Here is a 72,089-nt window from a genome sequence, read left to right as displayed (position 1 = left end):
TGGGACTGGGAATGAAGGATTGGGAATGAGGGGATTCACATTGGGACTGGGAATGAGGGATTAGGAATGAGGGAATTACATTGAGACTGAGAGTGAGGGATTGGGAATGAAGAGATACATATTGGGACTGGGAATGACGGATTGGGACTGAGGGGATTCACATTGGGACTGGGAATGAGAGATAGGGAATGAGGGGATTCACAATCGGTCTGGGAATGAGGGATTTTGAATGAGGGATTGGGAATGAGGGGATTCACATTGGCACTGGGAATGAGGGATTGGGAATGAGGGGATTGACTTTGGGACTGGGAATGAGGGATTGGGAATGAGGGGATTCAGATTGGGACTGGGAATGAGAGATAGGGAATGAGGGGATTCACAATCGGCCTGGGAATGAGGGATTGGGAATGAGGTGATTCACTTTGGAACTGGGAATGAGGGATTGGGAATGAGGGGATTCACATTGGAAACTGGGATTGAGGGATTGGGAATGAGGGGATTCACATTGGGACAGGGAATGAGGGATTGGGAATAAGAGAATTCACATTGGAACCGGGAATGAGGAATTGGGAATGAGGGGATTCCAAATGGGAATGAGGAATTGGGAATGAGGGGATTCACATTGGGACTGGGAATGAAGGATTGGGAATGAGGGGATTCACATTGGGACTGGGAATGAGAGATAGGGAATGAGGGGATTCACAATCGGCCTGGGAATGAGGGATTGGGAATGAGGTGATTCACTTTGGCACTGGGAATGAGGGATTGGGAATGAGGGGATTCACATTGGAAACTGGGAATGAGGGATTGGGAATGAGGGGATTCACATTGGGACAGGGAATGAGGGATTGGGAATAAGAGAATTCACATTGGAACCGGGAATGAGGAATTGGAAATGAGGGGATTCACATTGGGACTGGGAATGAGGGATTGCGAAAGAGGGGATTTACATTGGGACTGGGAATGAGGGATTGGGAATGAGGGGATTCACATTGTGACTGGGAATGAGGGATTGGGAATGAGGGATTGGGAATGAGGGGATTCACATTGGCACTGGGAATGAGGGATTAGGAATGAGGGGATTGACTTTGGGACTGGGAATGAGGGATTGGGAATGAGGGGATTCACATTGGGACTGGGAATGAGAGATAGGGAATGAGGGGATTCACAATCGGCATGGGAATGAGGGATTGGGAATGAGGTGATTCACTTTGGCACTGGGAATGAGGGATTGGGAATGAGGGGATTCACATTGGAAACTGGGAATGAGGGATCGGGAATGAGGGGATTCACATTGGGACAGGGAATGAGGGATTGGGAATATGAGAAATCACATTGGAACCAGGAATGAGGAATTGGGAATGAGGGGATTCACACTGGGAATGAGGAATTGGGAATGAGGGGATTCACATTGGGACTGGGAATGAAGGATTGGGAATGAGGGGATTCACTTTGGGACTGGGAATGAGGGATTAGGAATGAGGGAATTACATTGAGACTGAGAATGAGGGATTGGGAATGAAGAGATACATATTGGGACTGGGAATGAGGGATTGGGACTGAGGGGATTCACATTGGGACTGGGAATGAGAGATAGGGAATGAGGGGATTCACAATCGGTCTGGGAATGAGGGATTGGGAATAAGGGAATACACATTGCTACTGGGAATGAAGAATTGGGAATGAGGGGATTCACATTGGGACTGGGAATGAGAGATTGGGAATGAGGGAATTACATTGAGACTGAGAATGAGGGATTGGGAATGAGGGATTGGGAATGAGGGGATTCACATTGGCACTGGGAATGAGGGATTGGGAATGAGGGGATTGACTTTGGGACTGGGAATGAGGGATTGGGAATGAGGGATTCACATTGGGACTGGGAATGAGAGATAGGGAATGAGGGGATTCACAATCGGCCTGGGAATGAGGGATTGGGAATGAGGTGATTCACTTTTGCACTGGGAATGAGGGATTGGGAATGAGGGGATTCACATTTGAAACTGGGATTGAGGGATTGGGAATGAGGGGATTCACATTGGGACAGGGAATGAGGGATTGGGAATAAGAGAATTCACATTGGAACCGGGAATGAGGAGGTGGAAATGAGGGGATTCACATTGGGACTGGGAATGAGGGATTGCGAAAGAGGGGATTTACATTGGGACTGGGAATGAGGGATTGGGAATGAGGGGATTCACATTGGGACTGGGAATGAGGGATTGGGAATGAGGGATTGGGAATGAGGGGATTCACATTGGCACTGGGAATGAGGGATTGGGAATGAGGGGATTGACTTTGGGACTGGGAATGAGGGATTGGGAATGAGGGGATTCACATTGGGACTGGGAATGAGAGATAGGGAATGAGGGGATTCACAATTGGCCTGGGAATGAGGAATTGGGAATGAGGTGATTCACTTTGACACTGGGAATGAGGGATTGGGAATGAGGGGATTCACATTGGAAACTGGGAATGAGGGATTGGGAATGAGGGGATTCACATTGGGACAGGGAATGAGGGATTGGGAATAAGAGAATTCACATTGGAACCGGGAATGAGGAATTGGGAATGAGGGGATTCACACTGGGAATGAGGAATTGGGAATGACGGGATTCACATTGGGACTGGGAATGAAGGATTGGGAATGAGGGGATTCACATTGGGACAGGGAATGAGGGATTAGGAATGAGGGAATTACATTGAGACTGAGAATGAGGGATTGGGAATGAAGAGATACATATTGGGACTGGGAATGAGGGATTGGGACTGAGGGGATTCACTTTGGGACTGTGAATGAGAGATAGGGAATGAGGGGATTCACAATCGGTCTGGGAATGAGGGATTGGGAATGAGGGATTGGGAATGAGGGGATTCACATTGGCACTGGGAATGAGGGATTGGGAATGAGGGGATTGACTTTGGGACTGGGAATGAGGGATTGGGAATGAGGGGATTCACATTGGGACTGGGAATGAGAGATAGGGAATGAGTGTATTCACAATCGTCCTGGGAATGAGGGATTGGGAATGAGGTGATTCACTTTGGCACTGGGAATGAGGGATTGGGAATGAGGGGATTCACATTGGAAACTGGGAATGAGGGATTGGGAATGAGGGGATTCACATTGGGAGAGGGAATGAGGGATTGGGAATAAGAGAATTCACATTGGAACCGGGAATGAGGAATTGGGAATGAGGGGATTCACACTGGGAATGAGGAATTGGGAATGAGGGGATTCACATTGGGACTGGGAATTAAGGATTGGGAATGAGGGGATTCACATTGGGACTGGGAATGAGGGATTAGGAATGAGGGAATTACATTGAGACTGAGAATGAGGGATTGGGAATGAAGAGATACATATTGGGACTGGGAATGAGGGATTGGGACTGAGGGGATTCACATTGGGACTGGGAATGAGAGAGAGGGAATGAGGGGATTCACAATCGGTCTGGGAATGAGGGATTGGGAATGAGGGATTGGGAATGAGGGGATTCACATTGGCACTGGGAATGAGGGATTGGGAATGAAGGGATTGACTTTGGGACTGGGAATGAGGGATTGGGAATGAGGGGATTCACATTGGGACTGGGAATGAGAGATAGGGAATGAGTGGATTCACAATCGGCCTGGGAATGAGGGATTGGGAATGAGGTGATTCACTTTGGCACTGGGAATGAGGGATTGGGAATGAGGGGATTCACATTGGAAACTGGGAATGAGGGATTGGGAATGAGGGGATTCACATTGGGACAGGGAATGAGGGATTGGGAATAAGAGAATTCACATTGGAACCGGGAATGAGGAATTGGGAATGAGGGGATTCACACTGGGAATGAGGAATTGGGAATGACGGGATTCACATTGGGACTGGGAATGAAGGATTGGGAATGAGGGGATTCACATTGGGACTGGGAATGAGGGATTAGGAATGAGGGAATTACATTGAGACTGAGAATGAGGGATTGGGAATGAAGAGATACATATTGGGACTGGGAATGAGGGATTGGGACTGAGGGGATTCACATTGGGACTGGGAATGAGAGATAGGGAATGAGGGGATTCACAATCGGTCTGGGAATGAGGGTTTGGGAATGAGGTGATTCACTTTGGCACTGGGAATGAGGGATTAGGAATGAAGGGATTCACATTGGGACTGGGAATGAGGGATTGGGAATGAGGTGATTCATACTGGGACTGGGAATGAGGGATTGGGAATGAGGGGATTCACGTAGGCACAGGGAATGAGGGATTGTAAATGAGAGGATTCACAATGGGATTGGGGAATGAGGGGATTTACATTGGCACTGGGAATGAGGGCTTGGGAATGAGGGGATTCACATTGGAACCGGGAATGAGGAATTGGGAATGAGGGGATTCACACTGGGAATGAGGAATTGGGAATGAGGGGATTCACATTGGGACTGGGAATGAAGGATTGGGAATGAGGGGATTCACATTGGGACTGGGAATGAGGGATTAGGAATGAGGGAATTACATTGAGACTGAGAATGAGGGATTGGGAATGAAGAGATACATATTGGGACTGGGAATGAGGGATTGGGACTGAGGGGATTCACATTGGGACTGGGAATGAGAGATAGGGAATGAGGGGATTCACAATCGGTCTGGGAATGAGGGATTGGGATTGAGGTGATTCACTTTGGCACTGGGAATGAGGGATTAGGAATGAAGGGATTCACATTGGGACTGGGAATGAGGGATTGGGAATGAGGTGGTTCATACTGGGACTGGGAATGAGGGATTGGGAATGAAGGGATTCATGTAGGCACAGGGAATGAGGGATTGCAAATGAGAGGATTCACACTGGGATTGGGGAACGAGGGGATTTACATTGGCACTGGGAATGAGGGATTGGGAATGAGGGGATTCACACTGGGACAGGTAATGAAGGATTGGGAATGAGGGGATTCACATTGTGACTGGGAATGAGGGATTAGGAATGAGGGAATTACATTGAGACTGAGAATGAGGGATTGGGAATGAAGAGATACAAACTGGGACTGGGAATGAGGGATTGGGAATGATGGGATACACATTGGGACTGGGAATGAGGCATTGGGAATGAGGGGATTCACATTGGGACTGGGAATGAGGGATTGCGAAAGAGGGGATTTAATTGGGATTGGGAATGAGGGATTGGGAATGAGGGGATTCACATTGGGACTGGGAATGAGGGATTGGGAATGAGGTGGTTCATACTGGGACTGGGAATGAGGGATTGGGGATGAGGGGATTCACATTGGGACTGGGAATGAGGGATTATGAATGAGGTGATTCATATTGGGACTGGGAATGAGGGATTGGGAATAAGGGAATACACATTGCTACTGGGAATGAAGAATTGGGAATGAGGGGATTCACATTGGGACTGGGAATGAGGGATTGGGAATGAGGGAATTACATTGAGACTGAGAATGAGGGATTGGGAATGAGGGATTGGGAATGAGGGGATTCACATTGGCACTGGGAATGAGGGATTGGGAATGAGGGGATTGACTTTGGGGCTGGGAATGAGGGATTGGGAATGAAGAGATACAAACTGGGACTGGGAATGAGGGATTGGGAATGATGGGATACACATTGGGACTGGGAATGACGAATTGGGAATGAGGGGATTCACATTGGGACTGGGAATGAGGGATTGCGAAAGAGGGGATTTTCTTTGGGATTGGGAATGAGGCATTGGGAATGAGGGGATTCACATTGGGACTGGGAATGAGGGATTGGGAATGAGTTGGTTCATACTGGGACTGGGAATGAAGGATTGGGAATGAGGTGATTCACATTGGGACTGGGAATGAGGGATTGGGAATGAGGTGATTCATATTGGGACTGGGAATGAGGGATTGGGAATAAGGGAATACACATTGCTACTGGGAATGAAGAATTGGGAATGAGGGGATTCACATTGGGACTGGGAATGAGAGATTGGGAATGAGGGAATTACATTGAGACTGAGAATGAGGGATTGGGAATGAGGGATTGGGAATGAGGGGATTCACATTGGCACTGGGAATGAGGGATTGGGAATGAGGGGATTGACTTTGGGACTGGGAATGAGGGATTGGGAATGATGGGATTCACATTGGCACTGGGAATGATAGATAGGGAATGAGGGGATTCACAATCGGCCTGGGAATGAGGGATTGGGAATGAGGTGATTCACTTTGGCACTGGGAATGAGGGATTGGGAATGAGGGGATTCACATTGGAAACTGGGAATGAGGGATTGGGAATGAGGGGATTCACATTGGGACAGGGAATGAGGGATTGGGAATAAGAGAATTCACATTGGAACCGGGAATGAGGAATTGGGAATGAGGGGATTCACACTGGGAATGAGGAATTGGGAATGAGGGGATTCACATTGGGACTGGGAATGAAGGATTGGGAATGAGGGGATTCACATTGGGACTGGGAATGAGGGATTAGGAATGAGGGAATTACATTGAGACTGAGAATGAGGGATTGGGAATGAAGAGATACATATTGGGACTGGGAATGAGGGATTGGGACTGAGGGGATTCACATTGGGACTGGGAATGAGAGATATGGAATGAGGGGATTCACAATCGGTCTGGGAATGAGGGATTGGGAATGAGGTGATTCACTTTGGCACTGGGAATGAGGGATTAGGAATGAAGGGATTCACATTGGGACTGGGAATGAGGGATTGGGAATAAGAGAATTCACATTGGAACCGGGAATGAGGAGTTGGAAATGAGGGGATTCACATTGGGACTGGGAATGAGGGATTGCGAAAGAGGGGATTTACATTGGGACTGGGAATGAGGGATTGGGAATGAGGGGATTCACATTGGGACTGGGAATGAGGGATTGGGAATGAGGGATTGGGAATGAGGGGATTCACATTGGCACTGGGAATGAGGGATTGGGAATGAGGGGATTGACTTTGGGACTGGGAATGAGGGATTGGGAATGAGGGGATTCACATTGGGACTGGGAATGAGAGATAGGGAATGAGGGGATTCACAATTGGCCTGGGAATGAGGAATTGGGAATGAGGTGATTCACTTTGACACTGGGAATGAGGGATTGGGAATGAGGGGATTCACATTGGAAACTGGGAATGAGGGATTGGGAATGAGGGGATTCACATTGGGACAGGGAATGAGGGATTGGGAATAAGAGAATTCACATTGGAACCGGGAATGAGGAATTGTGAATGAGGGGATTCACACTGTGAATGAGGAATTGGGAATGACGGGATTCACATTGGGACTGGGAATGAAGGATTGGGAATGAGGGGATTCACATTGGGACAGGGAATGAGGGATTAGGAATGAGGGAATTACATTGAGACTGAGAATGAGGGATTGGGAATGAAGAGATACATATTGGGACTGGGAATGAGGGATTGGGACTGAGGGGATTCACTTTGGGACTGGGAATGAGAGATAGGGAATGAGGGGATTCACAATCGGTCTGGGAATGAGGGATTGGGAATGAGGGATTGGGAATGAGGGGATTCACATTGGCACTGGGAATGAGGGATTGGGAATGAGGGGATTGACTTTGGGACTGGGAATGAGGGATTGGGAATGAGGGGATTCACATTGGGACTGGGAATGAGAGATAGGGAATGAGTGTATTCACAATCGGCCTGGGAATGAGGGATTGGGAATGAGGTGATTCACTTTGGCACTGGGAATGAGGGATTGGGAATGAGGGGTTTCACATTGGAAACTGGGAATGAGGGATTGGGAATGAGGGGATTCACATTGGGACAGGGAATGAGGGATTGGGAATAAGAGAATTCACATTGGAACCGGGAATGAGGAATTGGGAATGAGGGGATTCACACTGGGAATGAGGAATTGGGAATGAGGGGATTCACATTGGGACTGGGAATGAAGGATTGGGAATGAGGGGATTCACATTGGGACTGGGAATGAGGGATTAGGAATGAGGGAATTACATTGAGACTGAGAATGAGGGATTGGGAATGAAGAGATACATATTGGGACTGGGAATGAGGGATTGGGACTGAGGGGATTCACATTGGGACTGGGAATGAGAGATAGGGAATGAGGGGATTCACAATCGGTCTGGGAATGAGGGATTGGGAATGAGGGATTGGGAATGAGGGGATTCACATTGGCACTGGGAATGAGGGATTGGGAATGAGGGGATTGACTTTGGGACTGGGAATGAGGGATTGGGAATGAGGGGATTCAGATTGGGACTGGGAATGAGAGATAGGGAATGAGTGGATTCACAATCGGCCTGGGAATGAGGGATTGGGAATGAGGTGATTCACTTTGGCACTGGGAATGAGGGATTGGGAATGAGGGGATTCACATTGGAAACTGGGAATGAGGGATTGGGAATGAGGGGATTCACATTGGGACAGGGAATGAGGGATTGGGAATAAGAGAATTCACATTGGAAACGGGAATGAGGAATTGGGAATGAGAGGATTCACACTGGGAATGAGGAATTGGGAATGACGGGATTCACATTGGGACTGGGAATGAAGGATTGGGAATGAGGGGATTCACATTGGGACTGGGAATGAGGGATTAGGAATGAGGGAATTACATTGAGACTGAGAATGAGGGATTGGGAATGAAGAGATACATATTGGGACTGGGAATGAGGGATTGGGACTGAGGGGATTCACATTGGGACTGGGAATGAGAGATAGGGAATGAGGGGATTCACAATCGGTCTGGGAATGAGGGTTTGGGAATGAGGTGATTCACTTTGGCACTGGGAATGAGGGATTAGGAATGAAGGGATTCACATTGGGACTGGGAATGAGGGATTGGGAATGAGGTGATTCATACTGGGACTGGGAATGAGGGATTGGGAATGAGGGGATTCACGTAGGCACAGGGAATGAGGGATTGTAAATGAGAGGATTCACACTGGGATTGGGGAATGAGGGGATTTACATTGGCACTGGGAATGAGGGATTGGGAATGAGGGGATTCACATTGGAACCGGGAATGAGGAATTGGGAATGAGGGGATTCACACTGGGAATGAGGAATTGGGAATGAGGGGATTCACATTGGGACTGGGAATGAAGGATTGGGAATGAGGGGATTCACATTGGGACTGGGAATGAGGGATTAGGAATGAGGGAATTACATTGAGACTGAGAATGAGGGATTGGGAATGAAGAGATACATATTGCGACTGGGAATGAGGGATTGGGACTGAGGGGATTCACATTGGGACTGGGAATGAGAGATAGGGAATGAGGGGATTCACAATCGGTCTGGGAATGAGGGATTGGGAATGAGGTGATTCACTTTGGCACTGGGAATGAGGGATTAGGAATGAAGGGATTCACATTGGGACTGGGAATGAGGGATTGGGAATGAGGTGGTTCATACTGGGACTGGGAATGAGGGATTGGGAATGAAGGGATTCATGTAGGCACAGGGAATGAGGGATTGCAAATGAGAGGATTCAGACTGGGATTGGGGAACGAGGGGATTTACATTGGCACTGGGAATGAGGGATTGGGAATGAGGGGATTCACACTGGGACAGGTAATGAAGGATTGGGAATGAGGGGATTCACATTGGCACTGGGAATGAGGGATTGGGAATGAGGGGATTGACTTTGGGGCTGGGAATGAGGGATTGGGAATGAAGAGATACAAACTGGGACTGGGAATGAGGGATTGGGAATGATGGGATACACATTGGGACTGGGAATGACGAATTGGGAATGAGGGGATTCACATTGGGACTGGGAATGAGGGATTGCGAAAGAGGGGATTTTCTTTGGGATTGGGAATGAGGGATTTGGAATGAGGGGATTCACATTGGGACTGGGAATGAGGGATTGGGAATGAGGTGGTTCATACTTGGACTGGGAATGAAGGATTGGGAATGAGGTGATTCACATTGGGACTGGGAATGAGGGATTGGGAATGAGGTGATTCATATTGGGACTGGGAATGAGGGATTGGGAATAAGGGAATACACATTGCTACTGGGAATGAAGAATTGGGAATGAGGGGATTCACATTGGGACTGGGAATGAGAGATTGGGAATGAGGGAATTACATTGAGACTGAGAATGAGGGATTGGGAATGAGGGATTGGGAATGAGGGGATTCACATTGGCACTGGGAATGAGGGATTGGGAATGAGGGGATTGACTTTGGGACTGGGAATGAGGGATTGGGAATGATGGGATTCACATTGGCACTGGGAATGATAGATAGGGAATGAGGGGATTCACAATCGGCCTGGGAATGAGGGATTGGGAATGAGGTGATTCACTTTGGCACTGGGAATGAGGGATTGGGAATGAGGGGATTCACATTGGAAACTGGGAATGAGGGATTGGGAATGAGGGGATTCACATTGGGACAGGGAATGAGGGATTGGGAATAAGAGAATTCACATTGGAACCGGGAATGAGGAGTTGGAAATGAGGGGATTCACATTGGGACTGGGAATGAGGGATTGCGAAAGAGGGGATTTACATTGGGACTGGGAATGAGGGATTGGGAATGAGGGGATTCACATTGGGACTGGGAATGAGGGATTGGGAATGAGGGATTGGGAATGAGGGGATTCACATTGGCACTGGGAATGAGGGATTGGGAATGAGGGGATTGACTTTGGGACTGGGAATGAGGGATTGGGAATGAGCGGATTCACATTGGGACTGGGAATGAGAGATAGGGAATGAGGGGATTCACAATTGGCCTGGGAATGAGGAATTGGGAATGAGGTGATTCACTTTGACACTGGGAATGAGGGATTGGGAATGAGGGGATTCACATTGGAAACTGGGAATGAGGGATTGGGAATGAGGGGATTCACATTGGGACAGGGAATGAGGGATTGGGAATAAGAGAATTCACATTGGAACCGGGAATGAGGAATTGGGAATGAGGGGATTCACACTGGGAATGAGGAATTGGGAATGACGGGATTCACATTGGGACTGGGAATGAAGGATTGGGAATGAGGGGATTCACATTGGGACAGGGAATGAGGGATTAGGAATGAGGGAATTACATTGAGACTGAGAATGAGGGATTGGGAATGAAGAGATACATATTGGGACTGGGAATGAGGGATTGGGACTGAGGGGATTCACTTTGGGACTGGGAATGAGAGATAGGGAATGAGGGGATTCACAATCGGTCTGGGAATGAGGGATTGGGAATGAGGGATTGGGAATGAGGCGATTCACATTGGCACTGGGAATGAGGGATTGGGAATGAGGGGATTGACTTTGGGACTGGGAATGAGGGATTGGGAATGAGGGGATTCACATTGGGACTGGGAATGAGAGATAGGGTATGAGGGGATTCACAATCGGCCTGGGAATGAGGGATTGGGAATGAGGTGATTCACTTTGTCACTGGGAATGAGGGATTGGGAATGAGGGGATTCACATTGGAAACTGGAAATGAGGGATTGGGAATGAGGGGATTCACATTGGGACAGGGAATGAGGGATTGGGAATAAGAGAATTCACATTGGAACCGGGAATGAGGAATTGGGAATGAGGGGATTCACACTGGGAATGAGGAATTGGGAATGAGGGGATTCACATTGGGACTGGGAATGAAGGATTGGGAATGAGGGGATTCACATTGGGACTGGGAATGAGGGATTAGGAATGAGGGAATTACTTTGAGACTGAGAATGAGGGATTGGGAATGAAGAGATACATATTGGGACTGGGAATGAGGGATTGGAACTGAGGGGATTCACATTGGGACTGGGAATGAGAGATAGGGAATGAGGGGATTCACAATCGGTCTGGGAATGAGGGATTGGGAATGAGGGATTGGGAATGAGGGGATTCACATTGGCACTGGGAATGAGGGATTGGGAATGAGGGGATTGACTTTGGGACTGGGAATGAGGGATTGGGAATGAGGGGATTCAGATTGGGACTGGGAATGAGAGATAGGGAATGAGGGGATTCACAATCGGCCTGGGAATGAGGGATTGGGAATGAGGTGATTCACTTTGGCACTGGGAATGAGGGATTGGGAATGAGAGGATTCACATTGGAAACTGGGAATGAGGGATTGGGAATGAGGGGATTCACATTGGGACAGGGAATGAGGGATTGGGAATAAGAGAATTCACATTGGAACCGGGAATGAGGAATTGGGAATGAGGGGATTCACACTGGTTATGAGGAATTGGGAATGAGGGGATTCACATTGGGACTGGGAATGAAGGATTGGGAATGAGGGGATTCACATTGGGACTGGGAATGAGGGATTAGGAATGAGGGAATTACATTGAGACTGAGAATGAGGGATTGGGAATGAAGAGATACATATTGGGACTGGGAATGAGGGATTGGGACTGAGGGGATTCACATTGGGTCTGGGAATGAGAGATAGGGAATGAGGGGATTCACAATCGGTCTGGGAATGAGGGGTTGGGAATGAGGTGATTCACTTTGGCACTGGGAATGAGGGATTACGAATGAAGGGATTCACATTGGGACTGGGAATGAGGGATTGGGAATGAGGTGATTCATACTGGGACTGGGAATGAGGGATTGGGAATGAGGGGATTCACGTAGGCACAGGGAATGAGGGATTGTAAATGAGAGGATTCACACTGGGATTGGGGAATGAGGGGATTTACATTGGCACTGGGAATGAGGGATTGGGAATGAGGGGATTCACATTGGAACCGGGAATGAGGAATTGGGAATGAGGGGATTCACACTGGGAATGAGGAATTGGGAATGAGGGGATTCACATTGGGACTGGGAATGAAGGATTGGGAATGAGGGGATTCACATTGGGACTGGGAATGAGGGATTAGGAATGAGGGAATTACATTGAGACTTAGAATGAGGGATTGGGAATGAAGAGATACATATTGGGACTGGGAATGAGGGATTGGGACTGAGGGGATTCACATTGGGACTGGGAATGAGAGATAGGGAATGAGGGGATTCACAATCGGTCTGGGAATGAGGGATTGGGAATGAGGTGATTCACTTTGGCACTGGGAATGAGGGATTAGGAATGAAGGGATTCACATTGGGACTGGGAATGAGGGATTGGGAATGAGCTGGTTCATACTGGGACTGGGAATGAGGGATTGGGAATGAAGGGATTCATGTAGGCACAGGGAATGAGGGATTGCAAATGAGAGGATTCAGACTGGGATTGGGGAATGAGGGGATTTACATTGGCACTGGGAATGAGGGATTGGGAATGAGGGGATTCACACTGGGACAGGTAATGAAGGATTGGGAATGAGGGAATTACATTGAGACTGAGAATGAGGGATTGGGAATGAAGAGATACAAACTGGGGCTGGGAATGAGGGATTGGGAATGATGGGATACACATTGGGACTGGGAATGAGTCATTGGGAATGAGGGGATTCACATTGGGACTGGGAATGAGGGATTGCGAAAGAGGGGATTTAATTGGGATTGGGAATGAGGGATTGGGAATGAGGGGATTCACATTGGGACTGGGAATGAGGGATTGGGAATGAGGTGGTTCATACTGGGACTGGGAATGAGGGATTGGGAATGAGGGGATTCACATTGGGACTGGTAATGAGGGATTGGGAATGAGGTGATTCATATTGGGACTGGGAATGAGGGATTGGGAATAAGGGAATACACATTGCTACTGGGAATGAAGAATTGGGAATGAGGGGATTCACATTGGGACTGGGAATGAGGGATTGGGAATGAGGGAATTACATTGAGACTGAGAATGAGGGATTGGGAATGAGGGATTGGGAATGAGGGGATTCACATTGGCACTGGGAATGAGGGATTGGGAATGAGGGGATTGACTTTGGGACTGGGAATGAGGGATTGGGAATGAGGGGATTCACATTGGCACTGGGAATGAGGGATTGGGAATGAGGGGATTGACTTTGGGACTGGGAATGAGGGATTGGGAATGAGGGGATTCACATTGGGACTGGGAATGAGAGATAGGGAATGAGGGGATTCACAATCGGCCTGGGAATGAGGGATTGGGAATGAGGTGATTCACTTTGGCACTGGGAATGAGGGATTGGGAATGAGGGGATTCACATTGGAAACTGGGAATGAGGGATTGGGAATGAGGGGATTCACATTGGGACAGGGAATGAGGGATTGGGAATAAGAGAATTCACATTGGAACCGGGAATGAGGAATTGGGAATGCGGGGATTCACACTGGGAATGAGGAATTGGGAATGAGGGGATTCACATTGGGACTGGGAATGAAGGATTAGGAATGAGGGAATTACATTGAGACTGAGAATGAGGGATTGGGAATGAAGAGATACATATTGGGACTGGGAATGAGGGATTGGGACTGACGGGATTCACATTGGGACTGGGAATGAGAGATCGGAAATGAGGCGATTCACAATCGGTCTGGGAATGAGGGATTGGGAATGAGGGATTGGGAATGAGGGGATTCACATTGGCACTGGGAATGAGGGATTGGGAATGAGAGGATTGACTTTGGGACTGGGAATGAGGGATTGGGAATGAGGGGATTCACATTGGGACTGGGAATGAGAGATAGGGAATGAGGGGATTCACAATCGGCCTGGGAATGAGGGATTGGGAATGAGGTGATTCACTTTGGCACTGGGAATGCGGGATTGGGAATGAGGGGATTCACATTGGAAACTGGGAATGAGGGATTGGGAATGAGGGGATTCACATTGGGACAGGGAATGAGGGATTGGGAATAAGAGAATTCACATTGGAACCGGGAATGAGGAATTGGGAATGCGGGGATTCACACTGGGAATGAGGAATTGGGAATGAGGGGATTCACATTGGGACTGGGAATGAAGGATTAGGAATGAGGGAATTACATTGAGACTGAGAATGAGGGATTGGGAATGAAGAGATACATATTGGGACTGGGAATGAGGGATTGGGACTGAGGGGATTCACATTGGGACTGGGAATGAGAGATATGGAATGAGGGGATTCACAATCGGTCTGGGAATGAGGGATTGGGAATGAGGTGATTCACTTTGGCACTGGGAATGAGGGATTAGGAATGAAGGGATTCACATTGGGACTGGGAATGAGGGATTGGGAATGAGGTGGTTCATACTGGGACTGGGAATGAGGGATTGGGAATGAGGGATTGGGAATGAGGGGATTCACATTGGCACTGGAAATGAGGGATTGGGAATGAGGGGATTGACTTTGGGACTGGGAATGAGGGATTGGGAATGAGGGGATTCACATTGGGACTGGGAATGAGAGATAGGGAATGAGGGGATTCACAATCGGCCTGGGAATGAGGGATTGGAAATGAGGTGATTCACTTTGGCACTGGGAATGAGGGATTGGGAATGAGGGGATTCACATTGGGACAGGGAATGAGGGATTGGGAATAAGAGAATTCACATTGGAACCGGGAATGAGGAATTGGGAATGCGGGGATTCACACTGGGAATGAGGAATTGGGAATGAGGGGATTCACATTGGGACTGGGAATGAAGGATTAGGAATGAGGGAATTACATTGAGACTGAGAATGAGGGATTGGGAATGAAGAGATACATATTGGGACTTGGAATGAGGGTTTGGGACTGAGGGGATTCACATTGGGACTGGGAATGAGAGATAGGGAATGAGGGGATTCACAATCGGTCTGGGAATGAGGGATTGGGAATGAGGTGATTCACTTTGGCACTGGGAATGAGGGATTAGGAATGAAGGTATTCACATTGGGACTGGGAATGAGGGATTGGGAATGAGGTGGTTCATACTGGGACTGGGAATGAGGGATTGGGAATGAGGGGATTCACGTAGGCACAGGGAATGAGGGATTGCAAATGAGAGGATTCACACTGGGATTGGGGAATGAGGGGATTTACATTGGCACTGGGAATGAGGGATTGGGAATGAGGGGATTCACATTGGAACCGGGAATGAGGAATTGGGAATGAGAGGATTCACACTGGGAATGAGGAATTGGGAATGAGGGGATTCACATTGGGACTGGGAATGAAGGATTGGGAATGAGGGGATTCACATTGGGACTGGGAATGAGGGATTAGGAATGAGGGAATTACATTGAGTCTGAGAATGAGGGATTGGGAATGAAGAGATACATATTGGCACTGGGAATGAGGGATTGGGACTGAGGGGATTCACATTGGGACTGGGAATGAGAGATAGGGAATGAGGGTATTCTCAATCGGTCTGGGAATGAGGGATTGGGAATGAGGTGATTCACTTTTGCACTGGGAATGAGGGATGAGGATTGAAGGGATTCACATTGGGACTGGGAATGAGGGATTGGGAATGAGGTGGTTCATACTGGGACTGGGAATGAGGGATTGGGAATGAGGGGATTCATGTAGGCACAGGGAATGAGGGATTGCAAATGAGAGGATTCACACTGGGATTGGGGAATGAGGGGATTTACATTGGCACTGGGAATGAGGGATTGGGAATGAGGGGATTCACACTGGGACAGGTAATGAAGGATTGGGAATGAGGGGATTCACATTGGGACTATGAATGAGGGATTAGGAATGAGGGAATTACATTGAGACTGAGAATGAGGGATTGGGAATGAAGAGATACAAACTGGGACTGGGAATGAGGGATTGGGAATGATGGGATACACATTGGGACTGGGAATGAGGAATTGGGAATGAGGGGATTCACATTGGGACTGGGAATGAGGGATTGCGAAAGAGCGGATTTACTTTGGGATTGGGAATGAGGGATTGGGAATGAGGGGATTCACATTGGGACTGGGAATGAGGGATTGGGAATGAGGTGGTTCATACTGGGACTGGGAATGAAGGATTGGGAATGAGGGGATTCACATTGGGACTGGGAATGAGGGATTGGGAATGAGGTGATTCATATTGGGACTGGGAATGAGGGATTGGGAATAAGGGAATACACATTGCTACTGGGAATGAAGAATTGGGAATGAGGGGATTCACATTGGGACTGGGAATGAGGGATTGGGAATGAGGGAATTACATTGAGACTTAGAATGAGGGATTGGGAATGAGGGATTGGGAATGAGGGGATTGACTTTGGGACTGGGTATGAGGGATTGGGAATGAGGGGATTCACATTGGCACTGGGAATGAGGGATTGGGAATGAGGGGATTGACTTTGGGACTGGGAATGAGGGATTGGGAATGAGGGGATTCACATTGGGACTGGGAATGAGAGATAGGGAATGAGGGGATTCACAATCGGCCTGGGAATGAGGGATTGGGAATGAGGTGATTCACTTTGGCACTGGGAATGAGGGATTGGGAATGAGGGGATTCACATTGGAAACTGGGAATGAGGGATTGGGAATGAGGGGATTCACATTGGGACAGGGAATGAGGGATTGGGAATAAGAGAATTCACATTGGAACCGGGAATGAGGAATTGGGAATGCGGGGATTCACACTGGGAATGAGGAATTGGGAATGAGGGGATTCACATTGGGACTGGGAATGAAGGATTAGGAATGAGGGAATTACATTGAGACTGAGAATGAGGGATTGGGAATGAAGAGATACATATTGGGACTGGGAATGAGGGATTGGGACTGAGGGGATTCACATTGGGACTGGGAATGAGAGATATGGAATGAGGGGATTCACAATCGGTCTGGGAATGAGGGATTGGGAATGAGGTGATTCACTTTGGCACTGGGAATGAGGGATTAGGTATGAAGGGATTCACATTGGGACTGGGAATGAGGGATTGGGAATGAGGTGGTTCATACTGGGACTGGGAATGAGGGATTGGGAATGAGGGATTGGGAATGAGGGGATTCACATTGGCACTGGAAATGAGGGATTGGGAATGAGGGGATTGACTTTGGGACTGGGAATGAGGGATTGGGAATGAGGGGATTCACATTGGGACTGGGAATGAGAGATAGGGAATGAGGGGATTCACAATCGGCCTGGGAATGAGGGATTGGGAATGAGGTGATTCACTTTGGCACTGGGAATGAGGGATTGGGAATGAGGGGATTCACATTGGGACAGGGAATGAGGGATTGGGAATAAGAGAATTCACATTGGAACCGGGAATGAGGAATTGGGAATGCGGGGATTCACACTGGGAATGAGGAATTGGGAATGAGGGGATTCACATTGGGACTGGGAATGAAGGATTAGCTATGAGGGAATTACATTGAGACTGAGAATGAGGGATTGGGAATGAAGAGATACATATTGGGACTTGGAATGAGGGATTGGGACTGAGGGGATTCACATTGGGACTGGGAATGAGAGATAGGGAATGAGGGGATTCACAATCGGTCTGGGAATGAGGGATTGGGAATGAGGTGATTCACTTTGGCACTGGGAATGAGGGATTAGGAATGAAGGGATTCACATTGGGACTGGGAATGAGGGATTGGGAATGAGGTTGTTCATACTGGGACTGGGAATGAGGGATTGGGAATGAGGGGATTCACGTAGGCACCGGGAATGAGGGATTGCAAATGAGAGGATTCACACTGGGATTGGGGAATGAGGGGATTTACATTGGCACTGGGAATGAGGGATTGGGAATGAGGGGATTCACATTGGAACCGGGAATGAGGAATTGGGAATGAGGGGATTCACACTGGGAATGAGGAATTGGGAATGAGGGTATTCACATTGGGACTGGGAATGAAGGATTGGGAATGAGGGGATTCACATTGGGACTGGGAATGAGGGATTAGGAATGAGGGAATTACATTGAGACTGAGAATGAGGGATTGGGAATGAAGAGATACATATTGGCACTGGGAATGAGGGATTGGGACTGAGGGGATTCACATTGGGACTGGGAATGAGAGATAGGGAATGAGGGTATTCACAATCGGTCTGGGAATGAGGGATTGGGAATGAGGTGATTCACTTTTGCACTGGGAATGAGGGATGAGGATTGAAGGGATTCACATTGGGACTGGGAATGAGGGATTGGGAATGAGGTGGTTCATACTGGGACTGGGAATGAGGGATTGGGAATGAGGGGATTCATGTAGGCACAGGGAATGAGGGATTGCAAATGAGAGGATTCACACTGGGATTGGGGAATGAGGGGATTTACATTGGCACTGGGAATGAGGGATTGGGAATGAGGGGATTCACACTGGGACAGGTAATGAAGGATGGGAATGAGGGGATTCACATTGGGACTGGGAATGAGGGATTAGGAATGAGGGAATTACATTGAGACTGAGAATGAGGGATTGGGAATGAAGAGATACAAACTGGGACTGGGAATGAGGGATTGGGAATGATGGGATACACATTGGGACTGGGAATGAGGAATTGGGAATGAGGGGATTCACATTGGGACTGGGAATGAGGGATTGCGAAAGAGCGGATTTACTTTGGGATTGGGAATGAGGGATTGGGAATGAGGGGATTCACATTGGGACTGGGAATGAGGGATTGGGAATGAGGTGGTTCATACTGGGACTGGGAATGAAGGATTGGGAATGAGGGGATTCACATTGGGACTGGGAATGAGGGATTGGGAATGAGGTGATTCATATTGGGACTGGGAATGAGGGATTGGGAATAAGGGAATACACATTGCTACTGGGAATGAAGAATTGGGAATGAGGGGATTCACATTGGGACTGGGAATGAGGGATTGGGAATGAGGGAATTACATTGAGACTGAGAATGAGGGAATGGGAATGAGGGATTGGGAATGAGGGGATTGACTTTGGGACTGGGAATGAGGGATTGGGAATGAGGGGATTCACATTGGCACTGGGAATGAGGGATTGGGAATGAGGGGATTGACTTTGGGACTGGGAATGAGGGATTGGGAATGAGGGGATTCACATTGGGACTGGGAATGAGAGATAGGGAATGAGGGGATTCACAATTGGCCTGGGAATGAGGGATTGGGAATGAGGTGATTCACTTTGGCACTGGGAATGAGGGATTGGGAATGAGGGGATTCACATTGGAAACTGGGAATGAGGGATTGGGAATGAGGGAATTCACATTGGGACAGGGAATGAGGGATTGGGAATAAGAGAATTCACATTGGAACCGGGAATGAGGAATTGGGAATGCGGGGATTCACACTGGGAATGAGGAATTGGGAATGAGGGGATTCACATTGGGACTGGGAATGAAGGATTAGGAATGAGGGAATTACATTCAGACTGAGAATGAGGGATTGGGAATGAAGAGATACATATTGGGACTGGGAATGAGGGATTGGGACTGAGGGGATTCACATTGGGACTGGGAATGAGAGTTAGGGAATGAGGGGATTCACAATCGGTCTGGGAATGAGGGATTGGGAATGAGGTGATTCACTTTGGCACTGGGAATGAGGGATTAGGAATGAAGGGATTCACATTGGGACTGGGAATGAGGGATTGGGAATGAGGTGGTTCATACTGGGACTGGGAATGAGGGATTGGGAATGAGGGGATTCACGTAGGCACAGGGAATGAGGGATTGCAAATGAGAGGATTCACACTGGGATTGGGGAATGAGGGGATTTACATTGGCACTGGGAATGAGGGATTGGGAATGAGGGGATTCACATTGGAACCGGGAATGAGGAATTGGGAATGAGGGGATTCACACTGGGAATGAGGAATTGGGAATGAGGGGATTCACATTGGGACTGGGAATGAAGGATTGGGAATGAGGGGATTCACATTGGGACTGGGAATGAGGGATTAGGAATGAGGGAATTACATTGAGACTGAGAATGAGGGATTGGGAATGAGGAGATACATATTGGGACTGGGAATGAGGGATTGGGACTGAGGGGATTCACATTGGGACTGGGAATGAGAGCTAGGGAATGAGGGGATTCACAATCGGTCTGGGAATGAGGGATTGGGAATGAGGTGATTCACTTTTGCACTGGGAATGAGGGATGAGGAATGAAGGGATTCACATTGGGACTGGGAATGAGGGATTGGGAATGAGGTGTTTCATACTGGGACTGGGAATGAGGGATTGGGAATGAGGGGATTCATGTAGGCACAGGGAATGAGGGATTGCAAATGAGAGGATTCACACTGGGATTGGGGAATGAGGGGATTTACATTGGCAATGGGAATGAGGGATTGGGAATGAGGGGATTCACACTGGGACAGGTAATGAAGGATTGGGAATGAGGGGATTCACATTGGGACTGGGAATGAGGGATTAGGAATGAGGGAATTACATTGAGACTGAGAATGAGGGATTGGGAATGAAGAGATACAAACTGGGACAGGGAATGAGGGATTGGGAATGATGGGATACACATTGGGACTGGGAATGAGGAATTGGGAATGAGGGGATTCACATTGGGACTGGGAATGAGGGATTGCGAAAGAGCGGATTTACTTTGGGATTGGGAATGAGGGATTGGGAATGAGGGGATTCACATTGGGACTGAGAATGAGGGATTGGGAATGAGGTGGTTCATAATGGGACTGGGAATGAAGGATTGGGAATGAGGGGATTCACATTGGGACTGGGAATGAGGGATTGGGAATGAGGTGATTCATATTGGGACTGGGAATGAGGGATTGGGAATAAGGGAATACACATTGCTACTGGGAATGAAGAATTGGGAATGAGGGGATTCACATTGGGACTGGGAATGAGGGATTGGGAATGAGGGATTGGGAATGAGGGGATTCACATTGGCACTGGGAATGAGGGATTGGGAATGAGGGGATTGACTTTGGGACTGGGAATGAGGGATTGGGAATGAGGGGATTCACATTGGGACTGGGAATGAGAGATAGGGAATGAGGGGATTCACAATCGGCCTGGGAATGAGGGATTGGGAATGAGGTGATTCACTTTGGCACTGGGAATGAGGGATTGGGAATGAGGGGATTCACATTGGAAACTGGGAATGAGGGATTGGGAATGAGGGGATTCACATTGGGACAGGGAATGAGGGATTGGGAAAAGAGAATTCACATTGGAGCCGGGAATGAGGAGTTGGAAATGAGGGGATTCACATTGGGACTGGGAATGAGGGATTGCGAAAGAGGGGATTTACATTGGGACTGGGAATGAGGGATTGGGAATGAGGGGATTCACATTGGGACTGGGAATGAGGGATTGGGAATGAGGGATTGGGAATGAGGGGATTCACATTGGCACTGGGAATGAGGGATTGGGAATGAGGGGATTGACTTTGGGACTGGGAATGAGGGATTGGGAATGAGGGGATTCACATTGGGACTGGGAATGAGAGATAGGGAATGAGGGGATTCACAATCGGCCTGTGAATGAGGGATTGGGTATGAGGTGATTCACTTTGATACTGGGAATGAGGGAATGGGAATGAGGGGATTCACATTGGAAACTGGGAATGAGGGATTGGGAATGAGGGGATTCACATTGGGACAGGGAATGAGGGATTGGGAATAAGAGAATTCACATTGGAACCGGGAATGAGGAATTGGGAATGAGGGGATTCACACTGGGAATGAGGAATTGGGAATGACAGGATTCACATTGGGACTGGGAATGAAGGATTGGGAATGAGGGGATTCACATTGGGACAGGGAATGAGGGATTAGGAATGAGGGAATTACATTGAGACTGAGAATGAGGGATTGGGAATGAAGAGATACATATTGGGACTGTGAATGAGGGACTGGGACCGAGGGGATTCACATTGGGACTGGGAATGAGAGATAGGGAATGAGGGGATTCACAATCCGTCTGGGAATGAGGGATTGGGAATGAGGGATTGGGAATGAGGGGATTCACATTGGCACTGGGAATGAGGGATTGGGAATGAGGGGATTGACTTTGGGACTGGGAATGAGGGATTGGGAATGAGGGGATTCACATTGGGACAGGGAATGAGGGATTAGGAATGAGGGAATTACATTGAGACTGAGAATGAGGGATTGGGAATGAAGAGATACATATTGGGACTGGGAATGAGGGATTGGGACTGAGGGGATTCACATTGGGACTGGGAATGAGAGTTAGGGAATGAGGGGATTCACAATCGGTCTGGGAATGAGGGATTGGGAATGAGGTGATTCACTTTGGCACTGGGAATGAGGGATTAGGAATGAAGGGATTCACATTGGGACTGGGAATGAGGGATTGGGAATGAGGTGGTTCATACTGGGACTGGGAATGAGGGATTGGGAATGAGGGGATTCACGTAGGCACAGGGAATGAGGGATTGCAAATGAGAGGATTCACACTGGGATTGGGGAATGAGGGGATTTACATTGGCACTGGGAATGAGGGATTGGGAATGAGGGGATTCACATTGGAACCGGGAATGAGGAATTGGGAATGAGGGGATTCACACTGGGAATGAGGAATTGGGAATGAGGGGATTCACATTGGGACTGGGAATGAAGGATTGGGAATGAGGGGATTCACATTGGGACTGGGAATGAGGGATTAGGAATGAGGGAATTACATTGAGACTGAGAATGAGGGATTGGGAATGAAGAGATACATATTGGGACTGGGAATGAGGGATTGGGACTGAGGGGATTCACATTGGGACTGGGAATGAGAGATAGGGAATGAGGGGATTCACAATCGGTCTGGGAATGAGGGATTGGGAATGAGGTGATTCACTTTTGCACTGGGAATGAGGGATGAGGAATGAAGGGATTCACATTGGGATTGGGAATGAGGGATTGGGAATGAGGTGGTTCATACTGGGACTGGGAATGAGGGATTGGGAATGAGGGGATTCATGTAGGCACAGGGAATGAGGGATTGCAAATGAGAGGATTCACACTGGGATTGGGGAATGAGGGGATTTACATTGGCAATGGGAATGAGGGATTGGGAATGAGGGGATTCACACTGGGACAGGTAATGAAGGATTGGGAATGAGGGGATTCACATTGGGACTGGGAATGAGGGATTAGGAATGAGGGAATTACATTGAGACTGAGAATGAGGGATTGGGAATGAAGAGATACAAACTGGGACTGGGAATGAGGGATTGGGAATGATGGGATACACATTGGGACTGGGAATGAGGAATTGGGAATGAGGGGATTCACATTGGGACTGGGAATGAGGGATTGCGAAAGAGGGGATTTACTTTGGGATTGGGAATGAGGGATTGGGAATGAGGGGATTCACATTGGGACTGGGAATGAGGGATTGGGAATGAGGTGGTTCATACTGGGACTGGGAATGAAGGATTGGGAATGAGGGGATTCACATTGGGACTGGGAATGAGGGATTGGGAATGAGGTGATTCATATTGGGACTGGGAATGAGGGATTGGGAATAAGGGAATACACATTGCTACTGGGAATGAAGAATTGGGAATGAGGGGATTCACATTGGGACTGGGAATGAGGGATTGGGAATGAGGGATTGGGAATGAGGGGATTCACATTGGCACTGGGAATGAGGGATTGGGAATGAGGGGATTGACTTTGGGACTGGGAATGAGGGATTGGGAATGAGGGGATTCACATTGGGACTGGGAATGAGAGATAGGGAATGAGGGGATTCACAATCGGCCTGGGAATGAGGGATTGGGAATGAGGTGATTCACTTTGGCACTGGGAATGAGGGATTGGGAATGAGGGGATTCACATTGGAAACTGGGAATGAGGGATTGGGAATGAGGGGATTCACATTGGGACAGGGAATGAGGGATTGGGAATAAGAGAATTCACATTGGAGCCGGGAATGAGGAGTTGGAAATGAGGGGATTCACATTGGGACTGGGAATGAGGGATTGCGAAAGAGGGGATTTACATTGGGACTGGGAATGAGGGATTGGGAATGAGGGGATTCACATTGGGACTGGGAATGAGGGATTGGGAATGAGGGATTGGGAATGAGGGGATTCACATTGGCACTGGGAATGAGGGATTGGGAATGAGGGGATTGACTTTGGGACTGGGAATGAGGGATTGGGAATGAGGGTATTCACATTGGGACTGGGAATGAGAGATAGGGAATGAGGGGATTCACAATCGGCCTGGGAATGAGGGATTGGGAATGAGGTGATTCACTTTGATACTGGGAATGAGGGATTGGGAATGAGGGGATTCACATTGGAAACTGGGAATGAGGGATTGGGAATGAGGGGATTCACATTGGGACAGGGAATGAGGGATTGGGAATAAGAGAATTCACATTGGAACCGGGAATGAGGAATTGGGAATGAGGGGATTCAAACTGGGAATGAGGAATTGGGAATGACAGGATTCACATTGGGACTGGGAATGAAGGATTGGGAATGAGGGGATTCACATTGGGACAGGGAATGAGGAATTAGGAATGAGGGAATTACATTGAGACTGAGAATGAGGGATTGGGAATGAAGAGATACATATTGGGACTGGGAATGAGGGATTGGGACCGAGGGGATTCACATTGGGACTGGGAATGAGAGATAGGGAATGAGGGGATTCACAATCCGTCTGGGAATGAGGGATTGGGAATGAGGGATTGGGAATGAGGGGATTCACATTGGCACTGGGAATGAGGGATTGGGAATGAGGGGATTGACTTTGGGACTGGGAATGAGGGATTGGGAATGAGGGGATTCACATTGGGACAGGGAATGAGGGATTAGGAATGAGGGAATTACATTGAGACTGAGAATGAGGGATTGGGAATGAAGAGATACATATTGGGACTGGGAATGAGGGATTGGGACTGAGGGGATTCACATTGGAACTGGGAATGAGAGATAGGGAATGAGGGGATTCACAATCGGTCTGGGAATGAGGGATTGGGAATGAGGTGATTCACTTTTGCACTGGGAATGAGGGATGAGGAATGAAGGGATTCACATTGGGACTGGGAATGAGGGATTGGGAATGAGGTGGTTCATACTGGGACTGGGAATGAGGGATTGGGAATGAGGGGATTCATGTAGGCACAGGGAATGAGGGATTGCAAATGAGAGGATTCACACTGGGATTGGGGAATGAGGGGATTTACATTGGCACTGGGAATGAGGGATTGGGAATGAGGGGATTCACACTGGGACAGGTAATGAAGGATTGGGAATGAGGGGATTCACATTGGGACTGGGAATGAGGGATTAGGAATGAGGGAATTACATTGAGACTGAGAATGAGGGATTGGGAATGAAGAGATACAAACTGGGACTGGGAATGAGGGATTGGGAAAGATGGGATACACATTGGGACTGGGAATGAGGAATTGGGAATGAGGGGATTCATATTGGGACTGGGAATGAGGGATTGCGAAAGAGCGGATTTACTTTGGGATTGGGAATGAGGGATTGGGAATGAGGGGATTCACATTGGGACTGGGAATGAGGGATTGGGAATGAGGTGGTTCATACTGGGACTGGGAATGAAGGATTGGGAATGAGGGGATTCACATTGGGACTGGGAATGAGGGATTGGGAATGAGGTGATTCATATTGGGACTGGGAATGAGGGATTGGGAATAAGGGAATACACATTGCTACTGGGAATGAAGAATTGGGAATGAGGGGATTCACATTGGGACTGGGAATGAGGGATTGGGAATGAGGGATTGGGAATGAGGGGATTCACATTGGCACCTGGAATGAGGGATTGGGAATGAGGGGATTGACTTTGGGACTGGGAATGAGGGATTGGGAATGAGGGGATTCACATTGGGACTGGGAATGAGAGATAGGGAATGAGGGGATTCACACTGGGAATGAGGAATTGGGAATGAGGGGATTCACATTGGGACTGGGAATGAAGGATTAGGAATGAGGGAATTACATTCAGACTGAGAATGAGGGATTGGGAATGAAGAGATACATATTGGGACTGGGAATGAGGGATTGGGACTGAGGGGATTCACATTGGGACTGGGAATGAGAGTTAGGGAATGAGGGGATTCACAATCGGTCTGGGAATGAGGGATTGGGAATGAGGTGATTCACTTTGGCACTGGGAATGAGGGATTAGGAATGAAGGGATTCACATTGGGACTGGGAATGAGGGATTGGGAATGAGGTGGTTCATACTGGGACTGGGAATGAGGGATTGGGAATGAGGGGATTCACGTAGGCACAGGGAATGAGGGATTGCAAATGAGAGGATTCACACTGGGATTGGGGAATGAGGGGATTTACATTGGCACTGGGAATGAGGGATTGGGAATGAGGGGATTCACATTGGAACCGGGAATGAGGAATTGGGAATGAGGGGATTCACACTGGGAATGAGGAATTGGGAATGAGGGGATTCACATTGGGACTGGGAATGAAGGATTGGGAATGAGGGGATTCACATTGGGACTGGGAATGAGGGATTAGGAATGAGGGAATTACATTGAGACTGAGAATGAGGGATTGGGAATGAAGAGATACAAACTGGGACTGGGAATGAGGGATTGGGAATGATGGGATACACATTGGGACTGGGAATGAGGAATTGGGAATGAGGGGATTCACATTGGGACTGGGAATGAGGGATTGCGAAAGAGCGGATTTACTTTGGGATTGGGAATGAGGGATTGGGAATGAGGGGATTCACATTGGGACTGGGAATGAGGGATTGGGAATGAGGTGGTTCATACTGGGACTGGGAATGAAGGATTGGGAATGAGGGGATTCACATTGGGACTGGGAATGAGGGATTGGGAATGAGGTGATTCATATTGGGACTGGGAATGAGGGATTGGGAATAAGGGAATACACATTGCTACTGGGAATGAAGAATTGGGAATGAGGGGATTCACATTGGGACTGGGAATGAGGGATTGGGAATGAGGGAATTACATTGAGACTGAGAATGAGGGAATGGGAATGAGGGATTGGGAATGAGGGGATTGACTTTGGGACTGGGAATGAGGGATTGGGAATGAGGGGATTCACATTGGCACTGGGAATGAGGGATTGGGAATGAGGGGATTGACTTTGGGACTGGGAATGAGGGATTGGGAATGAGGGGATTCACATTGGGACTGGGAATGAGAGATAGGGGATGAGGGGATTCACAATTGGCCTGGGAATGAGGGATTGGGAATGAGGTGATTCACTTTGGCACTGGGAATGAGGGATTGGGAATGAGGGGATTCACATTGGAAACTGGGAATGAGGGATTGGGAATGAGGGAATTCACATTGGGACAGGGAATGAGGGATTGGGAATAAGAGAATTCACATTGGAACCGGGAATGAGGAATTGGGAATGCGGGGATTCACACTGGGAATGAGGAATTGGGAATGAGGGGATTCACATTGGGACTGGGAATGAAGGATTAGGAATGAGGGAATTACATTCAGACTGAGAATGAGGGATTGGGAATGAAGAGATACATATTGGGACTGGGAATGAGGGATTGGGACTGAGGGGATTCACATTGGGACTGGGAATGAGAGTTAGGGAATGAGGGGATTCACAATCGGTCTGGGAATGAGGGATTGGGAATGAGGTGATTCACTTTGGCACTGGGAATGAGGGATTAGGAATGAAGGGATTCACATTGGGACTGGGAATGAGGGATTGGGAATGAGGTGGTTCATACTGGGACTGGGAATGAGGGATTGGGAATGAGGGGATTCACGTAGGCACAGGGAATGAGGGATTGCAAATGAGAGGATTCACACTGGGATTGGGGAATGAGGGGATTTACATTGGCACTGGGAATGAGGGATTGGGAATGAGGGGATTCACATTGGAACCGGGAATGAGGAATTGGGAATGAGGGGATTCACACTGGGAATGAGGAATTGGGAATGAGGGGATTCACATTGGGACTGGGAATGAAGGATTGGGAATGAGGGGATTCACATTGGGACTGGGAATGAGGGATTAGGAATGAGGGAATTACATTGAGACTGAGAATGAGGGATTGGGAATGAAGAGATACATATTGGGACTGGGAATGAGGGATTGGGACTGAGGGGATTCACATTGGGACTGGGAATGAGAGCTAGGGAATGAGGGGATTCACAATCGGTCTGGGAATGAGGGATTGGGAATGAGGTGATTCACTTTTGCACTGGGAATGAGGGATGAGGAATGAAGGGATTCACATTGGGACTGAGAATGAGGGATTGGGAATGAGGTGGTTCATAATGGGACTGGGAATGAAGGATTGGGAATGAGGGGATTCACATTGGGACTGGGAATGAGGGATTGGGAATGAGGTGATTCATATTGGGACTGGGAATGAGGGATTGGGAATAAGGGAATACACATTGCTACTGGGAATGAAGAATTGGGAATGAGGGGATTCACATTGGGACTGGGAATGAGGGATTGGGAATGAGGGATTGGGAATGAGGGGATTCACATTGGCACTGGGAATGAGGGATTGGGAATGAGGGGATTGACTTTGGGACTGGGAATGAGGGATTGGGAATGAGGGGATTCACATTGGGACTGGGAATGAGAGATAGGGAATGAGGGGATTCACAATCGGCCTGGGAATGAGGGATTGGGAATGAGGTGATTCACTTTGGCACTGGGAATGAGGGATTGGGAATGAGGGGATTCACATTGGAAACTGGGAATGAGGGATTGGGAATGAGGGAATTCACATTGGGACAGGGAATGAGGGATTGGGAATAAGAGAATTCACATTGGAACCGGGAATGAGGAATTGGGAATGCGGGGATTCACACTGGGAATGAGGAATTGGGAATGAGGGGATTCACATTGGGACTGGGAATGAAGGATTAGGAATGAGGGAATTACATTCAGACTGAGAATGAGGGATTGGGAATGAAGTGATTCATATTGGGACTGGGAATGAGGGATTGGGACTGAGGGGATTCACATTGGGACTGGGAATGAGAGTTAGGGAATGAGGGGATTCACAATCGGTCTGGGAATGAGGGATTGGGAATGAGGTGATTCACTTTGGCACTGGGAATGAGGGATTAGGAATGAAGGGATTCACATTGGGACTGGGAATGAGGGATTGGGAATGAGGTGGTTCATACTGGGACTGGGAATGAGGGATTGGGAATGAGGGGATTCACGTAGGCACAGGGAATGAGGGATTGCAAATGAGAGGATTCACACTGGGATTGGGGAATGAGGGGATTTACATTGGCACTGGGAATGAGGGATTGGGAATGAGGGGATTCACATTGGAACCGGGAATGAGGAATTGGGAATGAGGGGATTCACACTGGGAATGAGGAATTGGGAATGAGGGGATTCACATTGGGACTGGGAATGAAGGATTGGGAATGAGGGGATTCACATTGGGACTGGGAATGAGGGATTAGGAATGAGGGAATTACATTGAGACTGAGAATGAGGGATTGGGAATGAAGAGATACATATTGGGACTGGGAATGAGGGATTGGGACTGAGGGGATTCACATTGGGACTGGGAATGAGAGCTAGGGAATGAGGGGATTCACAATCGGTCTGGGAATGAGGGATTGGGAATGAGGTGATTCACTTTTGCACTGGGAATGAGGGATGAGGAATGAAGGGATTCACATTTGGACTGAGAATGAGGGATTGGGAATGAGGTGGTTCATAATGGGACTGGGAATGAAGGATTGGGAATGAGGGGATTCACATTGGGACTGGGAATGAGGGATTGGGAATGAGGTGATTCATATTGGGACTGGGAATGAGGGATTGGGAATAAGGGAATACACATTGCTACTGGGAATGAAGAATTGGGAATGAGGGGATTCACATTGGGACTGGGAATGAGGGATTGGGAATGAGGGATTGGGAATGAGGGGATTCACATTGGCACTGGGAATGAGGGATTGGGAATGAGGGGATTGACTTTGGGACTGGGAATGAGGGATTGGGAATGAGGGGATTCACATTGGGACTGGGAATGAGAGATAGGGAATGAGGGGATTCACAATCGGCCTGGGAATGAGGGATTGGGAATGAGGTGATTCACTTTGGCACTGGGAATGAGGGATTGGGAATGAGGGGATTCACATTGGAAACTGGGAATGAGGGATTGGGAATGAGGGGATTCACATTGGGACAGGGAATGAGGGATTGGGAATAAGAGAATTCACATTGGAGCCGGGAATGAGGAGTTGGAAATGAGGGGATTCACATTGGGACTGGGAATGAGGGATTGGGACCGAGGGGATTCACATTGGGACTGGGAATGAGAGATAGGGAATGAGGGGATTCACAATCCGTCTGGGAATGAGGGATTGGGAATGAGGGATTGGGAATGAGGGGATTCACATTGGGACAGGGAATGAGGGATTAGGAATGAGGGAATTACATTGAGACTGAGAATGAGGGATTGGGAATGAAGAGATACATATTGGGACTGGGAATGAGGGATTGGGACTGAGGGGATTCACATTGGAACTGGGAATGAGAAATAGGGAATGAGGGGATTCACAATCGGTCTGGGAATGAGGGATTGGGAATGAGGTGATTCACTTTTGCACTGGGAATGAGGGATGAGGAATGAAGGGATTCACATTGGGACTGGGAATGAGGGATTGGGAATGAGTTGGTTCATACTGGGACTGGGAATGAGGGATTGGGAATGAGGGGATTCATGTAGGCACAGGGAATGAGGGATTGCAAATGAGAGGATTCACACTGGGATTGGGGAATGAGGGGATTTACATTGGCACTGGGAATGAGGGATTGGGAATGAGGGGATTCACACTGGGACAGGTAATGAAGGATTGGGAATGAGGGGATTCACATTGGGACTGGGAATGAGGGATTAGGAATGAGGGAATTACATTGAGACTGAGAATGAGGGATTGGGAATGAAGAGATACAAACTGGGACTGGGAATGAGGGATTGGGAAAGATGGGATACACATTGGGACTGGGAATGAGGAATTGGGAATGAGGGGATTCATATTGGGACTGGGAATGAGGGATTGCGAAAGAGCGGATTTACTTTGGGATTGGGAATGAGGGATTGGGAATGAGGGGATTCACATTGGGACTGGGAATGAGGGATTGGGAATGAGGTGGTTCATACTGGGACTGGGAATGAAGGATTGGGAATGAGGGGATTCACATTGGGACTGGGAATGAGGGATTGGGAATGAGGTGATTCATATTGGGACTGGGAATGAGGGATTGGGAATAAGGGAATACACATTGCTACTGGGAATGAAGAATTGGGAATGAGGGGATTCACATTGGGACTGGGAATGAGGGATTGGGAATGAGGGATTGGGAATGAGGGGATTCACATTGGCACCTGGAATGAGGGATTGGGAATGAGGGGATTGACTTTGGGACTGGGAATGAGGGATTGGGAATGAGGGGATTCACATTGGGACTGGGAATGAGAGATAGGGAATGAGGGGATTCACACTGGGAATGAGGAATTGGGAATGAGGGGATTCACATTGGGACTGGGAATGAAGGATTAGGAATGAGGGAATTACATTCAGACTGAGAATGAGGGATTGGGAATGAAGAGATACATATTGGGACTGGGAATGAGGGATTGGGACTGAGGGGATTCACATTGGGACTGGGAATGAGAGTTAGGGAATGAGGGGATTCACAATCGGTCTGGGAATGAGGGATTGGGAATGAGGTGATTCACTTTGGCACTGGGAATGAGGGATTAGGAATGAAGGGATTCACATTGGGACTGGGAATGAGGGATTGGGAATGAGGTGGTTCATACTGGGACTGGGAATGAGGGATTGGGAATGAGGGGATTCACGTAGGCACAGGGAATGAGGGATTGCAAATGAGAGGATTCACACTGGGATTGGGGAATGAGGGGATTTACATTGGCACTGGGAATGAGGGATTGGGAATGAGGGGATTCACATTGGAACCGGGAATGAGGAATTGGGAATGAGGGGATTCACACTGGGAATGAGGAATTGGGAATGAGGGGATTCACATTGGGACTGGGAATGAAGGATTGGGAATGAGGGGATTCACATTGGGACTGGGAATGAGGGATTAGGAATGAGGGAATTACATTGAGACTGAGAATGAGGGATTGGGAATGAAGAGATACAAACTGGGACTGGGAATGAGGGATTGGGAATGATGGGATACACATTGGGACTGGGAATGAGGAATTGGGAATGAGGGGATTCACATTGGGACTGGGAATGAGAGATAGGGAATGAGGGGATTCACAATCGGTCTGGGAATGAGGGATTGGGAATGAGGGATTGGGAATGAGGGGATTCACATTGGGACTGGGAATGAGGGATTGGGAATGAGGTGATTCATATTGGGACTGGGAATGAGGGATTGGAAATAAGGGAATACACATTGCTACTGGGAATGAAGAATTGGGAATGAGGGGATTCACATTGGGACTGGGAATGAGGGATTGGGAATGAGGGAATTACATTGAGACTGAGAATGAGGGATTGGGAATGAGGGATTGGGAATGAGGGGATTCACATTGGCACTGGGAATGAGGGATTGGGAATGAGGGGATTGACTTTGGGACTGGGAATGAGGGATTGGGAATGATCGGATTCACATTGGGACAGGGAATGAGGGATTGGGAATAAGAGAATTCACATTGGAACCGGGAATGAGGAATTGGGAATGAGGGGATTCACACTGGGAATGAGGAATTGGGAATGACGGGATTCACATTGGGACTGGGAATGAAGTATTGGGAATGAGGGGATTCACATTGGGACAGGGAATGAGGGATTAGGAATGAGGGAATTACATTGAGACTGAGAATGAGGGATTGGGAATGAAGAGATACATATTGGGACTGGGAATGAGGGATTGGGACCGAGGGGATTCACATTGGGACTGGGAATCAGAGATAGGGAATGAGGGGATTCACAATCGGTCTGGGAATGAGGGATTGGGAATGAGGGATTGGGAATGAGGGGATTCACATTGGCACTGGGAATGAGGGATTGGGAATGAGGGGATTGACTTTGGGACTGGGAATGAGGGATTGGGAATGAGGGGATTCACATTGGGACTGGCAATGAGAGATAGGGAATGAGGGGATTCACAATCGGCCTGGGAATGAGGGATTGGGAATGAGGTGATTCACTTTGGCACTGGGAATGAGGGATTGGGAATGAGGGGATTCACATTGGAAACTGGGAATGAGGGATTGGGAATGAGGAGATTCACATTGGGACAGGGAATGAGGGATTGGGAATAAGAGAATTCACATTGGAACCGGGAATGAGGAATTGGGAATGAGGGGATTCACACTGGGAATGAGGAATTGGGAATGAGGGGATTCACATTGGGACTGGGAATGAAGGATTGGGAATGAGGGGATTCACATTGGGACAGGGAATGAGGGATTAGGAATGAGGGAATTACATTGAGACTGAGAATGAGGGATTGGGAATGAAGAGATACATATTGGGACTGGGAATGAGGGATTGGGACTGAGGGGATTCACATTGGGACTGGGAATGAGAGATAGGGAATGAGGGGATTCACAATCGGTCTGGGAATGAGGGATTGGGAATGAGGTGATTCACTTTGGCACTGGGAATGAGGGATTAGGAATGAAGGGATTCACATTGGGACTGGGAATGAGGGATTGGGAATGAGGTGGTTCATACTGGGACTGGGAATGAGGGATTGGGAATGAGGGGATTCACGTAGGCACAGGGAATGAGGGATTGTAAATGAAAGGATTCACACTGGGATTGGGGAATGAGGGGATTTACATTGGCACTGGGAATGAGGGATTGGGAATGAGGGGATTCACATTGGAACCGGGAATGAGGAATTGGGAATGAGGGGATTCACACTGGGAATGAGGAATTGGGAATGAGGGGATTCACATTGGGACTGGGAATGAAGGATTGGGAATGAGGGGATTCACATTGGGACTGGGAATGAGGGATTAGGAATGAGGGAATTACATTGAGACTGAGAATGAGGGATTGGGAATGAAGAGATACATATTGGGACTGGGAATGAGGGATTGGGACTGAGGTGATTCACATTGGGACTGGGAATAAGAGATAGGGAATGAGGGGAGTCACAATCGGTCTGGGAATGAGGGATTGGGAATGAGGTGATTCACTTTGGCACTGGGAATAAGGGATTGGGAATGAGGTGGTTCATACTGGGACTGGGAATGACGGATTGGGAATGAGGGGATTCATGTAGGCACAGGGAATGAGGGATTGCAAATGAGAGGATTCAGACTGGGATTGGGGAATGAGGGGATTCACATTGGGACAGGGAATGAGGGATTGGGAATAAGAGAATTCACATTGGAACCGGGAATGAGGAATTGGGAATGAGGGGATTCACACTGGGAATGAGGAATTGGGAATGAGGGGATTCACATTGGGACTGGGAATGAAGGATTGGGAATGAGGGGATTCACATTGGGACAGGGAATGAGGGATTAGGAATGAGGGAATTACATTGAGACTGAGAATGAGGGATTGGGAATGAAGAGATACATATTGGGACTGGGAATTAGGGATTGGGACTGAGGCCATTCACATTGGGACTGGGAATGAGAGATAGGGAATGAGGGGATTCACAATCGGTCTGGGAATGAGGGATTGGGAATGAGTGATTGGGAATGAGGGGATTCACATTGGGACTGGGAATGAGGGATTGGGAATGAGGTGATTCATATTGGGACTGGGAATGAGGGATTGGGAATAAGGGAATAAACATTGCTACTGGGAATGAAGAATTGGGAATGAGGGGATTCACATTGGGACTGGAAATGAGGGATTGGGAATGAGGGAATTACATTGAGACTGAGAATGAGGGATTGGGAATGAGGGATTGGGAATGAGGGGATTCACATTGGCACTGGGAATGAGGGATTGGGAATGAGGGGATTGACTTTGGGACTGGGAATGAGGGATTGGGAATGAGGGGATTCACATCGGGAATGGGAATGAGAGATAGGGAATGAGGGGATTCACAATCGGCCTGGGAATGAGGGATTGGGAATGAGGTGATTCACTTTGGCACTGGGAATGAGGGATTGGGAATGAGGGGATTCACATTGGAAACTGGGAATGAGGGATTGGGAATGAGGGGATTCACATTGGGACAGGGAATGAGGGATTGGGAATAAGAGAATTCACATTGGAACCGGGAATGAGGAATTGGGAATGAGGGGATTCACACTGGGAATTAGGAATTGGGAATGAGGGGATTCACATTGGGACTGGGAATGAAGGATTGGGAATGAGGGGATTCACATTGGGACTGGGAATGAGGGATTAGGAATGAGGGAATTACATTGAGACTGAGAATGAGGGATTGGGAATGAAGAGATACATATTGGGACTGGGAATGAGGGATTGGGACTGAGGGGATTCACATTGGGACTGGGAATGAGAGATAGGGAATGAGGGGATTCACAATCGGTCTGGGAATGAGGGATTGGGAATGAGGTGATTCACTTTGGCACTGGGAATGAGGGATGAGGAATGAGGTGATTCACATTGGGACTGGGAATGAGGGATTGGGAATGAGGTGGTTCATACTGGGACTGGGAATGAGGGATTGGGAATGAGGGGATTCATGTAGGCACAGGGAATGAGGGATTGCAAATGAGAGGATTCACACTGGGATTGGGGAATGAGGGGATTTACCTTGGCACTGGGAATGAGGGATTCGGAATGAGGGGATTCACATTGGAACCGGGAATGAGGAATTGGGAATGAGGGGATTCACACTGGGAATGAGGAATTGGGAATGAGGGGATTCACATTGGGACTGGGAATGAAGGATTGGGAATGAGGGGATTCACATTGGGACTGGGAATGAGGGATTAGGAATGAGGGAATTACATTGAGACTGAGAATGAGGGATTGGGAATGAAGAGATACATATTGGGACTGGGAATGAGGGATTGGGACTGAGGGGATTCACATTGGGACTGGGAATGAGAGATAGGGAATGAGGGGATTCACAATCGGTCTGGGAATGAGGGATTGGGAATGAGGTGATTCACTTTGGCACTGGGAATGAGGGATTAGGAATGAAGGGATTCACATTGGGACTGGGAATGAGGGATTGGGAATGAGGTGGTTCATACTGGGACTGGGAATGAGGGATTGGGAATGAGGGGATTCACGTAGGCACAGGGAATGAGGGATTGCAAATGAGAGGATTCACAATGGGATTGGGGAATGAGGGGATTTACATTGGCACTGGGAATGAGGGATTGGGAATGAGGGGATTCACACTGGGACTGGGAATGAGGGATTAGGAATGAGGGAATTACATTGAGACTGAGAATGAGGGATTGGGAATGAAGAGATACAAACTGGGACTGGGAATGAGGGATTGGGAATGATGGGATACACATTGGGACTGGGAATGAGGGATTGCGAAAGAGGGGATTTACATTGGGACTGGGAATGAGGGATTGGGAATGAATGGATTCACATTGGGACTGGGAATGAGGGATTGGGAATGAGGTGATTCATATTGGGACTGGGAATGAGGGGATTCACACTGGGAATGAGGAATTGGGAATGAGGAGATTCACATTGGGACTGGGAATGAAGGATTGGGAATGAGGGGATTCACATTGGGACTGGGAATGAGGGATTAGGAATGAGGGAATTACATTGAGACTGAGAATGAGGGATTTGGAATGAAGAGATACATATTGGGACTGGGAATGAGGGATTGGGACTGAGGTGATTCACATTGGGACTGGGAATGAGAGATAGGGAATGAGGGGATTCACAATCGGTCTGGGAATGAGGGATTGGGAATGAGGGATTGGGAATGAGGGGATTCACAATCGGTCTGGGAATGAGGGATTGAGAATGAGGTGATTCACTTTGGCACTGGGAATGAGGGATTAGGAATGAAGGGATTCACATTGGGACTGGGAATGAGAGATAGGGAATGAGGGGATTCACAATCGGTCTGGGAATGAGGGATTGAGAATGAGGTGATTCACTTTGGCACTGGGAATGAGGGATTAGGAATGAAGGGATTCACATTGGGACTGGGAATGAGGGATTGGGAATGAGGGGATTCACGTAGGCACAGGGAATGAGGGATTGCAAATGAGAGGATTCACACTGGGATTGGGGAATGAGGGGATTTACATTGGCACTGGGAATGAGGGATTGGGAATGAGGGGATTCACACTGGGACAGGTAATGAAGGATTGGGAATGAGGGGATTCACATTGGGACTGGGAATGAGGGATTAGGAATGAGGGAATTACATTGAGACTGAGAATGAGGGATTGGGAATGAAGAGATACAAACTGGGACTGGGAATGAGGGATTGGGAATGATGGGATACACATTGGGACTGGGAATGAGGGATTGCGAAAGAGGGGATTTACATTGGGACTGGGAATGAGGGATTGGGAATGAGGGGATTCACATTGGGACTGGGAATGAGGGATTGGGAATGAGGTGATTCATATTGGGACTGGGAATGAGGGGATTCACATTAGCACTGGGAATGAGGGGATTCACATTGGGCCTGGGAATGAGGGATTGGGAATGAGGAGATTCACATTAGCACTGGGAACAAGGGATTAGAAATGAGGGGATTCACATTGGGACTGGAAATGAGGGATTGTGAATGAAGAATTCACATTGGAATTGGGGAATTAGGGATTGGGAATGAGGGGATTCACATTGGCACTGGGAATGAGGGATTGGGAATGAGGGGATTCACACTGGGAGTGAGGGATTGGGAATGAGGGGATTCACGTTGGGATTGGGGAATGGGGGTATTCATATGGGATTGGGAATGAGGAGTTTCAAACTGGGAATGAGGACTGTGAATGAGGGGATTCACGTTGGGATTGGGAATGAGGGGATTCACATTGGGACTAAGAATGAGGGATTGGGAATGAGGGGATGCACATTGGGATTGGGAATGGGGGATTGTGAATAAGGGGATTCGCATTGACACCGGGAATGAGGGATTGGGAATGAGGGGATGCACATTGGCACTGGGAATGAGGGATTGGGAATGAGGGGATTCACATTGGGATTGGAGAATGAGGGGATTCACATTGGGACTGGGGATGAGAGATTAGGAATGAGGGGATTCACATTGGGATTGGGGAATGGGTGATATCATATAGGACTGGGAATGAGGGGATTCACATTGGGACTGGGAATGAGGGATTGCGAAAGAGGGGATTTACATTGGGACTGGGAATGAGAGATTGGGAATGAGGGGATTCACATTGCTACAGGGAATGAGGAATTGGGAATGAGGGGATTCACATTGGGACTGGGAATGACGGATTGGGAAAGAGGGGATTCACATTGGGACTGGGAATGAGGGATTGGGAATGAAAGGATTCACATTGGCACTGGGAATGAGGGATTGGGAATGAGGGGATTCACGTTAGGTCTGGGAATGAGGGGATTCACATTGGAAACTGGAAATGGGGGATTGGGAATGAGGGGATTCAGTTTGGGACCGGGAATGAGGGATTGGGAATGAGGGGACTCACATTGCTACTGGGAATGAGGGATTGAGAATGAGGGGATTTCACACTGGGAATGAGGACTGGGAATGTGGGGATTCACGTTGGGATTGGGAATGAGGGGATTCACATTGGGACTAGGAAATAGGGATTGGGAATGAGGGGATGCACATTGGGATTGGGGAAGTAGGGAATTCACATTGGTACTGGGAATGAGGGATTGGGAATGAGGGGATTCACATTGGCACTGGGAATAAAGGACTGGGAATGAGGGGATCCACATTGGGACTTGGAATGATGAATTGGGAATGAGGGGATTCACATTGGCACTGGGAATGAGGGATTGGGAATGAGGGGATTCACATTGGCACTGGGAATGAGGGATTGGGATTGAGGGGATTCACATTGGGACTGGGAATGAGAGATAGGGAATGAGGGGATTCACATTCGGCCTGGGAATGAGGGATTGGGAATGAGGTGATTCACTTTGGCACTGGGAATGAGGGATTAGGAATGAAGGGATTCACATTGGGACTGGGAATGAGGGATTGGGAATGAGCGGATTCAAATAGGCACTGGGAATGAGGGATTGTAAATGAGAGGATTCACATTGGGATTGGGGAATGAGGGGATTTACATTGGCACTGGGAATGAGGGTTTGGGAATGAGAGGATTCACACTGAATGAGGAATTGGGAATGAGGGGATTCACATTGGGACTGGGAATGAAGGATTGGGAATGAGGGGATTCACATTGGACCTGGGAATGAGGGATTGAGAATGAGGGAATTAAATTGAGACTGAGAATAAGGGATTGGAATGATGGGATACACTTTGGGACTGGGAATGAGGGATTGGGAATGATGGGATACACATTGGGACTGGAAATGAGGGGATTCACATTGGGACTGGGAATGAGGGATTGCGAAAGAGGGGATTTACATTGGGACTGGGAATGAGGGATTGGGAATGAGGGGATTCACATTGGGACTGGGAATGAGGGATTGGGAATGAGGGATTGGGAATGAGGGGATTCACATTGGCACTGGGATTGAGGGATTGGGAATGAGGGGATTGACTTTGGGACTGGGAATGAGGGATTGGGAATGAGGGGATTCACACTGGGACTGGGAATGAGAGATAGGGAATGAGGGGATTCACAATCGGCCTGGGAATGAGGGATTGGGAATGAGGTGATTCAATTTGGCACTGGGAATGAGGGATTGGGAATGAGGGGATTCACATTGGAAACTGGGAATGAGGGATTGGGAATGAGGGGATTCACATTGGGACAGGGAATGAGGGATTGGGAATAAGAGAATTCACATTGGAACCGGGAATGAGGAATTGGGAATGAGGGGATTCACACTGGGAATGAGGAATTGGGAATGAGGGGATTAACATTGGGACTGCGAATGAAGGATTGGGAATGAGGGGATTCACATTGGGACTGGGAATGAGGGATTAGGAATGAGGGAATTACATTGAGACTGAGAATGAGGGATTGGGAATGAAGAGATACATATTGGGACTGGGAATGAGGGATTGGGACTGAGGGGATTCACATTGGGACTGGGAATGAGAGATAGGGAATGAGGGGATTCACATTCGGCCTGGGAATGAGGGATTGGGAATGAGGTGATTCACTTTGGCACTGGGAATGAGGGATTAGGAATGAAGGGATTCACATTGGGACTGGGAATGAGGGATTGGGAATGAGCGGATTCAAATAGGCACTGGGAATGAGGGATTGTAAATGAGAGGATTCACATTGGGATTGGGGAATGAGGGGATTTACATTGGCACTGGGAATGAGGGTTTGGGAATGAGAGGATTCACACTGAATGAGGAATTGGGAATGAGGGGATTCACATTGGGACTGGGAATGAAGGATTGGGAATGAGGGGATTCACATTGGACCTGGGAATGAGGGATTGAGAATGAGGGAATTAAATTGAGACTGAGAATAAGGGATTGGAATGATGGGATACACTTTGGGACTGGGAATGAGGGATTGGGAATGATGGGATACACATTGGGACTGGAAATGAGGGGATTCACATTGGGACTGGGAATGAGGGATTGCGAAAGAGGGGATTTACATTGGGACTGGGAATGAGGGATTGGGAATGAGGGGATTCACATTGGGACTGGGAATGAGGGATTGGGAATGAGGGATTGGGAATGAGGGGATTCACATTGGCACTGGGAATGAGGGATTGGGAATGAGGGGATTGACTTTGGGACTGGGAATGAGGGATTGGGAATGAGGGGATTCACACTGGGACTGGGAATGAGAGATAGGGAATGAGGGGATTCACAATCGGCCTGGGAATGAGGGATTGGGAATGAGGTGATTCACTTTGGCACTGGGAATGAGGGATTGGGAATGAGGGGATTCACATTGGAAACTGGGAATGAGGGATTGGGAATGAGGGGATTCACATTGGGACAGGGAATGAGGGATTGGGAATAAGAGAATTCACATTGGAACCGGGAATGAGGAATTGGGAATGAGGGGATTCACACTGGGAATGAGGAATTGGGAATGAGGGGATTAACATTGGGACTGCGAATGAAGGATTGGGAATGAGGGGATTCACATTGGGACTGGGAATGAGGGATTAGGAATGAAGGAATTACATTGAGACTGAGAATGAGGGATTTGGGAATGAAGAGATACATATTGGGACTGGGAATGAGGGATTGGGACTGAGGGGATTCACATTGGGACTGGGAATGAGAGATAGGGAATGAGGGGATTCACATTCGGCCTGGGAATGAGGGATTGGGAATGAGGTGATTCACTTTGGCACTGGGAATGAGGGATTAGGAATGAAGGGATTCACATTGGGACTGGGAATGAGGGATTGGGAATGAGCGGATTCAAATAGGCACTGGGAATGAGGGATTGTAAATGAGAGGATTCACATTGGGATTGGGGAATGAGGGGATTTACATTGGCACTGGGAATGAGGGTTTGGGAATGAGAGGATTCACACTGAATGAGGAATTGGGAATGAGGGGATTCACATTGGGACTGGGAATGAAGGATTGGGAATGAGGGGATTCACATTGGACCTGGGAATGAGGGATTGAGAATGAGGGAATTAAATTGAGACTGAGAATAAGGGATTGGAATGATGGGATACACTTTGGGACTGGGAATGAGGGATTGGGAATGATGGGATACACATTGGGACTGGAAATGAGGGGATTCACATTGGGACTGGGAATGAGGGATTGCGAAAGAGGGGATTTACATTGGGACTGGGAATGAGGGATTGGGAATGAGGGGATTCACATTGGGACTGGGAATGAGGGATTGGGAATGAGGGATTGGGAATGAGGGGATTCACATTGGCACTGGGAATGAGGGATTGGGAATGAGGGGATTGACTTTGGGACTGGGAATGAGGGATTGGGAATGAGGGAATTCACACTGGGACTGGGAATGAGAGATAGGGAATGAGGGGATTCACAATCGGCCTGGGAATGAGGGATTGGGAATGAGGTGATTCACTTTGGCACTGGGAATGAGGGATTGGGAATGAGGGGATTCACATTGGAAACTGGGAATGAGGGATTGGGAATGAGGGGATTCACATTGGGACAGGGAATGAGGGATTGGGAATAAGAGAATTCACATTGGAACCGGGAATGAGGAATTGGGAATGAGGGGATTCACACTGGGAATGAGGAATTGGGAATGAGGGGATTAACATTGGGACTGCGAATGAAGGATTGGGAATGAGGGGATTCACATTGGGACTGGGAATGAGGGATTAGGAATGAAGGAATTACATTGAGACTGAGAATGAGGGATTTGGGAATGAAGAGATACATATTGGGACTGGGAATGAGGGATTGGGACTGAGGGGATTCACATTGGGACTGGGAATGAGAGATAGGGAATGAGGGGATTCACATTCGGCCTGGGAATGAGGGATTGGGAATGAGGTGATTCACTTTGGCACTGGGAATGAGGGATTAGGAATGAAGGGATTCACATTGGGACTGGGAATGAGGGATTGGGAATGAGCGGATTCAAATAGGCACTGGGAATGAGGGATTGTAAATGAGAGGATTCACATTGGGATTGGGGAATGAGGGGATTTACATTGGCACTGGGAATGAGGGTTTGGGAATGAGAGGATTCACACTGAATGAGGAATTGGGAATGAGGGGATTCACATTGGGACTGGGAATGAAGGATTGGGAATGAGGGGATTCACATTGGACCTGGGAATGAGGGATTGAGAATGAGGGAATTAAATTGAGACTGAGAATAAGGGATTGGAATGATGGGATACACTTTGGGACTGGGAATGAGGGATTGGGAATGATGGGATACACATTGGGACTGGAAATGAGGGGATTCACATTGGGACTGGGAATGAGGGATTGCGAAAGAGGGGATTTACATTGGGACTGGGAATGAGGGATTGGGAATGAGGGGATTCACATTGGGACTGGGAATGAGGGATTGGGAATGAGGGATTGGGAATGAGGGGATTCACATTGGCACTGGGAATGAGGGATTGGGAATGAGGGGATTGACTTTGGGACTGGGAATGAGGGATTGGGAATGAGGGAATTCACAATGGGACTGGGAATGAGAGATAGGGAATGAGGGGATTCACAATCGGCCTGGGAATGAGGGATTGGGAATGAGGTGATTCACTTTGGCACTGGGAATGAGGGATTGGGAATGAGGGGATTCACATTGGAAACTGGGAATGAGGGATTGGGAATGAGGGGATTCACATTGGGACAGGGAATGAGGGATTGGGAATAAGAGAATTCACATTGGAACCGGGAATGAGGAATTGGGAATGAGGGGATTCACACTGGGAATGAGGAATTGGGAATGAGGGGATTAACATTGGGACTGCGAATGAAGGATTGGGAATGAGGGGATTCACATTGGGACTGGGAATGAGGGATTAGGAATGAGGGAATTACATTGAGACTGAGAATGAGGGATTGGGAATGAAGAGATACATATTGGGACTGGGAATGAGGGATTGGGACTGAGGGGATTCACATTGGGACTGGGAATGAGAGATAGGGAATGAGGGGATTCACAATCGGTCTGGGAATGAGGGATTGGAAATGAGGTGATTCACTTTGGCACTGGGAATGAGGGATTAGGAATGAAGGGATTCACATTGGGACTGGGAATGAGGGATTGGGAATGAGGTGGTTCATACTGGGACTGGGAATGAGGGATTGGGAATGAGGGGATTCACGTAGGCACAGGGAATGAGGGATTGTAAATGAGAGGATTCACACTGGGATTGGGGAATGAGGGGATTTACATTGGCACTGGGAATGAGGGATTGGGAATGAGGGGATTCACATTGGAACCGGGAATGAGGAATTGGGAATGAGGGGATTCACACTGGGAATGAGGAATTGGGAATGAGGGGATTCACATTGGGACTGGGAATGAAGGATTGGGAATGGGGATTCACACTGGGACTGGGAATGAGGGATTAGGAATGAGGGAATTACATTGAGACTGAGAATGAGGGATTGGGAATGAAGAGATACATATTGGCACTGGGAATGAGGGATTGGGACTGAGGGGATTCACATTGGGACTGGGAATGAGAGATAGGGAATGAGGGGATTCACAATCGGTCTGGGAATGAGGGATTGGGAATGAGGTGATTCACTTTGGCACTGGGAATGAGGGATTAGGAATGAAGGGATTCACATTGGGACTGGGAATGAGGGATTGGGAATGAGGTGGTTCATACTGGGACTGGGAATGAGGGATTGGGAATGAGGGGATTCACGTAGGCACAGGGAATGAGGGATTGCAAATGAGAGGATTCACACTGGGATTGGGGAATGATGGGATTTACATTGGCACTGGGAATGAGGGATTGGGAATGAGGGGATTCACACTGGGACAGGCAATGAAGGATTGGGAATGAGGGGATTCACATTGGGACTGGGAATGAAGGATTAGGAATGAGGGAATTACATTGAGACTGAGAATCAGGGATTGGGATTGAAGAGGTACAAACTGGGACTGGGAATGAGGGATTGGGAATGATGGGGTACACATTGGGACTGGGAATGAGGCATTGGGAATGAGGGGATTCACATTGGGACTGGGAATGAGGGATTGCGAAAGAGGGATTTACTTTGGGATTGGGAATGAGGGATTGGGAATGAGGGGATTCACATTGGGATTGGGAATGAGGGATTGGGAATGAGGTGGTTCATACTGGGACTGGGAATGAGGGATTGGGAATGAGGGGATTCACATTGGGACTGGGAATGAGGGATTGGGAATGAGGTGATTCATATTGGGACGGGGAATGAGGGATTGGGAATAAGGGAATACACATTGCTACTGGGAATGAAGAATTGGGAATGAGTGGATTCACATTGGGACTGGGAATGAGGGATTGGGAATGAGGCAATTACATTGAGACTGAGAATGAGGGATTGGGAATGAGGGATTGGGAATGAGGGTATTCACATTGGCACTGGGAATGAGGGATTGGGAATGAGGGGATTGACTTTGGGTCTGGGAATGAGGGATTGGGAATGAGGGGATTCACATTGGGACTGGGAATGAGAGATAGGGAATGAGGGGATTCACAATCGGCCTGGGAATGAGGGATTGGGATTGAGGTGATTCACTTTGGCACTGGGAATGAGGGATTGGGAATGAGGGGATTCACATTGGAAACTGGGAATGAGGGATTGGGAATGAGGGGATTCACATTGGGACAGGGAATGAGGGATTGGGAATAAGAGAATTCACATTGGAACCGGGAATGAGGAATTGGGAATGAGGGGATTCACACTGGGAATGAGGAATTGGGAATGAGGGGATTCACATTGGGACTGGGAATGAAGGATTGGGAATGAGGGGATTCACATTGGGACTGGGAATGAGGGATTAGGAATGAGGGAATTACATTGAGACTGAGAATGAGGGATTGGGAATGAAGAGATACATATTGGGACTGGGAATGAGGGATTGGGACTGAGGGGATTCACATTGGGACTGGGAATGAGAGATAGGGAATGAGGGGATTCACAATCGGTCTGGGAATGAGGGATTGGGAATGAGGTGATTCACTTTGGCACTGGGAATGAGGGATTAGGAATGAAGGGATTCACATTGGGACTGGGAATTAGGGATTGGGAATGAGGTGGTTCATACTGGGACTGGGAATGAGCGATTGGGAATGAGGGGATTCACGTAGGCACAGGGAATGAGGGATTGTAAATGAGAGGATTCACACTGGGATTGGGGAATGAGGGGATTTACATTGGCACTGGGAATGAGGGATTGGGAATGAGGGGATTCACATTGGAACCGGGAATGAGGAATTGGGAATGAGGGGATTCACACTGGGAATGAGGAATTGGGAATGAGGGGATTCACATTGGGACTGGGAATGAAGGATTGGGAATGAGGGGATTCACATTGGGACTGGGAATGAGGGATTAGGAATGAGGGAATTACATTGAGACTGAGAATGAGGGATTGGGAATGAAAAGATACATATTGGGACTGGGAATGATGGATTGGGACTGAGGGGATTCACATTGGGACTGGGAATGAGAGATAGGGAATGAGGGGATTCACAATCGGTCTGGGAATGAGGGATTGGGAATGAGGGGATTTACATTGGCACTGGGAATGAGGGATTAGGAATGAGGGGATTCACATTGGGACCGGGAATGAGGAATTGGGAATGAGAGGATTCACACTGGGAATGAGGAATTGGGAATGAGGGGATTCACATTGGGACTGGGAATGAAGGATTGGGAATGAGGGGATTCACATTGGGACTGGGAATGAGGGATTAGGAATGAGGGAATTACATTGAGACTGAGAATGAGGGATTGGGAATGAAGAGATACATATTGGCACTGGGAATGAGGGATTGGGACTGAGGGGATTCACATTGGGACTGGGAATGAGAGATAGGGAATGAGGGGATTCACAATCGGTCTGGGAATGAGGGATTGGGAATGAGGTGATTCACTTTGGCACTGGGAATGAGGGATTAGGAATGAAGGGATTCACATTGGGACTGGGAATGAGGGATTGGGAATGAGGTGGTTCATACTGGGACTGGGAATGAGGGATTGGGAATGAGGGGATTCACGTAGGCACAGGGAATGAGGGATTGCAAATGAGAGGATTCACACTGGGATTGGGGAATGAGGGGATTTACATTGGCACTGGGAATGAGGGATTGGGAATGAGGGGATTCACAGTGGGACAGGCAATGAAGGATTGGGAATGAGGGGATTCACATTGGGACTGGGAATGAAGGATTAGGAATGAGGGAATTACATTGAGACTGAGAATCAGGGATTGGGATTGAAGAGGTACAAACTGGGACTGGGAATGAGGGATTGGGAATGATGGGGTACACATTGGGACTGGGAATGAGGCATTGGGAATGAGGGGATTCACATTGGGACTGGGAATGAGGGATTGCGAAAGAGGGATTTACTTTGGGATTGGGAATGAGGGATTGGGAATGAGGGGATTCACATTGGGATTGGGAATGAGGGATTGGGAATGAGGTGGTTCATACTGGGACTGGGAATGAGGGATTGGGAATGAGGGGATTCACATTGGGACTGGGAATGAGGGATTGGGAATGAGGTGATTCATATTGGGACTGGGAATGAGGGATTGGGAATAAGGGAATACACATTGCTACTGGGAATGAAGAATTGGGAATGAGTGGATTCACATTGGGGCAGGGAATGAGGGATTGGGAATGAGGCAATTACATTGAGACTGAGAATGAGGGATTGGGAATGAGGGATTGGGAATGAGGGTATTCACATTGGCACTGGGAATGAGGGATTGGGAATGAGGGGATTGACTTTGGGTCTGGGAATGAGGGATTGGGAATGAGGGGATTCACATTGGGACTGGGAATGAGAGATAGGGAATGAGGGGATTCACATTGGGACTGGGAATGAGAGATAGGGAATGAGGGGATTCACAATCGGTCTGGGAATGAGGGATTGGGAATGAGGTGATTCACTTTGGCACTGGGAATGAGGGATTAGGAATGAAGGGATTCACATTGGGACTGGGAATGAGGGATTGGGAATGAGGTGGTTCATACTGGGACTGGGAATGAGGGATTGGGAATGAGGGGATTCACGTAGGCACAGGGAATGAGGGATTGCAAATGAGAGGATTCACACTGGGATTGGGGAATGAGGGGATTTACATTGGCACTGGGAATGAGGGATTGGGAATGAGGGGATTCACAGTGGGACAGGCAATGAAGGATTGGGAATGAGGGGATTCACATTGGGACTGGGAATGAAGGATTAGGAATGAGGGAATTACATTGAGACTGAGAATCAGGGATTGGGATTGAAGAGGTACAAACTGGGACTTGGAATGAGGGATTGGGAATGATGGGGTACACATTGGGACTGGGAATGAGGCATTGGGAATGAGGGGATTCACATTGGGACTGGGAATGAGGGATTGCGAAAGAGGGATTTACTTTGGGATTGGGAATGAGGGATTGGGAATGAGGGGATTCACATTGGGATTGGGAATGAGGGATTGGGAATGAGGTGGTTCATACTGGGACTGGGAATGAGGGATTGGGAATGAGGGGATTCACATTGGGACTGGGAATGAGGGATTGGGAATGAGGTGATTCATATTGGGACTGGGAATGAGGGATTGGGAATAAGGGAATACACATTGCTACTGGGAATGAAGAATTGGGAATGAGTGGATTCACATTGGGACAGGGAATGAGGGATTGGGAATGAGGCAATTACATTGAGACTGAGAATGAGGGATTGGGAATGAGGGATTGGGAATGAGGGTATTCACATTGGCACTGGGAATGAGGGATTGGGAATGAGGGGATTGACTTTGGGTCTGGGAATGAGGGATTGGGAATGAGGGGATTCACATTGGGACTGGGAATGAGAGATAGGGAATGAGGGGATTCACATTGGGACTGGGAATGAGAGATAGGGAATGAGGGGATTCACAATCGGTCTGGGAATGAGGGATTGGGAATGAGGTGATTCACTTTGGCACTGGGAATGAGGGATTAGGAATGAAGGGATTCACATTGGGACTGGGAATGAGGGATTGGGAATGAGGTGGTTCATACTGGGACTGGGAATGAGGGATTGGGAATGAGGGGATTCACGTAGGCACAGGGAATGAGGGATTGCAAATGAGAGGATTCACACTGGGATTGGGGAATGAGGGGATTTACATTGGCACTGGGAATGAGGGATTGGGAATGAGGGGATTCACACTGGGACAGGCAATGAAGGATTGGGAATGAGGGGATTCACATTGGGACTGGGAATGAAGGATTAGGAATGAGGGAATTACATTGAGACTGAGAATCAGGGATTGGGATTGAAGAGGTACAAACTGGGACTGGGAATGAGGGATTGGGAATGATGGGGTACACATTGGGACTGGGAATGAGGCATTGGGAATGAGGGGATTCACATTGGGACTGGGAATGAGGGATTGCGAAAGAGGGATTTACTTTGGGATTGGGAATGAGGGATTGGGAATGAGGGGATTCACATTGGGATTGGGAATGAGGGATTGGAAAGAGGTGGTTCATACTGGGACTGGGAATGAGGGATTGGGAATGAGGGGATTCACATTGGGACTGGGAATGAGGGATTGGGAATGAGGTGATTCATATTGGGACGGGGAATGAGGGATTGGGAATAAGGGAATACACATTGCTACTGGGAATGAAGAATTGGGAATGAGTGGATTCACATTGGGACTGCGAATGAGGGATTGGGAATGAGGCAATTACATTGAGACTGAGAATGAGGGATTGGGAATGAGGGATTGGGAATGAGGGTATTCACATTGGCACTGGGAATGAGGGATTGGGAATGAGGGGATTGACTTTGGGTCTGGGAATGAGGGATTGGGAATGAGGGGATTCACATTGGGACTGGGAATGAGAGATAGGGAATGAGGGGATTCACAATCGGCCTGGGAATGAGGGATTGGGATTGAGGTGATTCACTTTGGCACTGGGAATGAGGGATTGGGAATGAGGGGATTCACATTGGAAACTGGGAATGAGGGATTGGGAATGAGGGGATTCACATTGGGACAGGGAATGAGGGATTGGGAATAAGAGAATTCACATTGGAACCGGGAATGAGGAATTGGGAATGAGGGGATTCACACTGGGAATGAGGAATTGGGAATGAGGGGATTCACATTGGGACTGGGAATGAAGGATTGGGAATGAGGGGATTCACAATCGGTCTGGGAATGAGGGATTGGGAATGAGGTGATTCACTTTGGCACTGGGAATGAGGGATTAGGAATGAAGGGATTCACATTGGGACTGGGAATTAGGGATTGGGAATGAGGTGGTTCATACTGGGACTGGGAATGAGCGATTGGGAATGAGGGGATTCACGTAGGCACAGGGAATGAGGGATTGTAAATGAGAGGATTCACACTGGGATTGGGGAATGAGGGGATTTACATTGGCACTGGGAATGAGGGATTGGGAATGAGGGGATTCACATTGGAACCGGGAATGAGGAATTGGGAATGAGGGGATTCACACTGGGAATGAGGAATTGGGAATGAGGGGATTCACAATCGGTCTGGGAATGAGGGATTGGGAATGAGGGGATTTACATTGGCACTGGGAATGAGGGATTAGGAATGAGGGGATTCACATTGGGACCGGGAATGAGGAATTGGGAATGAGAGGATTCACACTGGGAATGAGGAATTGGGAATGAGGGGATTCACATTGGGACTGGGAATGAAGGATTGGGAATGAGGGGATTCACATTGGGACTGGGAATGAGGGATTAGGAATGAGGGAATTACATTGAGACTGAGAATGAGGATTGGGAATGAAGAGATACATATTGGCACTGGGAATGAGGGATTGGGACTGAGGGGATTCACATTGGGACTGGGAATGAGAGATAGGGAATGAGGGGATTCACAATCGGTCTGGGAATGAGGGATTGGGAATGAGGTGATTCACTTTGGCACTGGGAATGAGGGATTAGGAATGAAGGGATTCACATTGGGACTGGGAATGAGGGATTGGGAATGAGGTGGTTCATACTGGGACTGGGAATGAGGGATTGGGAATGAGGGGATTCACGTAGGCACAGGGAATGAGGGATTGCAAATGAGAGGATTCACACTGGGATTGGGGAATGAGGGGATTTACATTGGCACTGGGAATGAGGGATTGGGAATGAGGGGATTCACAGTGGGACAGGCAATGAAGGATTGGGAATGAGGGGATTCACATTGGGACTGGGAATGAAGGATTAGGAATGAGGGAATTACATTGAGACTGAGAATCAGGGATTGGGATTGAAGAGGTACAAACTGGGACTGGGAATGAGGGATTGGGAATGATGGGGTACACATTGGGACTGGGAATGAGGCATTGGGAATGAGGGGATTCACATTGGGACTGGGAATGAGGGATTGCGAAAGAGGGATTTACTTTGGGATTGGGAATGAGGGATTGGGAATGAGGGGATTCACATTGGGATTGGGAATGAGGGATTGGGAATGAGGTGGTTCATACTGGGACTGGGAATGAGGGATTGGGAATGAGGGGATTCACATTGGGACTGGGAATGAGGGATTGGGAATGAGGTGATTCATATTGGGACTGGGAATGAGGGATTGGGAATAAGGGAATACACATTGCTACTGGGAATGAAGAATTGGGAATGAGTGGATTCACATTGGGACAGGGAATGAGGGATTGGGAATGAGGCAATTACATTGAGACTGAGAATGAGGGATTGGGAATGAGGGATTGGGAATGAGGGTATTCACATTGGCACTGGGAATGAGGGATTGGGAATGAGGGGATTGACTTTGGGTCTGGGAATGAGGGATTGGGAATGAGGGGATTCACATTGGGACTGGGAATGAGAGATAGGGAATGAGGGGATTCACATTGGGACTGGGAATGAGAGATAGGGAATGAGGGGATTCACAATCGGTCTGGGAATGAGGGATTGGGAATGAGGTGATTCACTTTGGCACTGGGAATGAGGGATTAGGAATGAAGGGATTCACATTGGGACTGGGAATGAGGGATTGGGAATGAGGTGGTTCATACTGGGACTGGGAATGAGGGATTGGGAATGAGGGGATTCACGTAGGCACAGGGAATGAGGGATTGCAAATGAGAGGATTCACACTGGGATTGGGGAATGAGGGGATTTACATTGGCACTGGGAATGAGGGATTGGGAATGAGGGGATTCACACTGGGACAGGCAATGAAGGATTGGGAATGAGGGGATTCACATTGGGACTGGGAATGAAGGATTAGGAATGAGGGAATTACATTGAGACTGAGAATCAGGGATTGGGATTGAAGAGGTACAAACTGGGACTTGGAATGAGGGATTGGGAATGATGGGGTACACATTGGGACTGGGAATGAGGCATTGGGAATGAGGGGATTCACATTGGGACTGGGAATGAGGGATTGCGAAAGAGGGATTTACTTTGGGATTGGGAATGAGGGATTGGGAATGAGGGGATTCACATTGGGATTGGGAATGAGGGATTGGGAATGAGGTGGTTCATACTGGGACTGGGAATGAGGGATTGGGAATGAGGGGATTCACATTGGGACTGGGAATGAGGGATTGGGAATGAGGTGATTCATATTGGGACGGGGAATGAGGGATTGGGAATAAGGGAATACACATTGCTACTGGGAATGAAGAATTGGGAATGAGTGGATTCACATTGGGACTGGGAATGAGGGATTGGGAATGAGGCAATTACATTGAGACTGAGAATGAGGGATTGGGAATGAGGGATTGGGAATGAGGGTATTCACATTGGCACTGGGAATGAGGGATTGGGAATGAGGGGATTGACTTTGGGTCTGGGAATGAGGGATTGGGAATGAGGGGATTCACATTGGGACTGGGAATGAGAGATAGGGAATGAGGGGATTCACAATCGGCCTGGGAATGAGGGATTGGGATTGAGGTGATTCACTTTGGCACTGGGAATGAGGGATTGGGAATGAGGGGATTCACATTGGAAACTGGGAATGAGGGATTGGGAATGAGGGGATTCACATTGGGACAGGGAATGAGGGATTGGGAATAAGAGAATTCACATTGGAACCGGGAATGAGGAATTGGGAATGAGGGGATTCACACTGGGAATGAGGAATTGGGAATGAGGGGATTCACATTGGGACTGGGAATGAAGGATTGGGAATGAGGGGATTCACAATCGGTCTGGGAATGAGGGATTGGGAATGAGGTGATTCACTTTGGCACTGGGAATGAGGGATTAGGAATGAATGGATTCACATTGGGACTGGGAATTAGGGATTGGGAATGAGGTGGTTCATACTGGGACTGGGAATGAGCGATTGGGAATGAGGGGATTCACGTAGGCACAGGGAATGAGGGATTGTAAATGAGAGGATTCACACTGGGATTGGGGAATGAGGGGATTTACATTGGCACTGGGAATGAGGGATTGGGAATGAGGGGATTCACATTGGAACCGGGAATGAGGAATTGGGAATGAGGGGATTCACACTGGGAATGAGGAATTGGGAATGAGGGGATTCACATTGGGACTGGGAATGAAGGATTGGGAATGAGGGGATTCACATTGGGACTGGGAATGAGGGATTAGGAATGAGGGAATTACATTGAGACTGAGAATGAGGGATTGGGAATGAAGAGATACATATTGGGACTGGGAATGATGGATTGGGACTGAGGGGATTCACATTGGGACTGGGAATGAGAGATAGGGAATGAGGGGATTCACAATCGGTCTGGGAATGAGGGATTGGGAATGAGGGGATTTACATTGGCACTGGGAATGAGGGATTAGGAATGAGGGGATTCACATTGGGACCGGGAATGAGGAATTGGGAATGAGAGGATTCACACTGGGAATGAGGAATTGGGAATGAGGGGATTCACATTGGGACTGGGAATGAAGGATTGGGAATGAGGGGATTCACATTGGGACTGGGAATGAGGGATTAGGAATGAGGGAATTACATTGAGACTGAGAATGAGGGATTGGGAATGAAGAGATACATATTGGCACTGGGAATGAGGGATTGGGACTGAGGGGATTCACATTGGGACTGGGAATGAGAGATAGGGAATGAGGGGATTCACAATCGGTCTGGGAATGAGGGATTGGGAATGAGGTGATTCACTTTGGCACTGGGAATGAGGGATTAGGAATGAAGGGATTCACATTGGGACTGGGAATGAGGGATTGGGAATGAGGTGGTTCATACTGGGACTGGGAATGAGGGATTGGGAATGAGGGGATTCACGTAGGCACAGGGAATGAGGGATTGCAAATGAGAGGATTCACACTGGGATTGGGGAATGAGGGGATTTACATTGGCACTGGGAATGAGGGATTGGGAATGAGGGGATTCACAGTGGGACAGGCAATGAAGGATTGGGAATGAGGGGATTCACATTGGGACTGGGAATGAAGGATTAGGAATGAGGGAATTACATTGAGACTGAGAATCAGGGATTGGGATTGAAGAGGTACAAACTGGGACTGGGAATGAGGGATTGGGAATGATGGGGTACACATTGGGACTGGGAATGAGGCATTGGGAATGAGGGGATTCACATTGGGACTGGGAATGAGGGATTGCGAAAGAGGGATTTACTTTGGGATTGGGAATGAGGGATTGGGAATGAGGGGATTCACATTGGGATTGGGAATGAGGGATTGGGAATGAGGTGGTTCATACTGGGACTGGGAATGAGGGATTGGGAATGAGGGGATTCACATTGGGACTGGGAATGAGGGATTGGGAATGAGGTGATTCATATTGGGACTGGGAATGAGGGATTGGGAATAAGGGAATACACATTGCTACTGGGAATGAAGAATTGGGAATGAGTGGATTCACATTGGGACTGGGAATGAGGGATTGGGAATGAGGCAATTACATTGAGACTGAGAATGAGGGATTGGGAATGAGGGATTGGGAATGAGGGTATTCACATTGGCACTGGGAATGAGGGATTGGGAATGAGGGGATTGACTTTGGGTCTGGGAATGAGGGATTGGGAATGAGGGGATTCACATTGGGACTGGGAATGAGAGATAGGGAATGAGGGGATTCACATTGGGACTGGGAATGAGAGATAGGGAATGAGGGGATTCACAATCGGTCTGGGAATGAGGGATTGGGAATGAGGTGATTCACTTTGGCACTGGGAATGAGGGATTAGGAATGAAGGGATTCACATTGGGACTGGGAATGAGGGATTGGGAATGAGGTGGTTCATACTGGGACTGGGAATGAGGGATTGGGAATGAGGGGATTCACGTAGGCACAGGGAATGAGGGATTGCAAATGAGAGGATTCACACTGGGATTGGGGAATGAGGGGATTTACATTGGCACTGGGAATGAGGGATTGGGAATGAGGGGATTCACACTGGGACAGGCAATGAAGGATTGGGAATGAGGGGATTCACATTGGGACTGGGAATGAAGGATTAGGAATTAGGGAATTACATTGAGACTGAGAATCAGGGATTGGGATTGAAGAGGTACAAACTGGGACTGGGAATGAGGGATTGGGAATGATGGGGTACACATTGGGACTGGGAATGAGGCATTGGGAATGAGGGGATTCACATTGGGACTGGGAATGAGGGATTGCGAAAGAGGGATTTACTTTGGGATTGGGAATGAGGGATTGGGAATGAGGGGATTCACATTGGGATTGGGAATGAGGGATTGGGAATGAGGTGGTTCATACTGGGACTGGGAATGAGGGATTGGGAATGAGGGGATTCACATTGGGACTGGGAATGAGGGATTGGGAATGAGGTGATTCATATTGGGACGGGGAATGAGGGATTGGGAATAAGGGAATACACATTGCTACTGGGAATGAAGAATTGGGAATGAGTGGATTCACATTGGGACTGGGAATGAGGGATTGGGAATGAGGCAATTACATTGAGACTGAGAATGAGGGATTGGGAATGAGGGATTGGGAATGAGGGTATTCACATTGGCACTGGGAATGAGGGATTGGGAATGAGGGGATTGACTTTGGGTCTGGGAATGAGGGATTGGGAATGAGGGGATTCACATTGGGACTGGGAATGAGAGATAGGGAATGAGGGGATTCACAATCGGCCTGGGAATGAGGGATTGGGATTGAGGTGATTCACTTTGGCACTGGGAATGAGGGATTGGGAATGAGGGGATTCACATTGGAAACTGGGAATGAGGGATTGGGAATGAGGGGATTCACATTGGGACAGGGAATGAGGGATTGGGAATAAGAGAATTCACATTGGAACCGGGAATGAGGAATTGGGAATGAGGGGATTCACACTGGGAATGAGGAATTGGGAATGAGGGGATTCACATTGGGACTGGGAATGAAGGATTGGGAATGAGGGGATTCACATTGGGACTGGGAATGAGGGATTAGGAATGAGGGAATTACATTGAGACTGAGAATGAGGGATTGGGAATGAAGAGATACATATTGGGACTGGGAATGAGGGATTGGGACTGAGGGGATTCACATTGGGACTGGGAATGAGAGATAGGGAATGAGGGGATTCACAATCGGTCTGGGAATGAGGGATTGGGAATGAGGTGATTCACTTTGGCACTGGGAATGAGGGATTAGGAATGAAGGGATTCACATTGGGACTGGGAATTAGGGATTGGGAATGAGGTGGTTCATACTGGGACTGGGAATGAGCGATTGGGAATGAGGGGATTCACGTAGGCACAGGGAATGAGGGATTGTAAATGAGAGGATTCACACTGGGATTGGGGAATGAGGGGATTTACATTGGCACTGGGAATGAGGGATTGGGAATGAGGGGATTCACATTGGAACCGGGAATGAGGAATTGGGAATGAGGGGATTCACACTGGGAATGAGGAATTGGGAATGAGGGGATTCACATTGGGACTGGGAATGAAGGATTGGGAATGAGGGGATTCACATTGGGACTGGGAATGAGGGATTAGGAATGAGGGAATTACATTGAGACTGAGAATGAGGGATTGGGAATGAAGAGATACATATTGGGACTGGGAATGATGGATTGGGACTGAGGGGATTCACATTGGGACTGGGAATGAGAGATAGGGAATGACTGGATTCACAATCGGTCTGTGAATGAGGGATTGGGAATGAGGGGATTTACATTGGCACTGGGAATGAGGGATTAGGAATGAGGGGATTCACATTGGGACCGGGAATGAGGAATTGGGAATGAGGGGATTCACACTGGGAATGAGGAATTGGGAATGAGGGGATTCACATTGGGACTGGGAATGAAGGATTGGGAATGAGGGGATTCACATTGGGACTGGGAATGAGGGATTAGGAATGAGGGAATTACATTGAGACTGAGAATGAGGGATTGGGAATGAAGAGATACATATTGGGACTGGGAATGAGGGATTGGGACTGAGGGGATTCACATTGGGACTGGGAATGAGAGATAGGGAATGAGGGGATTCACAATCGGTCTGGGAATGAGGGATTGGGAATGAGGTGATTCACTTTGGTACTGGGAATGAGGGATTAGGAATGAAGGGAATCACATTGGGACTGGGAATGAGGGATTGGGAATGAGGTGGTTCATACTGGGACTGGGAATGAGGGATTGGGAATGAGGGGATTCATGTAGGCACATGGAATGAGGGATTGCAAATGAGAGGATTCACACTGGGATTGGGGAATGAGGGGATTTACATTGGCACTGGGAATGAGGGATTGGGAATGAGGGGATTCAAACTGGGACAGGGAATGAAGGATTGGGAATGAGGGGATTCACATTGGGACTGGGAATGAGGGATTGGGAATGAGGTGGTTCATACTGGGACTGGGAATGAGGGATTGGGAATGAGGGGATTCATGTAGGCACAGGGAATGAGGGATTGCAAATGAGAGGATTCACACTGGGATTGGGGAATGAGGGGATTTACATTGGCACTGGGAATGAGGGATTGGGAATGAGGGGATTCACACTGGGACAGGGAATGAGGGATTAGGAATGAGGGAATTACATTGAGACTGAGAATGAGGGATTGGGAATGAAGAGATACAAACTGGACTGGGAATGAGGGATTGGGAATGATGGGATACACATTGGGACTGGGAATGAGTATTGGGAATGAGGGGATTCACATTGGGACTGGGAATGAGGGATTGCGAAAGAGGGGATTTACTTTGGGATTGGGAATGAGGGATTGGGAATGAGGGGATTCACATTGGGACTGGGAATGAGGGATTGGGAATGAGGTGGTTCATACTGGGACTGGGAATGAGGGATTGGGAATGAGGGGATTCACATTGGGACTGGTAATGAGGGATTGGGAATGAGGTGATTCATATTGGGACTGGGAATGAGGGATTGGGAATAAGGGAATACACATTGCTACTGGGAATGAAGAATTGGGAATGAGGGGATTCACATTGGGACTGGGAATGAGGGATTGGGAATGAGGGAATTACATTGAGACTGAGAATGAGGGATTGGGAATGAGGGATTGGGAATGAGGGGATTCACATTGGCACTGGGAATGAGGGATTGGGAATGAGGGGATTGACTTTGGGACTTTGAATGAGGGATTTGGAATGAGGGGATTCACATTGGGACTGGGAATGAGAGATAGGGAATGAGGGGATTCACAATCGTCCTGGGAATGAGGGATTGGGAATGAGGTGATTCACTTTGGCACTGGGAATGAGGGATTGGGAATGAGGGGATTCACATTGGAAACTGAGAATGAGGGATTGGGAATGAGGGGATTCACATTGGGACAGGGAAGGAGGGATTGGGAATAAGAGAATTCACATTGGAACCGGGAATGAGGAATTGGGAATGTGGGGATTCACACTGGGAATGAGGAATTGGGAATGAGGGGATTCACATTGGGACTGGGAATGAAGGATTGGGAATGAGGGGATTCACACTGGGAATGAGGAATTGGGAATGAGGGGATTCACATTGGGACTGGGAATGAAGGATTGGAATGAGGGGATTCACATTGGGACTGGGAATGAGGGATTAGGAATGAGGGAATTACATTGAGACTGAGAATGAGGGATTGGGAATGAAGAGATACATATTGGGACTGGGAATGAGGGATTGGGACTGAGGGGATTCACATTGGGACTGGGAATGAGAGATAGGGAATGAGGGGATTCACAATCGGTCTGGGAATGAGGGATTGGGAATGAGGTGATTCACTTTGGCACTGGGAATGAGGGATTAGGAATGAAGGGATTCACATTGGGACTGGGAATGAGGGATTGGGAATGAGGTGGTTCATACTGGGACTGGGAATGAGGGATTGGGAATGAGGGGATTCACGTAGGCACAGGGAATGAGGGATTGTAAATGAGAGGATTCACACTGGGATTGGGGAATGAGGGGATTTACATTGGCACTGGGAATGAGGGATTGGGAATGAGGGGATTCACATTGGAACCGGGAATGAGGAATTGGGAATGAGGGGATTCACACTGGGAATGAGGAATTGGGAATGAGGGGATTCACATTGGGACTGGGAATGAAGGATTGGGAATGAGGGGATTCACATTGGGACTGGGAATGAGGGATTAGGAATGAGGGAATTACATTGAGACTGAGAATGAGGGATTGGGAATGAAGAGATACATATTGGGACTGGGAATGAGGGATTGGGACTGAGGGGATTCACATTGGGACTGGGAATGAGAGATAGGGAATGAGGGGATTCACAATCGGTCTGGGAATGAGGGATTGGGAATGAGGGGATTTACATAGGCACTGGGAATGAGGGATTAGGAATGAGGGGATTCGCATTGGGACCGGGAATGAGGAATTGGGAATGAGGGGATTCACACTGGGAATGAGGAATTGGGAATGAGGAGATTCACATTGGGACTGGGAATGAAGGATTGGGAATGAGGGGATTCACATTGGGATTGGGAATGAGGGATTAGGAATGAGGGAATTACATTGAGACTGAGAATGAGGGATTGGGAATGAAGAGATACATATTGGGACTGGGAATGAGGGATTGGGACTGAGGGGATTCACATTGGGACTGGGAATGAGAGATAGGGAATGAGGGGATTCACAATCGGTCTGGGTATGAGGGATTGGGAATGAGGTGATTCACTTTGGCACTGGGAATGAGGGATTAGGAATGAAGGGATTCTCATTGGGACTGGGTATGAGGGATTGGGAATGAGGTGGTTCATACTGGGACTGGGAATGAGCGATTGGGAATGAGGGGATTCATGTAGGCACAGGGAATGAGGGATTGCAAATGAGAGGATTCACACTGGGATTGGGGAATGAGGGGATTTACATTGGCACTGGGAATGAGGGATTGGGAATGAGGGGATTCACACTGGGACAGGGAATGAAGGATTGGGAATGAGGGGATTCACATTGGGACTGGGAATGAGGGATTGGGAATGAGGTGGTTCATACTGGGACTGGGAATGAGGGATTGGGAATGAGGGGATTCATGTAGGCACAGGGAATGAGGGATTGCAAATGAGAGGATTCACACTGGGATTGGGGAATGAGGGGATTTACATTGGCACTGGGAATGAGGGATTGGGAATGAGGGGATTCACACTGGGACAGGGAATGAGGGATTAGGAATGAGGGAATTACATTGAGACTGAGAATGAGGGATTGGGAATGAAGAGATACAAACTGGGACTGGGAATGAGGGATTGGGAATGATGGGATACACATTGGGACTGGGAATGAGTATTGGGAATGAGGGGATTCACATTGGGACTGGGAATGAGGGATTGCGAAAGAGGGGATTTACTTTGGGATTGGGAATGAGGGATTGGGAATGAGGGGATTCACATTGGGACTGGGAATGAGGGATTGGGAATGAGGTGGTTCATACTGGGACTGGGAATGAGGGATTGGGAATGAGGGGATTCACACTGGGACAGGCAATGAAGGATTGGGAATGAGGGGATTCACATTGGGACTGGGAATGAAGGATTAGGAATTAGGGAATTACATTGAGACTGAGAATCAGGGATTGGGATTGAAGAGGTACAAACTGGGACTGGGAATGAGGGATTGGGAATGATGGGGTACACATTGGGACTGGGAATGAGGCATTGGGAATGAGGGGATTCACATTGGGACTGGGAATGAGGGATTGCGAAAGAGGGATTTACTTTGGGATTGGGAATGAGGGATTGGGAATGAGGGGATTCACATTGGGATTGGGAATGAGGGATTGGGAATGAGGTGGTTCATACTGGGACTGGGAATGAGGGATTGGGAATGAGGGGATTCACATTGGGACTGGGAATGAGGGATTGGGAATGAGGTGATTCATATTGGGACTGGGAATGAGGGATTGGGAATAAGGGAATACACATTGCTACTGGGAATGAAGAATTGGGAATGAGTGGATTCACATTGGGACTGGGAATGAGGGATTGGGAATGAGGCAATTACATTGAGACTGAGAATGAGGGATTGGGAATGAGGGATTGGGAATGAGGGGATTCACATTGGCACTGGGAATGAGGGATTGGGAATGAGGGGATTGACTTTGGGTCTGGGAATGAGGGATTGGGAATGAGGGGATTCACATTGGGACTGGGAATGAGAGATAGGGAATGAGGGGATTCACAATCGGCCTGGGAATGAGGGATTGGGATTGAGGTGATTCACTTTGGCACTGGGAATGAGGGATTGGGAATGAGGGGATTCACATTGGAAACTGGGAATGAGGGATTGGGAATGAGGGGATTCACATTGGGACAGGGAATGAGGGATTGGGAATAAGAGAATTCACATTGGAACCGGGAATGAGGAATTGGGAATGAGGGGATTCACACTGGGAATGAGGAATTGGGAATGAGGGGATTCACATTGGGACTGGGAATGAAGGATTGGGAATGAGGGGATTCACATTGGGACTGGGAATGAGGGATTAGGAATGAGGGAATTACATTGAGACTGAGAATGAGGGATTGGGAATGAAGAGATACATATTGGGACTGGGAATGAGGGATTGGGACTGAGGGGATTCACATTGGGACTGGGAATGAGAGATAGGGAATGAGGGGATTCACAATCGGTCTGGGAATGAGGGATTGGGAATGAGGTGATTCACTTTGGCACTGGGAATGAGGGATTAGGAATGAAGGGATTCACATTGGGACTGGGAATTAGGGATTGGGAATGAGGTGGTTCATACTGGGACTGGGAATGAGCGATTGGGAATGAGGGGATTCACGTAGGCACAGGGAATGAGGGATTGTAAATGAGAGGATTCACACTGGGATTGGGGAATGAGGGGATTTACATTGGCACTGGGAATGAGGGATTGGGAATGAGGGGATTCACATTGGAACTGGGAATGAGGAATTGGGAATGAGGGGATTCACACTGGGAATGAGGAATTGGGAATGAGGGGATTCACATTGGGACTGGGAATGAAGGATTGGGAATGAGGGGATTCACATTGGGACTGGGAATGAGGGATTAGGAATGAGGGAATTACATTGAGACTGAGAATGAGGGATTGGGAATGAAGAGATACATATTGGGACTGGGAATGATGGATTGGGACTGAGGGGATTCACATTGGGACTGGGAATGAGAGATAGGGAATGAGGGGATTCACAATCGGTCTGGGAATGAGGGATTGGGAATGAGGGGATTTACATTGGCACTGGGAATGAGGGATTAGGAATGAGGGGATTCACATTGGGACCGGGAATGAGGAATTGGGAATGAGGGGATTCACACTGGGAATGAAGAATTGGGAATGAGGGGATTCACATTGGGACTGGGAATGAAGGATTGGGAATGAGGGGATTCACATTGGGACTGGGAATGAGGGATTAGGAATGAGGGAATTACATTGAGACTGAGAATGAGGGATTGGGAATGAAGAGATACATATTGGCACTGGGAATGAGGGATTGGGACTGAGGGGATTCACATTGGGACTGGGAATGAGAGATAGGGAATGAGGGGATTCACAATCGGTCTGGGAATGAGGGATTGGGAATGAGGTGATTCACTTTGGCACTGGGAATGAGGGATTAGGAATGAAGGGATTCACATTGGGACTGGGAATGAGGGATTGGGAATGAGGTGGTTCATACTGGGACTGGGAATGAGGGATTGGGAATGAGGGGATTCACGTAGGCACAGGGAATGAGGGATTGCAAATGAGAGGATTCACACTGGGATTGGGGAATGAGGGGATTTACATTGGCACTGGGAATGAGGGATTGGGAATGAGGGGATTCACACTGGGACAGGCAATGAAGGATTGGGAATGAGGGGATTCACATTGGGACTGGGAATGAAGGATTAGGAATGAGGGAATTACATTGAGACTGAGAATCAGGGATTGGGATTGAAGAGGTACAAACTGGGACTGGGAATGAGGGATTGGGAATGATGGGGTACACATTGGGACTGGGAATGAGGCATTGGGAATGAGGGGATTCACATTGGGACTGGGAATGAGGGATTGCGAAAGAGGGATTTACTTTGGGATTGGGAATGAGGGATTGGAATGAGGGGATTCACATTGGGATTGGGAATGAGGGATTGGGAATGAGGTGGTTCATACTGGGACTGGGAATGAGGGATTGGGAATGAGGGGATTCACATTGGGACTGGGAATGAGGGATTGGGAATGAGGTGATTCATATTGGGACTGGGAATGAGGGATTGGGAATAAGGGAATACACATTGCTACTGGGAATGAAGAATTGGGAATGAGTGGATTCACATTGGGACTGGGAATGAGGGATTGGGAATGAGGCAATTACATTGAGACTGAGAATGAGGGATTGGGAATGAGGGATTGGGAATGAGGGTATTCACATTGGCACTGGGAATGAGGGATTGGGAATGAGGGGATTGACTTTGGGTCTGGGAATGAGGGATTGGGAATGAGGGGATTCACATTGGGACTGGGAATGAGAGATAGGGAATGAGGGGATTCACAATCGGCCTGGGAATGAGGGATTGGGATTGAGGTGATTCACTTTGGCACTGGGAATGAGGGATTGGGAATGAGGGGATTCACATTGGAAACTGGGAATGAGGGATTGGGAATGAGGGGATTCACATTGGGACAGGGAATGAGGGATTGGGAATAAGAGAATTCACATTGGAACCGGGAATGAGGAATTGGGAATGAGGGGATTCACACTGGGAATGAGGAATTGGGAATGAGGGGATTCACATTGGGACTGGGAATGAAGGATTGGGAATGAGGGGATTCACATTGGGACTGGGAATGAGGGATTAGGAATGAGGGAATTACATTGAGACTGAGAATGAGGGATTGGGAATGAAGAGATACATATTGGGACTGGGAATGAGGGATTGGGACTGAGGGGATTCACATTGGGACTGGGAATGAGAGATAGGGAATGAGGGGATTCACAATCGGTCTGGGAATGAGGGATTGGGAATGAGGTGATTCACTTTGGCACTGGGAATGAGGGATTAGGAATGAAGGGATTCACATTGGGACTGGGAATTAGGGATTGGGAATGAGGTGGTTCATACTGGGACTGGGAATGAGCGATTGGGAATGAGGGGATTCACGTAGGCACAGGGAATGAGGGATTGTAAATGAGAGGATTCACACTGGGATTGGGGAATGAGGGGATTTACATTGGCACTGGGAATGAGGGATTGGGAATGAGGGGATTCACATTGGAACCGGGAATGAGGAATTGGGAATGAGGGGATTCACACTGGGAATGAGGAATTGGGAATGAGGGGATTCACATTGGGACTGGGAATGAAGGATTGGGAATGAGGGGATTCACATTGGGACTGGGAATGAGGGATTAGGAATGAGGGAATTACATTGAGACTGAGAATGAGGGATTGGGAATGAAGAGATACATATTGGGACTGGGAATGATGGATTGGGACTGAGGGGATTCACATTGGGACTGGGAATGAGAGATAGGGAATGAGGGGATTCACAATCGGTCTGGGAATGAGGGATTGGGAATGAGGGGATTTACATTGGCACTGGGAATGAGGGATTAGGAATGAGGGGATTCACATTGGGACCGGGAATGAGGAATTGGGAATGAGGGGATTCACACTGGGAATGAGGAATTGGGAATGAGGGGATTCACATTGGGACTGGGAATGAAGGATTGGGAATGAGGGGATTCACATTGGGACTGGGAATGAGGGATTAGGAATGAGGGAATTACATTGAGACTGAGAATGAGGGATTGGGAATGAAGAGATACATATTGGGACTGGGAATGAGGGATTGGGACTGAGGGGATTCACATTGGGACTGGGAATGAGAGATAGGGAATGAGGGGATTCACAATCGGTCTGGGAATGAGGGATTGGGAATGAGGTGATTCACTTTGGTACTGGGAATGAGGGATTAGGAATGAAGGGAATCACATTGGGACTGGGAATGAGGGATTGGGAATGAGGTGGTTCATACTGGGACTGGGAATGAGGGATTGGGAATGAGGGGATTCATGTAGGCACATGGAATGAGGGATTGCAAATGAGAGGATTCACACTGGGATTGGGGAATGAGGGGATTTACATTGGCACTGGGAATGAGGGATTGGGAATGAGGGGATTCAAACTGGGACAGGGAATGAAGGATTGGGAATGAGGGGATTCACATTGGGACTGGGAATGAGGGATTGGGAATGAGGTGGTTCATACTGGGACTGGGAATGAGGGATTGGGAATGAGGGGATTCATGTAGGCACAGGGAATGAGGGATTGCAAATGAGAGGATTCACACTGGGATTGGGGAATGAGGGGATTTACATTGGCACTGGGAATGAGGGATTGGGAATGAGGGGATTCACACTGGGACAGGGAATGAGGGATTAGGAATGAGGGAATTACATTGAGACTGAGAATGAGGGATTGGGAATGAAGAGATACAAACTGGACTGGGAATGAGGGATTGGGAATGATGGGATACACATTGGGACTGGGAATGAGTATTGGGAATGAGGGGATTCACATTGGGACTGGGAATGAGGGATTGCGAAAGAGGGGATTTACTTTGGGATTGGGAATGAGGGATTGGGAATGAGGGGATTCACATTGGGACTGGGAATGAGGGATTGGGAATGAGGTGGTTCATACTGGGACTGGGAATGAGGGATTGGGAATGAGGGGATTCACATTGGGACTGGTAATGAGGGATTGGGAATGAGGTGATTCATATTGGGACTGGGAATGAGGGATTGGGAATAAGGGAATACACATTGCTACTGGGAATGAAGAATTGGGAATGAGGGGATTCACATTGGGACTGGGAATGAGGGATTGGGAATGAGGGAATTACATTGAGACTGAGAATGAGGGATTGGGAATGAGGGATTGGGAATGAGGGGATTCACATTGGCACTGGGAATGAGGGATTGGGAATGAGGGGATTGACTTTGGGACTTTGAATGAGGGATTTGGAATGAGGGGATTCACATTGGGACTGGGAATGAGAGATAGGGAATGAGGGGATTCACAATCGTCCTGGGAATGAGGGATTGGGAATGAGGTGATTCACTTTGGCACTGGGAATGAGGGATTGGGAATGAGGGGATTCACATTGGAAACTGAGAATGAGGGATTGGGAATGAGGGGATTCACATTGGGACAGGGAAGGAGGGATTGGGAATAAGAGAATTCACATTGGAACCGGGAATGAGGAATTGGGAATGAGGGGATTCACACTGGGAATGAGGAATTGGGAATGAGGGGATTCACATTGGGACTGGGAATGAAGGATTGGGAATGAGGGGATTCACACTGGGAATGAGGAATTGGGAATGAGGGGATTCACATTGGGACTGGGAATGAAGGATTGGGAATGAGGGGATTCACATTGGGACTGGGAATGAGGGATTAGGAATGAGGGAATTACATTGAGACTGAGAATGAGGGATTGGGAATGAAGAGATACATATTGGGACTGGGAATGAGGGATTGGGACTGAGGGGATTCACATTGGGACTGGGAATGAGAGATAGGGAATGAGGGGATTCACAATCGGTCTGGGAATGAGGGATTGGGAATGAGGTGATTCACTTTGGCACTGGGAATGAGGGATTAGGAATGAAGGGATTCACATTGGGACTGGGAATGAGGGATTGGGAATGAGGTGGTTCATACTGGGACTGGGAATGAGGGATTGGGAATGAGGGGATTCACGTAGGCACAGGGAATGAGGGATTGTAAATGAGAGGATTCACACTGGGATTGGGGAATGAGGGGATTTACATTGGCACTGGGAATGAGGGATTGGGAATGAGGGGATTCACATTGGAACCGGGAATGAGGAATTGGGAATGAGGGGATTCACACTGGGAATGAGGAATTGGGAATGAGGGGATTCACATTGGGACTGGGAATGAAGGATTGGGAATGAGGGGATTCACATTGGGACTGGGAATGAGGGATTAGGAATGAGGGAATTACATTGAGACTGAGAATGAGGGATTGGGAATGAAGAGATACATATTGGGACTGGGAATGAGGGATTGGGACTGAGGGGATTCACATTGGGACTGGGAATGAGAGATAGGGAATGAGGGGATTCACAATCGGTCTGGGAATGAGGGATTGGGAATGAGGGGATTTACATTGGCACTGGGAATGAGGGATTAGGAATGAGGGGATTCGCATTGGGACCGGGAATGAGGAATTGGGAATGAGGGGATTCACACTGGGAATGAGGAATTGGGAATGAGGAGATTCACATTGGGACTGGGAATGAAGGATTGGGAATGAGGGGATTCACATTGGGATTGGGAATGAGGGATTAGGAATGAGGGAATTACATTGAGACTGAGAATGAGGGATTGGGAATGAAGAGATACATATTGGGACTGGGAATGAGGGATTGCGAAAGAGGGATTTACTTTGGGATTGGGAATGAGGGATTGGGAATGAGGGGATTCACATTGGGATTGGGAATGAGGGATTGGGAATGAGGTGGTTCATACTGGGACTGGGAATGAGGGATTGGGAATGAGGGGATTCACATTGGGACTGGGAATGAGGGATTGGGAATGAGGTGATTCATATTGGGACTGGGAATGAGGGATTGGGAATAAGGGAATACACATTGCTACTGGGAATGAAGAATTGGGAATGAGTGGATTCACATTGGGACTGGGAATGAGGGATTGGGAATGAGGCAATTACATTGAGACTGAGAATGAGGGATTGGGAATGAGGGATTGGGAATGAGGGTATTCACATTGGGACTGGGAATGAGGGATTAGGAATGAGGGAATTACATTGAGACTGAGAATGAGGGATTGGGAATGAAGAGATACATATTGGGACTGGGAATGAGGGATTGGGACTGAGGGGATTCACATTGGGACTGGGAATGAGAGATAGGGAATGAGGGGATTCACAATCGGTCTGGGAATGAGGGATTGGGAATGAGGTGATTCACTTTGGCACTGGGAATGAGGGATTAGGAATGAAGGGATTCACATTGGGACTGGGAATTAGGGATTGGGAATGAGGTGGTTCATACTGGGACTGGGAATGAGCGATTGGGAATGAGGGGATTCACGTAGGCACAGGGAATGAGGGATTGTAAATGAGAGGATTCACACTGGGATTGGGGAATGAGGGGATTTACATTGGCACTGGGAATGAGGGATTGGGAATGAGGGGATTCACATTGGAACCGGGAATGAGGAATTGGGAATGAGGGGATTCACACTGCGAATGAGGAATTGGGAATGAGGGGATTCACATTGGGACTGGGAATGAAGGATTGGGAATGAGGGGATTCACATTGGGACTGGGAATGAGGGATTAGGAATGAGGGAATTACATTGAGACTGAGAATGAGGGATTGGGAATGAAGAGATACATATTGGGACTGGGAATGATGGATTGGGACTGAGGGGATTCACATTGGGACTGGGAATGAGAGATAGGGAATGAGGGGATTCACAATCGGTCTGGGAATGAGGGATTGGGAATGAGGGGATTTACATTGGCACTGGGAATGAGGGATTAGGAATGAGGGGATTCACATTGGGACCGGGAATGAGGAATTGGGAATGAGGGGATTCACACTGGGAATGAGGAATTGGGAATGAGGGATTCACATTGGGACTGGGAATGAAGGATTGGGAATGAGGGGATTCACATTGGGACTGGGAATGAGGGATTAGGAATGAGGGAATTACATTGAGACTGAGAATGAGGGATTGGGAATGAAGAGATACATATTGGGACTGGGAATGAGGGATTAGGAATGAGGGAATTACATTGAGACTGAGAATGAGGGATTGGGAATGAAGAGATACATATTGGGACTGGGAATGATGGATTGGGACTGAGGGGATTCACATTGGGACTGGGAATGAGAGATAGGGAATGAGGGGATTCACAATCGGTCTGGGAATGAGGGATTGGGAATGAGGGGATTTACATTGGCACTGGGAATGAGGGATTAGGAATGAGGGGATTCACATTGGGACCGGGAATGAGGAATTGGGAATGAGGGGATTCACACTGGGAATGAGGAATTGGGAATGAGGGGATTCACATTGGGACTGGGAATGAAGGATTGGGAATGAGGGGATTCACATTGGGACTGGGAATGAGGGATTAGGAATGAGGGAATTACATTGAGACTGAGAATGAGGGATTGGGAATGAAGAGATACATATTGGGACTGGGAATGAGGGATTGGGACTGAGGGGATTCACATTGGGACTGGGAATGAGAGATAGGGAATGAGGGGATTCACAATCGGTCTGGGAATGAGGGATTGGGAATGAGGTGATTCACTTTGGTACTGGGAATGAGGGATTAGGAATGAAGGGAATCACATTGGGACTGGGAATGAGGGATTGGGAATGAGGTGGTTCATACTGGGACTGGGAATGAGGGATTGGGAATGAGGGGATTCATGTAGGCACATGGAATGAGGGATTGCAAATGAGAGGATTCACACTGGGATTGGGGAATGAGGGGATTTACATTGGCACTGGGAATGAGGGATTGGGAATGAGGGGATTCAAACTGGGACAGGGAATGAAGGATTGGGAATGAGGGGATTCACATTGGGACTGGGAATGAGGGATTGGGAATGAGGTGGTTCATACTGGGACTGGGAATGAGGGATTGGGAATGAGGGGATTCATGTAGGCACAGGGAATGAGGGATTGCAAATGAGAGGATTCACACTGGGATTGGGGAATGAGGGGATTTACATTGGCACTGGGAATGAGGGATTGGGAATGAGGGGATTCACACTGGGACAGGGAATGAGGGATTAGGAATGAGGGAATTACATTGAGACTGAGAATGAGGGATTGGGAATGAAGAGATACAAACTGGACTGGGAATGAGGGATTGGGAATGATGGGATACACATTGGGACTGGGAATGAGTATTGGGAATGAGGGGATTCACATTGGGACTGGGAATGAGGGATTGCGAAAGAGGGGATTTACTTTGGGATTGGGAATGAGGGATTGGGAATGAGGGGATTCACATTGGGACTGGGAATGAGGGATTGGGAATGAGGTGGTTCATACTGGGACTGGGAATGAGGGATTGGGAATGAGGGGATTCACATTGGGACTGGTAATGAGGGATTGGGAATGAGGTGATTCATATTGGGACTGGGAATGAGGGATTGGGAATAAGGGAATACACATTGCTACTGGGAATGAAGAATTGGGAATGAGGGGATTCACATTGGGACTGGGAATGAGGGATTGGGAATGAGGGAATTACATTGAGACTGAGAATGAGGGATTGGGAATGAGGGATTGGGAATGAGGGGATTCACATTGGCACTGGGAATGAGGGATTGGGAATGAGGGGATTGACTTTGGGACTTTGAATGAGGGATTGGGAATGAGGGGATTCACATTGGGACTGGGAATGAGAGATAGGGAATGAGGGGATTCACAATCGTCCTGGGAATGAGGGATTGGGAATGAGGTGATTCACTTTGGCACTGGGAATGAGGGATTGGGAATGAGGGGATTCACATTGGAAACTGAGAATGAGGGATTGGGAATGAGGGGATTCACATTGGGACAGGGAAGGAGGGATTGGGAATAAGAGAATTCACATTGGAACCGGGAATGAGGAATTGGGAATGAGGGGATTCACACTGGGAATGAGGAATTGGGAATGAGGGGATTCACATTGGGACTGGGAATGAAGGATTGGGAATGAGGGGATTCACACTGGGAATGAGGAATTGGGAATGAGGGGATTCACATTGGGACTGGGAATGAAGGATTGGGAATGAGGGGATTCACATTGGGACTGGGAATGAGGGATTAGGAATGAGGGAATTACATTGAGACTGAGAATGAGGGATTGGGAATGAAGAGATACATATTGGGACTGGGAATGAGGGATTGGGACTGAGGGGATTCACATTGGGACTGGGAATGAGAGATAGGGAATGAGGGGATTCACAATCGGTCTGGGAATGAGGGATTGGGAATGAGGTGATTCACTTTGGCACTGGGAATGAGGGATTAGGAATGAAGGGATTCACATTGGGACTGGGAATGAGGGATTGGGAATGAGGTGGTTCATACTGGGACTGGGAATGAGGGATTGGGAATGAGGGGATTCACGTAGGCACAGGGAATGAGGGATTGTAAATGAGAGGATTCACACTGGGATTGGGGAATGAGGGGATTTACATTGGCACTGGGAATGAGGGATTGGGAATGAGGGGAT

The sequence above is a fragment of the Carcharodon carcharias genome, chromosome 19 (assembly GCF_017639515.1).
Source record: "Carcharodon carcharias isolate sCarCar2 chromosome 19, sCarCar2.pri, whole genome shotgun sequence".
Lineage (NCBI taxonomy): Eukaryota > Metazoa > Chordata > Chondrichthyes > Lamniformes > Lamnidae > Carcharodon > Carcharodon carcharias.
This window is presented reverse-complemented; position numbering follows the sequence as displayed.